General features: G+C 37.9%; 1 protein-coding gene across 3 annotated transcripts; it reads right to left on the bottom strand.

The window, feature by feature from the left end:
• Positions 1-42944: 42944 nt before the first annotated feature.
• LOC149208198 (potassium channel AKT1-like) lies at positions 42945-51946 on the bottom strand. 3 transcript variants are annotated; one of them, XM_089395951.1, is made up of 12 exons: positions 51192-51946; positions 47891-48106; positions 47538-47751; positions 47108-47425; positions 46456-46695; positions 46219-46317; positions 46016-46054; positions 44836-45030; positions 44496-44690; positions 44298-44373; positions 43347-44129; positions 42945-43213 (listed from the first exon to the last, which is right to left on the bottom strand). In XM_089395951.1, exons 1-12 carry the CDS (start codon positions 51383-51385, stop codon positions 43074-43076), a joined length of 2709 nt encoding a protein of 902 aa, XP_089252077.1. In that variant the 5' UTR covers positions 51386-51946; the 3' UTR covers positions 42945-43073. The 3 variants fall into 3 exon arrangements, with proteins under 3 accessions (XP_089252077.1, XP_089252079.1, XP_089252078.1); XM_089395953.1 differs by lacking the exon at positions 51192-51946 and adding an exon at positions 48932-49040; XM_089395952.1 differs by lacking the exon at positions 51192-51946 and adding an exon at positions 48571-48873.
• Positions 51947-72089: the final 20143 nt, after the last annotated feature.

The following is a 72089-nucleotide window of genomic DNA, read 5'->3' as shown; positions in this document are numbered from 1 at the left end:
TGTCGAAGAGTTTGCCAGCTCATCATGGCTTGATGCATGTAGGCCAATGGAGAGAACTGCGTTTTGATTGCAGAAAGAAAATTCACTCTAGACAAAAGTAGTCTTACCATGTCTCTTCATTTCAACTTTGGTCCTGCCTTCCCACCAAACCAAGGCAGTGCCTCCAAGGTGTAGGCTTTCCAACTGAATCTTGCTCTTGTCTGAATTGATACTCTGCACTCTCCAATAAACATCAATTTGTTTGATCCAATTATCCAGCTTTTCTGCATTCAACTCTCCATCATATATAGGTAAATCAAATTTAACATCCAGCTTAATCAAAGATGCCTTCTTTTTATGTTCAAAGCTATTAGGAGGTGTGAGAAAGCTTTCTTCTTTCCCTTTGCCTTTTGAGTGGTCATGGAGGAAAGACTCATCTTCTCCTTTGTCTTGTTTGGAGCCTAATGTGTCTTCATCCTTGTGTTTTTTAAAATCATTATACATTTCCTCTATCATGGATCTTATGGCTAGGAAGTTATCTATGAATTGAGGGTCTGGCCCCACAGAACCTTCTTCTGACATGGTCTTCTGAGGATAGACTCTCCCAATTTCAGGATTAGTTTCGGCCAACTCTCCTTCTCCTAATTTGAGCTTTGATCTAGTTAGCATTCAACAGCTAAATCCAGCACAAGCTTGTCTAACCTTAAAATCCTAGAGCTCTGATACCACTTGTTCTAAAAATCACTTGTGAGTGATCTCAGTTAATTAATTAATTAATGAAGGTATTATAGACTCATGTGCTGGTGTGTGTCTATGTTATCTTAGGCAACGGATCGATAAGATTGCAAAATACACAAACACTGGAAAACAGTAAGAGAAACACAGCAAGCAAAATAGAACACAACAAAATTTAATAAGGAGTTCACTCAATCCTCCTGGGCTACATCTCTGGTCTAGCTTTCAGTGCTGGCCTTTTTCTTGTTGTGTCTTTAAATAGAGTTTTTACAATGAGGAGCTCAAATTGAGTCTCCTAGAATAGATGATGCTTAGTAGGGTGGTTCTCGGATTCCCCAAGCCGCTAGAGTGAACAGAATCCCCTTTACTAAGTCTCAACCCCAACTGGTCTTAATGGGATGAGTCGAATTTGGTACTCAGTTCTCGATAGATATCCTCACAGGGATTGCTTGAACCTCTCAAGCTTGCTTATGTCTGCTCGATGCTGCCTTAACTCTGCAGGTCAGCTCGACTCTCTGTTCTCTGCTTCTATCTCTCTATCTCACTGTCTCTTCTCCTCTCTTCTGCATTATCTTCTTGCTTGTTTTTGTTCTCTGTCTTCTCATGTCTTAAAGCCAATCCATCCCTTGATTGTTCACTTCCTCTTCCACCTCTTCGGATCGCCTGCTGCTGTCCACTTGGAATTCCCTACGTCTGCATCGTCACCACTATGTAATGTCTCACAGGGAGGTGGCCACTTGTCCCTTCACGAACTGAGCACCAGCTCTTCCTTGAAGGTTTGTTATTTCGGTTACGTTGTGAAATGATTCATCCGCCAACTCAGGATCAAATCAAACTTCAAACCTTATGCACTGTAGCTTATTTTCTCCCTCTGAATCTGGTTTCCCATCGGGCACAATCTCCGTCGTTATATCTAGGGCCTCTAGATCCTACAGTTATCGCTCTTATCGCATGGTTGACTTGCATGAATGTTAGCCAGTGATGAGAGCGATTTTTCTCTCTCATCTGCTGAACACACGTCGATCAACATATGGAATTGCTCATTCCCCTGTCAAATCCGCTTACCGCCCAAAACGCCTATGAGATTCCGTTAGTTTTGGAGTGCAGGACCCGCCTTTCAGTTGAGCGCTTTTCCCACAGTTTTCGGGTTTCCCTTGTGACTGTGCATTTGGGGCTAATCCATTTCGAGGGGTTTTTCTTTGTGCTAATCGTGCATCAGAAATGGCCTCTATTTTCTTATTTGAATTTCCCAATTGCTAGTTTGCGCCACCGCATGGTCTCCATGGGCCTCGGTCAGTGCGCTTTGACCGAGGTCCTCGTTGTTCCATGCTAGCTACAAACTGCCATTGTCTAGAGGTCCTTCCTAATAGCTCTTGTTCACAAGTTTTTGAAGTCTGTCATGATTTGATATAGTCATCGAACTCTGATAATTTTTCATGGATCCAATTCGGATCATCCGATGCCTTATTTATGGAAAATTACAACTCGACACTTGAGCATGATCGAAGAATGAAGTCAAAGGAAATTGATCATTACTATTTGAGGATCTAATGGTTCCTGAGAATCTATCGATTCTCATGATAGATCCATATTCATTTTTTAATGTCACATATAAGACAACAAGTGAAAAGATAGAGGAGCTTTTTGATTATTACTTTTCCATTATATATTACATACAACAATTTGAATTTGAAATTTCTCAAGATCATTGTGTAAAACTCTTTGAAGTAATGAATTTGCGCAAGATCTTACCTTAATCCTTGGTATCGAATTTATCTAAGGCAAGACTTCTGGAGACCGTGGGCCTAGTGAACGGAGGTTCTACTATTTATTATGTACCATTATTAGTTAGTTACTTTTCCACATTCGCATTAGTTGTGTTTCTATTCACTTGCCTTTTCTTTCATGATAGATAATCGATTGAATTCTATATCTTGTAATTATGTTATGCATCTATTGAAATCGTGGATTGGATTGTGTTACATGAATGTAAGGTTTGAGTTTGTGAATTTCGTAAGTTATCTTTGAGAAGTAAGACTTTTAAGCATTCATGTGATTTACTAGTCTTCCTTATGCATAGGATTTGTTGAAGGATAGATAAAATGGTTGATGAATTAAAATAGTCTTCTTTCATAGAATTGTAATTGTAGGAGTAATTATTTGTTGTTATCATTTGTCTCTGCAATGATTGAATTAGGATAATGTTTATTTAACTTTTTTTGTAGCAAACATTGTAGACTCTTTCATAATCTAAGAATCTATTATTGCATAGATTGTGCCGATAGCCTTGAAATAAGAGATGAATCCCAAGTTGATAAGATTAATGAAGGTAGGATTAAGTTGATTTTAAAGAGTCATCTTAGTGCCCAACATTTTGGCGTCGTTGTCGGGGAGGTTGTCAAATCATAGGTTGTATCTCTAGGAGGTTAGGTATTGAAGACAGAAGGTAAGAACCTACACATGCGACAAGTAAAAATCTTGTGCCTAGTGCCCACTTTTGGTTGATACAATTAGACTATGTAAGTGTGTATGGCTAAGAAAAATAATAGGAATTAGGTAGCAATGGAATAAAAGCCAGTATCAAAAACCACAAAAACCTAGGGATTGGTGAGCCTTGGCAGAATGACATTCATCGATGAAATTATTCAAAAAGCTTAATCTCAAGCATTAGTAGGACCCCAAATAGTATTTGGGAAGGGATCTACTGTAATATTTCAAGCAGCAGGATCACCAACTACAGCTCATGCTGAGATTCACAGCAAAACTGAAGGATCTGAGAAAAGCTTCCAAAGCAAATTTATTCAACGCTCGAGTCCTTCACAAGCGGGAAATTCTTGCAATTTGAAACAAGGAGAAGGAGAAACCAGTGGAGCAAATCCACAATCCTCAGGGTCAGGATCTCCTGTGATCTTGATAGAAGAGAAACTGCCAGAGATCCCATATTTAGGTAGCGTAGTAAAACCCCCTCGAGAGCCAAGTAATATCCATATCTTCCCTACTCAAATAATACCTCCTGATCAAGAAATACTTGAAAATTACTCGCATATTTTCGATCATATGGCAACCCAAGGGCAAAAAAACCAAACTTTCACATTGGAATACCCTATTTTTGATCCAGTGGCTAATGCCCCAATGAAGGCTATCCCTTTACAAAATATTCCAACCTTTCATGGGATGACCTCAGAGGATCCAGATGCCTTTTTATTTCAGTTTAATGTATTGTGAAGAGGTTATTATTATACCATTGATCCACATAAATTGAAATTATTCCCTTCTATTTTAAAAGGAGAAACGTTATGATGGTTTATGGGCTTAGGAGGAGGCACTATAAATTCCTGGCATGATATTAAAAATACCTTTCTCACCAAGTACCAGTATTACTATCGAACCAGGGACTTAAAGGATGAAATTTATAAAATGAATGCAGAAGACAATAAAACCTTAGAAGAATATATTGGGATATTTCAGTACAACTTACAAAGATCACCTTATACTACTTTACCAAATGAAGTATTTAAGGTTGCTTTAATAAAAGGCATGAAGGATGAATGGATAGAAACATTGAATTTAATGGGCCAAGGTGATATCTCCAAAGATGAATATGATAATATTGTTAAGCCATGTATCCGGTGTTCATGTGGCAGTACACGAACCAGATTTGGAATATGGGATCCCCTCACCCGAATTAGTAATACCATAGGTGGTGGTGTAACGCGAACATAAATTGGTAATTTGTTAGAAGATTTTAAAACTGACATCTTGGGCACACTGACTACATAGTTAGATGTTTTACAAGCTAAATAGAAGCAAGCTAAGGCAGATTGATTATTGGCCATATTTTTTCCACGTTTCCAAAAGAAACACATTGAAAAGGAATGCCCGCTGGACATGGTTCAAACTAGTGCTATTTGCACCAAAGAACATTCGACAGAACAATGTCCACTATTTCCAAGATTAAAATTTTTGTTTAAAGAAGCTGAGGAGGAAAGAGAACTTACATACTTGATGACTAAACGTCGACCATGGAAATCAGGACCTTCAAGTATGATGTAGGATCCCTCCTTGTTTTATTCTAGACAGTGTATTCAACAACAGAATCTTGGAAATGCATGGCCGAAAAATCACCCTTCAATCCCACCTAGAAATCCCAATCATATCCTACATCACCATGGCCAAATCAATATTTTTTGGATTAGGATGGCCAAATTTGCAATATCCTACCCAATTATGGTAGAATCCAGTTACCAATTCCTATACCTCACAATGGTCGAATACGCCTGCACAGAATCCAATGTGGCCTAAACTTGGCAGCGCCCTACGGGATTGGTAAATCTACCCATAGGGACAATCCCTCAACCTCAATCGACACTGTAGGATCCATTTCATTTTCCTCCTAATCCTCAAACTCCAATGCATCCTCAACTGCCAGCTCAACCAAATCCTAACCCCAACAATAGACCTGTCCAATACGTGCAAATCATTGAAAATCCGATCTGTGAAATAAATCCCTTAGGATGTAATGAGCTCCGGTTGAGTTTTGGACATATTATTTCTCCTTAATAAAATCAGAATGATCAAGAACAAGAAAAAAATAAAGAAGAGAAAATTATGATAAATCCTTTGAGAGTGATTATTTCAGAAATAGAACCAACAGGAAACACATTCGAGCAACAGGAATCTGAGAAAATCACAATTGCTTCCCCTCCATTCCTTGAAAGACTCGCGATAACTAATCCAATCATCTACCCTGAGTTTCATATTGTATGGGAGTTGAAAAATCTCTGTATAAAAATTCCACTCCTACAAGCTATAAGACATATCCCGATTTATGCTAAATCAATCAAGGAATTATGTGGGAAAAGGCCTGGGATAAAATTGAAAGATCCACCTACAGCTCAAGTTCTAGGAACATTATCTTACCTTATTTTAGGAAAATAAGTTCCCGTTAAATATGAATACCCATGAACCCCAGTCGTGACTGTCCAAATGCGAGGCTGCACTTTTCCAAACACATTGGTAGACCTGAGCAACTATTGACCTTCTGACCTACGAAACCTGTAATGTATTGGGTATTACAACTTTAAAACCAACCTCAACCCTGCTAGAATTAGCTGATAGGTCGATGGTAAAAAAGGAAGGAAATTTGGAAGAAATTAATGTCTTTGTAGACTCATGGGAATATCTTATAGACTTCCTGGTCATCAACCCGAGAAGTAAATTAGATGGACATATGTTAATACTAGGAAGACCATGGTTAGCAACAACGGATGCATATCTAGGATGTCAAACTAGAAACATGACGATTGTGAAAGGAAACATTGTAAAAAGTCTTATTATGTATCCTCCTGCTCAACCTAACCCGCCTACTATAAATCTTCAGTTACACCCACCAGTATATCAAGAAGAAAATTTGTGCTTTCCCCTTTCCTTAGATGAGGCTCTAGGACTTAAAAATCAATTAGAAGATGATGTAGTCAGCAACTTCATCAATAAACCAGCTGTTATTGGAAACCCAACATGCAAAATGCTAAATGCACAAGGAGACCCCTAGAGATTTTAAATGACAATTATATCCCCACAACTGCAGTCCATAACAACATTCCAATTGAAATAGAACCAGGAAAAACCCTTAATATTAATGTTGATCTAGACAAACATCAGCAGCAAAAATTAATTCAGGTTCTTTGTAAGTACAAGAGGCTTTGCCTAGGACTATTCATACATGAAATCTCTTGACCCGCAGTTGTGCACCCATCATATCTATATCAAAAAATATGTTGTCCTATCCGGCAGCCCTAGAGGAGGTTGAATCTACACCTCAGGGATATTTTGAAACAAGAATTACAAAAATTGCTGGATGTAAAGTTCATATACCCAATTTCAAATAGACAATGGGTTTCCCCATTAGTAGTCATCCCTAAGAAAAATGCAAAACAGATATTTGTGTCGATTATAGGGAACTCAATAAAGCCACCCAAAAAGACCATTTTCCCCTTCCTTTCATAGAACAAGTCCTTGATACTTTATCTAGGAAGAAATTCTTTTCTTTTCTAGATGGTTTCAATGATTACAATCAAATTGAGATTGCTTTGGAAGATCAAGATAAAACCACGATTCCCTACCCATGGGGTACATTCACATATAAGGTTCTACCCTTTGGACTGTGCAATGCTCTAGCAATGTTCCAAAGAGAAATCTTGAGTATTTTCTTTGACCTAACCAACAAGGGACTCGATTTGTATATGGATGATTTCACCCTATTTAGGGATGACTTTGATCAAGCTATGAAAAATTTAGAAAAAGTCCTTGAACGATGTATCCTTACTAGATTGTATTTAAGCAATGAAAAATGCCATTGGATGATGATTGAAGGTGTTTTTTTAGGACACTATATTTCTACTGCAGGGATTTAGGTGGATCCAGCTAAAATTGAGGTAATCCTTAAGTTACCTACACCCCGCACACAAACTGAGGTACATAGTTTTCTCGGTTATGCAGGGTACTATTGTAGATTTATAGAACACTTTTCAAAGATAGTTGCACCTTTATATGCTTTAACAGGCAATGTCGAATTTGAATGGTCTGACAATTGTGATGTTGCGTTCACAGATCTCAAGAAACTTGTTTCGACAACACCAGTGTTAAGAGGACCAAACTGGGAGCTACCTTTTCACATCTCCTCAGATGCATCGGACATAGCCATAGGCGTTGTTCTTGGACAAGAGGAAGACAAGAAACCTTATGCTATCTATTATATCAGCAAAAACCTCACTCCTGTTGAGTTAAACTATACAGTAATAGAAAAAGAATTTTTATCTGTTATACATGCTATCAATAAATTCTGACATTATATAACAGGCTATCCAGTTTTTCTGTACATTGATCACTCTATTATTAGATACTTAGCTAATAAACCCATTACTAATGGTCAGGTGACTCGATGGTTATTTTTGTTGCAGGAATTCGATATCACCATTAAGGATCGACCAGGAAAATAAAATTTTGTGGCAGATTTCCTATCTCGAGTACCTAAGGTGGATGACTATCACCTAGTAGACGACAAATTTCTAGATGAACATCTATTTGCAGTAATAATAAAAACATTGTGGCACGTTGATGTGACAAATTACTTTGTGGTAGAAAAATGTCAACACATCTGACAGCACGAGAAAAAAATTGATCATACAGCGCAGCGCATGTTTTTCCTGGATCAATGTTTATCTTTTCCACACTAGTTCTGATTTTCAAATAGAAGGTGCATTAGAGAAGATGAAGTTTATGACATTCTGAGGGCTTGCCATGATGAAACCTGCAAAGGATACTTTGCAGACCATCAGACTGGACATAAAGTTCTTCAAATGGGCTATTATTAGCCCACAATATTTAAGGATGCAAAAAGGTATGTTCAAGCATGTGATAGTTTTTTACGGATGGGCCATATTGGCCAAGATGATGAAATTCCTTTACAACCACAAGTGGTGGTGGAACCTGTCATGCGGAAAGAGTCAATTTTGCGGACAAAACTGACCTCCCTAGAAACTAAGGCGTTTCTAGTGACAAACAAAACAATCAAGCACTATCTTTCCCTAAATATGCATTTAAAATAAAAGCAACTAGGTGTTTAAGGCTTACCTTTAGTCCAACGTTGTTTGTAGCAGCCAAGTCTCTTCGATCCAGATGAGCTCCTCTCCTTGAAGCCTGCATAGACAAACAAGCAAATGATTACATAGCACCTGAATAACTCATATAATAAAACATATCCATCATAAAGACCAAGGAGTTTATGAAACAAATTATATATAACAACTTGTTGAGAAAAATGAACTTAATTGTATTAATTGGAAACAAAAGAAACCTTACAACCAATGCCTTGGTGTTGTGCAGGTCCCTCCCAGGGTCTAGCAAGAGTTCTCCTCTACTTTGATCAGCTCACCCACTTCCAAATGAAGCTAAGAAAGGAATGTGATCTCTCCTCTCAAGCTCTATAAGGGAGTCATAATTTCAGCAGCATCTACCCTTAGGAATGTTCAGCTTTCAACCTCCCTTGCCTCTGGCCCAATGCCTGTATTTATAATGCTTTGGAGGAAGTTAAACAGGTCCACCATCAATGGGATAAGCCCCTCTTTCAAAGGGATATCTCCCCTCTTCATGGGATAAGTTCCTCTTTCATTGGGATGCATGAACCATCTGGAGGTGCTCAATCCACATCAAACCATCTTCTAGAATGCTCTAGAATCGATTGCAAGTAAGTTTTTTGAAGTAAAACTTGCACCTTTTGACTTTTACAGGGGTACGCACCCACCCCTCTACAGACAGTGTGTACAAGTACGCAGGTATTATGTACTTGAGGTGCGTGCCCGCAGGTAAGAGCAAGAGAAAGTGCGGAACCAGAGTTATATTGATGTTTTAAAGGCTTTCTCTCTTTTTGGAGTTTGACATGAGGAGCAGAGGTATAAGACTTGCCAAGGAGGACAGTATGGTTATTGATGGAGCCATACTGACTGCAAATAGTCATGGTGACAAATTTTAGTGTAACAGATTTCCCCCTAAAGTGCGAGGTCTATAGTAGATTAGGGTTTTATATCATCTAGGAAGGGTGAAGCACTTTATCATTTCGAGGATTATCTTGTGGAGAGCCCAGTCGGAACCTGCAAATATTCAACACAAAATACATATATGAGATCATATCATCGCTGAGGTAGTCATTCCCATACTCAGATCAAAAACTTAACTAACAAACTAACTACTGCTCTGATATAGGAATGATTTCGCAATACATCATAATCATAGACACATGTAGACACAATATGGACGCAGCCATCTGTTTATAATTAGTCTACTGTATAATGAATACAAAACTCCTCGCAGCCTGGATGGCGGAAACTAGATCCAGGGTCTTCATTTCCACTTCCCGAAATAGTACGATTCTATCCATGCGAATAAAATGAGTTGATGTCGAACATGGTAGAAACCACTTGATTACCAGTCAATGATGTAAATTGTTAACAAGTGTGAGAGAGACCACCAGTGATGTCAATGGCTCTCAAAGTACCCAGTACAATCCATGAGATGTGAATGAATGTGTTGATGTCGAACATGTCACGGAATCCTTCGATCGAAAGTCAATGATGTACGCTGTCGTCAAAGGCGAGAAACCTGCCATTGAGGCATGCAGATTTCAAGGTACTGATGATTCCTAGATCATCTTTCTAGATAATGTACTGATGTCGATAGAAAGCGATCCGTCGTAGGCAAGCCCACAACACGAAATCATAGATCAAGTTGAAGAAATTTAGTTGCAAGGACTGACTCAGGGATGGTCAAGATGGATGACAGATATTTTGCAGATGAATGGTTTATTTGCAAGACTCCTCTTGAACACATAACGACACTACAGATGGTTTGGTAACAATTGTCCCAAAGTTAATACCCGAAAACCGGCTGAAGACTTTCAATGTGGTTTGATCAACTATTAGGCAAAGGATTTCCCAACCGAGGTGAATGAAAAGTGTCGTGTTCAAGAGTGGTGATAAGGTTTTTCTGAGACAAAGTATAACAAATAGGCTCATTTTCCTCTCTTTTCCCCCACCATTTCTGGCAAGTACCTCTTTATTTTTTTACAAGCTTGAGGAGGATAACATTTGCTTGATTATAAGCTCATCCTTCGGATGAGTCCAACTTAGTTTAGATTCGAACCCTAAGAAGGAGTGGTCCGTTCCTGTTTGTAATCGAACAGGTCCTTTACTGTGAAATTTTAACGAGTCCAGTATAGGAGAAACTCGGCGTTTTTCAATTTTAGAGAGTCTGAAAAAACTTAAGAAGACTCCAGGGTTGACCTTTTTCATAAATTTGTGTCTCCCAAGCCCGAAAAAGTATAAAATAATACTTGAGAGAACCACTTGATCTTTACGACCAAGGAGTACTTTCATGATTAGTGTCTCTAATCTGAAAAGTAGAAAGCGATCAAGGACACGTCGTTTTATTTCCAATATCGAATTTGAAACGACAAAAATCCGGCAATCTTTTCATGTTTTTACGGTCAGAAAAGGGCTGTAAGAGGACCGTCTTTTTAATTCCGTTTTAACGAGCTAAAAAGAAAACTCGGCAATCTTTTCACATTTTAGGAGTCAGAAAAGAGCTTAAAGATGACTCTGATGTTTTTGTTTGTAAAAAATGACAATTTTCCCTGAAAATCCTTTATCCTGCACAAAAACCAACACATTACTCATACCTGTTGAAGATAGATAAAAATACTTTGAAAAATACCTTTTCATGGTGAAAAATAAACAAATTTACCATTTATTTACCCAAAAAACCAATAAAAAGGGCTTTTACCAATTCATTTTTACCATTTTACTATTTGAGGAGAGAAAAAGGGCTTTTGGCAAGAAACTTCCCGTGGACATTGCGGAGAATCCGACCGTCGAAATCGAACGCCGTCTCTTCCAGGTAATCTACAACATCCTCCTCTTCAATTTCATCCATTTAGAATTCTTTTTTAGGCCCCAGATTTCATTTTTGGGAGGTTTTATGGTTTCAAAAACCGCCTCTCGGGGTACGCAGGCGCCACACTAGGGACCCGCGTACCCCGACATTTTCTCAGTTGGAAAAATGTCAGGGGTACGCACCCTGCCTTCAGGGACCCTGCGTACCTACGCTCTGTTCCTAAAGGCGGGGCGCATACCCCGCGCAACGAGTTTTTAAAACCTAAATTCTCTGAAATGGACCAAAATTTTTTGATTTTATGGAATCTAATGGATGTTTTATGGTATGTAGATTGTTCACCATGCTTGATTGGCGTGAGAGAGAGCACGAAGATGTTGATTTGGCCGCCATTAATCATCAACCGTCAATTGATGCTTTGAAGGCATGCGGCCTTTATAAATTCTGGGCCATACCTGGCATGAGGGCCCAAGTGAGCTTTCTAGAGTGGCTGGTAGAAAGATGGAACGTTTAGGACCAGTGTTTTTATATTGGAGGGCACCAGCTTGAGATGGAGCCGAAGATATCTACTTTACCACTGGTTTGCCCAAGAGAGGCGAACACTTGACTCTGTTCGGGACTAGGGCAGGTGGCCAGTCTATCGCTAGTCTCCGACTAGAGTGGTGTAACACTCAATCTCAGGAGAAGGGGATAGAGATCAAAACTATATCCCGTCCTGAACTTATGGTGATTGCCTTTACAGTTACCAAACTTTGCGGGGCTGCCGCTTTACACATTGCCACTAGATCCCAGATGCGGATGGCAGTTGATTGCTATCGAGGTACCATTTTCAACTGGTGTGATGCTGTGTTCGCCAATGTAAAAGGCCAACTGACTAGAGCCAAAAACGAACAGCTAAAGACCTTTGGTTATGGGGCTTTAGTTGTGAGTTTTGGCTTAGAGAGGGTTCCGATGTTGATCCCACAGCAGCTCACTGTTGAGGTTGGGCTTCCGCGAGAGCCCAAATTGATGCAATGGGTTGCGGTTATGGCCCGTTATCCTGATGAGGGGACAGAGGTTGTCCGATTTACTCCGGAGTACTTTCCCTGGTTAGAAAACCAGGTCTTTTCTATACAGGATTTTCCTTATGCCGGAGTTGATTTTCGTGGAGATCCAGACATGGTTCTTCCACCGGGAGAACAATGGGATGATACAGGTAACTTCATTTTTCACAAGTTTTTTTAAACTATCTATTATTTTTGTTTGTTTTATATCGTCTCAAAACTGATAGTAATAATTTTCAAAATGCAGATGTAGGCCCACGACGTCCAGCCAAACTCCGGCCTTACGAGAGGAGACTACCAGCTGCAGCGACACCGGCCCCACAGGACGAGGCCACAAAGACTTTGGCTGAGTTGGAAAGTGACCTGGAGCTTCTTACAGCAGATATACCGGAGACTACCATAGATGATATTCCAATCAGGCTTCAGCGCTATGTAGTCGGGGTCCCAGGACCTTTTAGGAGGTTCTTGTGTAGGGTGGCCCATGCAGTGGTGTCATATAGAGATCATCACCAGTGATTGGATGGTCGTTTTGTAGACACATGTGACATTTTGTTTTTTTGTACTTATCATTTTTGCCGATCATAAGGTGTTTTTCAACCTATGATCGAAGACGATGTATTTTTTGACACACTCCTATATATATATATATATATATCATTATTACCGGCTTATCTTGTAAATCATGTTATGGAATGGTTTTAAATTTACATGTATGATTATTGCAAATGTCTATTTAACATTCAAGAAGCAATTGCATTTGCTAATGTATTTAAAGACCTTGGAATATGCTGATATTCAATGTAATCAAACTCACGTTCCAAGAGACGCACTCTCAAAAATAATCTTAATAACACTGGATTTCTAATGGCATACACTCTATTAAGCTGTAATACAACGAGTTTAGAATCTAACCTCACTATCAAACTCCGAATCCCAAATGAAATAGATTCAGATAATAACTCAATCACTGCACTATACTCGGCAATGTTGTTTGTTGTTTGACCGAGGCTTACCCCATGCATAGAAACTAACTCGTCAGAGGGCGAATAGATAACCCAAGCTGTGGAAGAAATGTTCTGTGTACTACGACAAGCACCATCAGCAAATCCAATGTAGGTTTGGAGAGGCATCGATATCTGCAATATCAAGAGTAAAACCAAGATAAGCCAGAATAATGACGAAAAACACTCTCTAAGCTAAGCACACTTTTTAAACCAAAACACACTTGCTAGAAAGAAAAACTAACCTAACTAAAAATCTCCATACCCATTCTTTTAAGCATAATACCTCTTCAAGTAAAGACCATTTCTGGGTTTACCTAAAGAGTCCCCGTCAAAGTCTACCAACTCATAGGCCCCTTTCGCTAGCTTTCGCTTGACAATATAGGGCCCATGCCACATAGGAACGAATTTTCCAGCACCTAATTTATCATTAGCTTGATCATACAATAACACTAGGTCTCCTTCCGAGAAATTTCGAGGGGTCACATTTCGATCATACTGAGCTTTCATACGTTTTGCGTGAGTCTCGATCGCCAATGCAGCGTCACGTCGATTCTCATCTAATTGAGCTAAGTATAATAAACGCTTTTCCTCTTCGGAAGTAGCTGGAAGTAACTTGATGGCCATTTGCAGTGACGGGATTTCGCATTCAATGGGTAGCACAGCTTCAAAACCATAAACTAGTTGGAAAGGAGTGAACCCTGTTGATGTTTTCACCGAGGTTCGGTACGCCCAAAGCGCTGAAAATAACATGTTGTGCCAATTCGACCGATGAATACCAATGATTCGTCGGATCATGATAACTAAAACTTTGTTGATGGACTCAACCAGACCATTCGCTTGTGGATAATAAGGAGTTGAACTATCGTGACGCAAACCAAGCTGGCCTGTAAGTTCTGTCATCATAACGTTTCGAAAATGGCGCCCATGGTCAGTGATTATCACTTGTGGGACACCAAACCTAGCAATTATATGATTGAACACGAAAATTGCAGCTGTCTTGCCATCTGCCTCGAATGTAGGCATCGCCTCGGCCCACTTAGTAAAATAATCTACCGCAAGGATGATATACGGATGCCCCCCGGCCGAGTGAGGGTTACATGTAATAAAATCGATACCCCATTTGGCAAAAGGACCAATGGCAATTATAGGGTGGAGAGGAGCAGGTGGAGCGCGCATCTTTCGATCAAACACTTGACAGTTGTGGCATTTTCGGACCGCAGTAATACAATCTTTAAATAAGGACGTCCAGAAGTAGCCAGCGTGCAATATCTTTTGGTCTGTGGCATACCCAGACATATGACCGCCACACGCTCCAGAGTGACAGTCATTTAGAACCCTTTCAGCCTCTTCGTCGAAAAATAGAGTCTGCCCCACGATGATAAAAAGTATCTCCAATAATTTTGTATTGTTGGGACTGGAATCGAATTTTTCGACGTTCTGACTTTGAAACTTCGGGCCGAAAGGATTGGGTCTGGAGATAGACGATGATATCCCCATACCACGGATCTAAAGTGCTGATTAGAAACAAAGATTCGTCCGCAATGAGCTCCTCTGCCATAGTTTCCGTGTCAGCACGCGAGAAGTCACACATTAACTCTGCAAAAACTAAAGATTTCTTAGACTTGGATTTCTCAAACTCCAAGTCGAACTCCTGCAGGATAACGATCCATTTAGAGTACTTGCCCCCTAGCAATTGTTTGGTTAAAATTTAGATCATAGGGTTGCAATCCGAAATGACTGTAGTTTTACGTAGTAAAATGTAGTGACGAAAACGTTGGACAGCTTGAACGGCTGCCAATGCCAATTTCTCCACATGTGAGTATTTTAGCTCAGTTGGATTTAATGTCTGACTAAGGTAATATATCACATGTTCCGTTCCGAATTCATCTTCCTGAACTAAGACCATTCCAATGGTGGAATGGGAGGCGGCGAGATACAAAAAGTAATCCTGGTTGTAGTTGGGAGGATGCAACAACGGTGCATGGGTCAACGCGTGTTTGAGTGCATCAAAAGATTTCTGAGCTATCTCATCCCAAGAGAATTGAGCGTTCTGTTTCAACAACCGTGTAAAACCCTTTGTAACCTCGGCGTAGTTAGGAATGAATCGTCGTAAAAAGTTTGCTTTCCCCTGCAAACTTTGGAGTTGGCGAAGACTCGAAGGAGGAGGCAATTTGATGATAGCTTCTACCTTCGAAGGATCGACGCGAATGCCGGCTTTCGAAACTACAAATCCCAGTAATCGACCCGTTTCTATACAGAAGACACATTTGTGTGGGTTCAACCGAATACGATAATGCCTACACCTCATGAAGATTGCACGTAAGTGGACGAGGTGATCAGCTCGATGTAATGAATGAGCGGGAAAATCATCGAGATACGGTTGCACAATGTGTTTGATGTCATGAAACGCATAAGACATCGCCCTTTGAAAAGTTGCTCCGGCATTCTTGAGCCCAAAAGGTAATTTACAATAAGCAAATGTCCCCCATGGACAAATGAAAGCCGTTTTCGGTTGATCAGCAGGTAGAATATTGATTTGATTGTATCCGAAAAAACTGTCCATAAAGGAAAATATTTCGCTGCCGGCACAATCATCAATGATTTGATCGATATAGGGAGTTGGGTAGTTGTCCTTTGGACAAGCTCGATTAATGTCCCGATAATTGATGCGTATTCTTATTGTTCCCTGTTTTTTGTTAACCGGAACAATATTCGATACCCAATCCGTTAACGGGATCGGATAAATGAAACCTTCTTTCAACAGTTTTTCAACTTCTGCTTTAATTGCAGCATCTTTTCTTGGGTGATTCTGACGCAAATGTTGCCGGATGGGTTTAGCATCCGGGTAAGTCTTGATCTCATGAACAACAATCGCGGGATCAATTCCTGGCATTTCCTCATAGGACCAGGCAAACACGTCGTGGAATTCTTGAAATAGGGCCTTGTATGTCTGAATTTCGTCATCTGTACACGAGGCACCTATATGAATGTTTTCAATAATTCCAGGCTTAACCGAAATGTCAATGGGAATAGTTCGAGAGATGTTTCCCAAATTTAACTCTGAATCAGGATGTTTCATTGGATTCTGAGGTTCCTTGACACATTCAGTCATAACAATTGATGAGAAATCATTTTCAAAACGATCATCCTTAGGTAAAAACGAAGATCTGTGATGGAGATCTTCCCATGGTAAATCATCTACACATAGGATTTCACGAATTTGCTCATCAGAGTGAACAAGTTCAGAAAACGTAGTTAAATCCAAGGTTGATGTGAAAAGTGATTCCTCACAGACCACATTCATTAAGTCTTTTTTGGTTGAACACGGGTCGGTAAAAGACTGCACAGCTTCATAGGCAAGTTCATATGGACTCAAAGGCATAAAATTACCAAATGAGTCTATTTCAGATTCAGAAGGAACGATCCAAGGATCGTCATAAAAAATAGTGTTTGATGTAATCATATGAATGGTTGCAAATGAAGATGATGCGTTGCTTGGAGGAAAAGGAAAAGTTCCCAATAAACCGGCATCTTTAACTAATCCTACTCCAACATCCTTATATGGGATAGTCATTTTACCGACATGCTGAATACTCTCTGAAGAGGCTGGGTTGGATGAAAAGTAAGCCAGCTGGTCTATTGTTACGATCTTTCCATTATGTGGGAACTTTATTACTCGGAAGACCGATGAAACGACCGCTGTCATAGCGTAAGACCAACTTCGACCCAAGAGAAGGTTGTAGTCTAGAGGGGCATCAACCACCTCCACATCTAGACTAACGGTTTTTCCTTCAACCCCTATAGGCAAATCCTGTAGAATGCCAAAAGGATGAAACCCATGGCCATCAAAGGCCTTAAGAATTGTCGGGGATTGATTTAGTGAAGGAGAACCAAGCGATCTCCAACACTGTATCGACATAATACACGTTGAAGCTCCCTCATCAATTACAGTCCGATGAATAGGCCTGTTTTTTACTATCACTGGGATCTGGAAAGCCATTTGATGAGGCAAACGTGGTGTACTATTTTCTAGATCAAAGATTATTAGGTTCAGGTCCTGAACATCAACAGCTCCTATAGCCGACAAGAGTAATTTGCGTTGTGCTGGGCATGATTGCAGCACTTCCAAAGCCGACATTGCTGAGGGTGAAACAGCTAAGTCCTCAACAATGTTATAATTCTGAGCCGCTCTCGCATGTGGATTGAAAGCAGACTTTTGAAGTATACCCTTGGCGGGTGGTTTGATTACTAAGTCTGGATTAGGCTTCTCGATCTGTAGTGGATCGGAACCGGGAGCTGAGGTTGATGGATTAGAATGAGAAGATTCTGCTTCTTTGCCATCAACAGGACTTTTACTACCATAATCTTGCGATCAAGTCGCAATCCTTACATGGGACATCATCAATATGGGTTCTTCATTGGCACTCGAGGAAGAACCTATCATCTTGCTATCTTGATTTGGAAATGGATCCTTCAAAACAGCAGGAGTTTGGGAACCTTTGATGATTTTCGTGACCTCTGCTCGATGAGGGCAGTCTCTTGTAAAGTGTTCCTCTTCACAAATAAGACAAGGATATCGAGGTTTGCGCTTTTCATCATTGGATTCCGCCTTTTCGGATTTCTCTTTTGAACTCTTGTCCGTTTTATTCTTCTTCTTTCCTTTCTTCTTTCCACCAGATTTTGATTTAGTCGTAGATGATTCTACAGCGTGAATATCGGCAGAAACTTCTGCAGAAGAATCTCCTGTCGGGGAATCAGGCAAGGTTATGATAGGAGAAGAATTCTTGGAAGACTTCTTCTTACTTTTAGTGTTAACCGTACCAATCATACCATCAGCGGCATGAGATCCCGAAGGAGCTGCAGCGATTTGATTTGACTTGAGAAGATTGGGGATCTTTTCGTGTAACGTACCTGACTGAGTATAAACTAAGTCAAGGTAATGTGCTTGAGCAATCACTTGCTCCTCAGTAACTACTCCGGCCTTAGCTATGTCTTCAGTGATCTTCGGTAACAATGATTTAACAAACCATTCAGCTAAGATCTGGTCCGGGATAAAAACTTTCACTAACCGCCTTCGACGTCTCCATTCATGAATATGATCAGAAATATAAGTGGACGTCGATTGCTTTAATGAAGTTAGTAACTCCGTTCCATTATCATATCTGACCGGCAACTGAAAATGAGTTAAAAACGAGGTAGCTAACTGGCTAAAATTATAAAAAGAGGCCCGTGGTAACTCTATATACCACTTGGCCGCAAGACCAATGAGAGTGCGCTGGAAAAGACGTAAGCGGATCGAATCATCCGAGATGGAATTAGAGGCACACCAGAGGTGGTAAGTCAACACATGGTTCGACAGGTCCTCTCCAGATTTACCTTCGAACTTGGGAATGTCACTGGGCAACTTATTCGGCATTGGCGGCTAAAACGGAAGATAATTAATTGGATCATTCGTTAGGCGCGACAAGTCTGGTAAGTCCAAAGTTGCGATAAACGGTAGCTACCGATTAGGATCCCTAAAACTCTGGGTCATGAGACCAGCCCCAGGAGGAGGATATCCAGGATAACTAGGAATAGGAATTGCGTTCGGGATATTGTATCCTCCTGGAAAACCAGGATTAACCGGACCATACTGGGGTTGTTGTGGTTGTTGATAAGTGTACCCAGGATACGGTTGATACTGATAAACTGGCTGCTGGACAGCAGGACCGAATTGGTACTGTCCCTGGTATGGTTGATAAGTGAATTGTGGTTGACTTGTGACAACCGTACTTAAACCAGGTTGTCCTACAGGCATCTGAACCGTAGTTTGAATCGTGGATCCAGACGGTGGTAAAGATGTCTGAGGAGTAGATACAGGAACAGTAGAAACCGGAGCTGTCGATACTCCAGAAGTAGGTGGGGTAGATTGAACAGATGTTGCGGCAGTTGCAGCAGTCGTTTGGGATGGAGTACGAGGCGCAGTAGGCCCACACTGAGAAACTACCGAAGGTACAGAAGTTTGAATATTAGACTGGACTGGTTGCTGGGGTGAACCAGAAACTAAGGGTTGTCCAGTTTGAGATGAGAACTGTACATTTGGCTGCAACACCTGTTGAGTTTGCGTTGGATCCCACACTATGTTTATTCTAGGGTACTGACCCATAACAGGTTGAGAATATTGAGATCCAAAACTGGGTTGAGGGTAGGATTGATAAGTGAAAGGTACATTTCCCGTTCCTTGAACATAAGATTGACCTTGGGGTGGTTGGAAACCTTGGTTCGAGTACTGACCTTGGGGTAGATACCCTTGAGGCATGTACTAATACTGGGGTTGACCTTGAGGTATAAATTGATACTGGGGTTGACCTTGGGGTACATATTGAGTCTGGGGTTGACCTTGAGGAACGTAATGCACCGTAGGCACGTACTGTCCTTGAGGTTGCCCCCCAGATGCAAATTGTGTACCTTGAGGTTGCCCCCCAGGCGTTAATTGAGGCTGCCCCCCAGGCGGTAACTGGCCACCTTGAGGTTGAGAATTGGGAATAGAACCTAACATCATAAGAATGTCTTCTATGCTCAACGGCTTTGCACCATTGCTTCCAGTGAATAACCTTTGTTCAATGGGTTGAGGAGATGCTCCCGAAAAAGTACCAGAAAGCGACTGATACCCAGAGGGAACAGAAGGACCGCCATACAGAAAAGATTTAGGCGATTGAGTAAACATGGATGACTGACCTGACATATTTACGGGAGTATAAAAACCCCTAGGTGGATAAGGAGCACGAGGTGGTGAAAAACTTAACACTAAGTTTTCCAAATAATTAGTTAAAGAAAGATACCAAGTAGTACTTCTAGGTGGACTGTAAAAAATTGATTCACGCTCCCTTAGATCAATAACAGGTTGATTTCCAGGGATAGGGATGCCTATTTCTTCTTCCGGAGCAAGTTCTTCAATAGCTATCAAACCAGAAGGAAGATTTTCAGTGATTACTCTTTCTACCCTAGGTGAATTAGGAGCACTAGAAGTTGGAGAGACAAACCCCGATGTTGGAGTAACAGGTTCAGATATCTCAGGTTCTTCGCCTATATCACTAGTAGATGAAAAGCTACCAGCAAGTTCGGAAACCGAAATAGCTTCAGGATTATAACCTGTCTCTAGAGTTTGGTAATCAGGATGAACAACCAACGAAGACTCTCCTTCTTCAGGTGACCCAACTTTACTGCCACTAGGAGTTACGAGGACTTTCAAACCTTCGTAATGGCCCGGGACTTCTTCAGGAGGTTGGCCCCTAAGTCTACGGGACTTCCTCAACAAATCAGCCACGGTTACAACCTCAGGAGATTGGCCCCGAAGTCTACGGGACTGTCTTGGTAATTCAGCCACAGCTAAAAACTTTTAACTACTGCACACACAAACAAAGTAAAATCTCAAAGCAAACCGCCTAAAGTCTCTAAAGAACCAAACAAATTCGAATCACACACCTAAAGAATCTAGGGCGTCAAACCACACACAAACAGTAACTTTCCGGACTGAAAACACTAGTTGGTGATGAAATCCAACATCGCAGAATTCAGTACAGAAATGGCGGGTGGAACAGTTACCCCGGCAACCTGCTTAATGAATAGACTGGACCAAGTTCCTCCACTTTAACCATCTCGAGTGAAGTGAACCCCCGAGAAAATCCAAGTGAATCTAGCCGATGTCTGCTCCAGGTACAGTGGGATATTCCCTCCACCGTCACCTTAGGAAGAATCCTAAAGATAATAGTCACTAAGGTCACCAACAGCAACAAATATACCTGGGGGAACAGTCTACGATCCGATACGCACGCAAGGGCAGAGTAACAAGCTCAATCCCCTTGCCGGCTCCTTGACAATAATCCAAGGTTTAACGACAAGTGACCCCAGGCTCCTCGACAATGGTTAATCCGAGGTTTACTATTTGTAGTACGTGCATATCTGGCGTCGTTCCCAATGAAGGAGGATTGATCCCCTCACTGGTTCGGACACGATCTCGTGCTTCTCCTTTAAGAGGAGCTTTCCCAGAGCATAAATGTAACAATTGGATTTATCCTACCGCAAGATAAGCTACTTGTTTGTTTTTACTGTCTTGGAGAGTTAACTACTCTCCTACTCCAAGACACTAGCCTGATCTATGTTGGTGTATCAGAGCCCTAGTAAATAAAAAGTTACTAAGTTAATTTTACTTTAAGCGTTATTTTTTATGGCTTTTCTTTAGGACAAAAGGTAGCGGAGATGAAACTTATGATGTGTAGACTCGACTCAAATCCACTAAAAAGATGCACCTAGGATGAAAAAACAATCTTTCCTTTTCAATGAATTCCCTAGCTAAGAGAGTTGGAGAATGCAAAATTTATAAAGAAAACTTTCCTAGCAATGAAAATCAAAGAAAAAATCTCTTTATCTTTTCCAAAGCACACAACACAAGACCACTAATTATTTCACGAAAACTTCCTTTCTCTTTTCAAAGACGTCAAACGCTACTAAAACAAACTTTCTTCAAAAGAGATTTTGTATTTTTCCTATTTTAACAAAACATGTAAAACTACTTAACAAAAATCAATTTTAAGATCTATGAAAATCTAAGAGAAATTTACTTAAAAGCAAATCCAATGAGGTAAAAGCCTACAAAATATAATTCCAGGTTGTTTTACTCAGTTATAATTCAACCAAGGACCAATTCATGCAGAATCATAAATCAGTCAAAAACAAAAATAAAAGGTTGTTGTTCTTTTTCTTAAGAATGAAATTCACAGCTTAACAAACAAGCCTTCTCAAAATTCCGCAAAGAGACAACACAACGGTAGGTTTCTCAAACAAAGGTGGATTTTACGAATGGTCTAACTCCTAAGAAGACTAAAAAGACCAGGGATATCCAAGGTTTCTACAACTTCTAAATCCATAGTCACTACAAGACCAATACAAAAATCAAACCTAGGGCTAGAATTTCTATGAACTTCACTAAAACCCTTGATGCTAATGAAACAAGCCTAGATGAAAACTTCTGATAGGTAACCAGTGGATCTGGGCAGCAATAAATAAGCTATAAACAAGATCTAATAGGTAGAAAAGGAAAAAATTGAAATTTTCTAAACTTTTGACAGGGTACGCAGGTAGCCCATTTGCACAGGTGCGTCCCCGCTCTGTGTGCAAAGCAGAAGTGCGTACAGGTACGCACTGTGCTTAACTCAGAGGGTGCGTACTTCTCTCAAAAACAAGAAAAATAAAAAACTAACTCAATCCTAAGCTATTCTACCCAAATTCACAGTCAATCAGTCAAAAACTAGAAAGAAATCAACGTTTCTCAAATCAAAGTATCAATCAAAAGAGAAATCAATCAAATCCATGTATTCCCCAGTGGAGTCGCCATTTTGTCATGCGGAAAGAGTCAATTTTGCAGACAAAACTGACCTCCCTAGAAACTAAGGCATTTCTAGTGACAAACAAAACAATCAAGCACTATCTTTCCCTAAATATGCATTTAAAATAAAAGCAACCGGGTGTTTAAGGCTTACCTTTAGTCCAACGCTGTTTGTAGCAGCCAAGTCTCTTCGATCCAGATGAGCTCCTCTCCTTAAAGCCTGCATACACAAACAAGCAAATGATTACATAGCACCTGAATAACTCATATAATAAAACATATCCATCATAAATACCAAGGAGTTTATGAAACAAATTATATATAACAACTTGTTGAGAAAAATGAACTTAATTGTATTAATTGGAAACAAAAGAAACCTTATAACCAATGCCTTGGTGTTGTGCAGGTCCCTCCCAGGGTCCAGCAAGAGTTCTCCTCTACTTTGATCAGCTCACTCACTTCCAAATGAAGCTAAGAAAGGAATGTGATCTCTCCTCTCAAGCTCTATAAGGGAGTCCTAATTTCAGCAGCATCTACCCTTAGGAATGTTCAGCTTTCAACCTCCCTTGCCTCTGGCCCAATGCCTGTATTTATAATGCTTTGGAGGAAGTTAAACAGGTCCACCATCAATGGGATAAGCCCCTCTTTCAAAGGGATAGCTCCCCTCTTCATGGGATAAGTTCCTCTTTCATTGGGATGCATGAACCATCTGGAGGCGCTCAATCCATGTCAAACCATCTTCTAGAATGCTCTAGAATTGATCGCAAGTAAGTTTTTTGAAGTAAAACTTGCGCCTTTTGACTTTTATAGGTGTACGCACCACCCCTCTACAGCCAGAGCGTACAAGTACGTAGGTATTATGTACTTGAGGTGCGTGCCCGCAGGTAAGAGCAAGAGAAAGTGCGGAACCAGAGTTATATTGATGTTTTAAAGGCTTCCTCTCTTTTTGGAGTTTGACATGAGGAGCAGAGGTATAAGACTTGCCAAGGAGGACAGTATGGTTATTGATGGAGCCATACTGACTGCAAATAGTCATGGTGACAAATTTTAGTGTAACAGAACCATTTGAAAGATGGGTGTTGGATTTTGTTGGCCCCTTCAACCCACCATCAAATCTAAAAGTGTACATCTTGGTTTGCACAGATTATGTAACTAAATGGGTTGAAGTAGTAGCTTGGCCAAGAGCCATGGAGGAGTTAGTGATTAATTTCCTGTTTGAACTATTTTTGTGATATGGATTACCAAGGGAAGTAATAATAGACGGAGGGCCACAATTTATAGGACATAAAATTTTGGCCACCCTTCAGAACTATCATATTAAGCATAGAGTTACTTCTCCATATCACCCCCAGGAAAACAGACAAGTGGAAATCACTAACAAAGACCTGGAGGCAATTCTAACCAAAACCGTATTCGTAAATCGTCGAAAATAGGCAACCAAGCTTCTAGAGGACCTATGGGCTTATTGGACAACATGGCAAAACACTACTGGTCACTTGCCATATCACCTTGTGTTCGGAAAAGAACCAATTTTTCTAATAGAATTCGAAATAAAAACTCTCAAGACTACAAGGGAAATTGGATTAGATTTGACAAAAGCACAAACCCAGTGCCTACAACAACTTAATGAGTTAGATGAAGCACATCTATTTGTTGTCGAACGCACTACTATTATACACTAGCAAAGAGCTGAATGGCATGATCGGCCGATTAAAAAGAAATCATTCCAAAAAAGCGACTAGGCATTGCTATATGATTATAGATTTCAGGATTTTCCGGGAAATTATAGACAAGGTGGCTTGAGCCATATGAAATGAAATAAGTCCACAATAATGGTACCATAACTCTAAACACTATCGATGGATCTAGTACCTCTTTTCTAGTAAACAAACATCAATTATGCCTCTACCACCAACCACTCAGGAAGGAGTCTTTCTATCATGAGATAAGTAATGATCATAATTTTAGATTATAACTTACTGGGGTGGCAACCCAGCAGCTCCATCTCTTTAAAAATATTATTTTCTTTATCATCTTATATACATTGTATATATTTTCTTTAGAGTCGATTAAGTTCTTCTTTTCTTTTTTTCTCTTTTTGTTTTCCTTGTCCTTTTCTTTATAAGAAAAAGGGGATAAAAGACATTAAGGCAATTGTTGTTCCCTTTATCGCAGCCGATGTTCCCTTTATCATGACAATTATTCCCTTTATCATGATTTTTGTTCCCTTTATTGTGACTGTTGTTCCCTTTATCGTGACTGTTATTCCCTTTATCGCGACTATTATTCCCTTTATCATAGTTGTTGTTCCCTTCGGCACAGTTTGTTTTCCCTTCAGCACAGTTTTTTTTCCCTTCAGCACAGTTTTTGTTCCCTTTGGCATAATTTATTGTTCCTTTAATTGATGTTGATGTTCTCTTTGATTGCTAATTCCTTTCGGAACAGTTGTCATTCCCTTTGCACCAAACTACTCTATTTTCCACACAATTGACGACAATCTTTAAAAGTGAACTTAAAAAGCATTGATCTTTAATCTATCATGGTGTCAAGAATAACGTCTTATCTAACATCCTATGAAGAACAATTTTTTTTCCTCTGGGACATCCTATCAATTTAAATATTTGTTTTATATTTGGAGTTTTTTGAAAGAATAATAAATTGTTCATCATCTATCACCACCATAGTAGTTTCATCTTTTGTGTACATATTTAAATGGTGATTCTCTTTTAACACAACAAAGGATTGATACATACTTTATTTGGCATCTTCTTTCTTCCTTCCGCCATCCTTAAACTCTTAAGGAGATGATGAGCCACCCTTGATGATAAACAGATCAGTTCTCAAAAAATGACACTTAAAGTTAGATGTTCTCAAAGGATAGGGGGTCTCATCACGAGCCAGCCTACCACGATCATAGGAAAATAACATAAGTGACATTCCCACTATGGCCACCAAACCAGGGTAATGGCCTTTGACACTAGTGTCAAAAGGACAAGAGGTCTCATCACGAGCTGGCTTGTTCACTTTGTTATGATCCAGTGAGTGGCATTGTTGTTATCTAGTCACCACACCAGAACAATGACCTTTTGAGAAAAATCATTTAAAATAATAATATGATCTATCATTCATAGGACACTGGCTCATCTACAGGTTAAAAAGGAAACCTTGTTGAGGCTATGGACGCCTGCTGGCAGCAGTGGCTCTGCCTATGGCATTGGAATATATCTTGAATTTCCTTATCATGATTATGTCATTAGTCCTCCTTTTTCTTAATAAAGAGATCACCATCATCAATATCTACACTTATCTTTGTAAAAACAACTAGAGGTGGTATATTAACTATGACATGAACAAATTCTAAACTTTCAGACCCTCGTAATATGCATTTTACTTATAAAGGAATGTCGCCTGATATATGCTTTTATGATCTTCAAAGGTTATTTATTGGAAATATTTTTATACATGGTATATTGTTATAATTATTCTTTTTAAAAGTTATTAATTAATATTGTATGTTAGCAATCAACGCAATTATGACAGTTAATTAATTCTTCCATCTGGTTGTGCCCGATTTGACCATTCCCCTTCGTCATAATGACTTCTTCTGTGTGAAAATTTAATTTCCATAACTTTCCCGGTCGTGGTCGACCTTTCCTATTGGGAGGGGGTAAGGCATAACACATGCATGATGTGACTAAGCATAATTAAAAAATATGACAAGTTCAGTCACATAAAAGCACACTCAACGATGTTACTCTACCACACTACTCATTCTATAAGAAGAATTCTGGATTGAAACAACTTTGTATATAGTTTTTTGTAGCAATCTCTTCCAAACCAGCAATAATGGGGGGTAAATCCATCTGAAATGAGCCTGTTACACTACAGGTGACTAAGCAAGCCTGAAGAATATTAGAGAGGGTGGGTCGGTTTGAATATTTCACCTTATTGCAAGGATTTGATAATGTTGTGGCTTTAGATTTTTTACATAATTTGTGTAATGATGTCACAACGGTTAAAGGTAAGTAGATACCAGTAAATGAAATGATCTTGGCAGAAGTTATAGGTCTCTCCATGGAAGGAGAAGAATGGATAGACAAGCATACTGAACTCCAAAGTGCGATGGAATTGTTTACAGACTCTGGTGAAGAATTGGTCCGCAAAGGAAAAGGATTCTACCCTACTTCATTTGGAGAACCATGGCAGGAGCTTGCAGACATAATCCATAGGTACATTACATGTGACAGTTGCCATGATGTGGTAAGACCATGTCATCTCAAACTATTGAGAGCTTTAAAACAGAAAATAGTCTTAAACATGTCGTTATTTCTGCATTTCATTTTACATGAAGCTACTGGTAGATTGGGTAGAGCTAAGGATCCAAGTGATATAGTCAAACACCACTATTTAATTAAATTGATAGTTAGTAGGGAATTGGCATTATCACAATTAAGCTAGGACAATTTTTTGGGGCCTAATGACCTACCATCTATGGAAGGAATGTGTGAGGAATAAAATACTCAACCTGATAGAGAAAACATTCAACCAGACACATAAAATGTCCCCCCTAAAAGAGTAAACAGTCAACCAAGAGAGGAAAGTGATAGTCAAACCCCGGTGTTACACAACTTGACTAGATATGAGAATAGGGTAGCCTATGTCCTATTTTCTTTTCAAGCTAAATGTATAAGGTCTGAAATATTGGCCAAGGAAAAGCACCCTATAGGGTCTGTTGAGAATGCATCAGAGAATGAGTTGTCTCAAGAAACCCCTATGGACCATCATGTTAGCTCACCTCTAATTTGTGAAGAGGAAATAGCCTGGGTCTTGGAAATATGGGAAACCTCTTTTCTTCTGAAGGGAATGAAAAATGTTTTGAGAACCCATCTGAACCAGTTGCTGATTTTTTAGCCTCTTCCCCTAATTCAGACAATACTAAGATCTTGGCATATTCACCAAGCATGCATAGCCAAGAACATTTAGAAAAATTAGCTAAAACTATGAAAGAACCAGACTTTTCTAGAGAAGGGGCCAATCCATTGACCCCTGAGAATCAGAATTATGAAGATAACTCAATTTATACAGTTTTGATTGATGAAAATTTTGAAAAAATTGAAGTACTTTCTGTTAACGAAAATGTCAGTATTGCTCCATCTTTATCTATAGCACTGATTTTACAACCTACTAAAGGGTTGAAAGAAAGGATTAGGCATAGAATCAAGCTATTGAAGCAAGAAAATTACAAAAAAAAAAAAAAAAACTGAGAAAAATGATGGAACAACTCATAAAATGGCATAGAAACTCTAGAGGATGTTGTAGAAAGAAAATACAAATTGTGACAATTAGAGTCCAAAGTGAAATTTTTTTGAATCAGGTAGAAAATCAGATTGAGGGAACTCCCACTAATCATGCAGAAACTTAGACTGAAGGAATTCCTATCAACCATGCATAAAATCCAGCTTTGGATATTCCCACTAATTCTGTGGGAATTCAAACAGATATCAACCCTTATGTGGTTACATTGGAAGCAGCAATCCAGACATACCTATTGATGACTATTAATAGGGCTACATAAACTGAAGTAGTTCTTCCCTATTCTCACTTGATCAAGGATACCACTATCCAAGTATTAAACAGGGAATTAGAAAGGCATAAATAGTTTTTGACACAATACCGAGAGCAAGTGATACCTCGAGAAGAACACCAAGAGTTGCTACAAAAGTACAAATCACTGGGTGTTGCTAAAGACGAAACCCATGCCAAACTTAGAATGGAGAAAAATAAAATAGAGAAATTACGAGGGCAACTCCAAAAATATTTGGAACAAACCAAGGAAATATGCTATGTGTACTTTGATGCATTGTCTTGTAGATCTCTAGCTAAAAACTATGCTCTATTTCTACTTGAACAATATTTATTACTGCAAGTACAAGCCATACAGTCTATCCAACCTTAAGTGTTTTTGAGAGTAGGAGGATAATGTCGGTATTTCTTATGTGAACTTTACATGCATAACTTTTTTCTGGAAGAACAGAGGAATGAGAACCCTAGCCCTTTCATTGGGGATGTACAATTCCAAGCTTTCATATCCTTTGCTAGGAATCAAATCAAATGGTGTAAGGCCTATAGAATATTCCAAATAAGAGAGAATGGTTTAGACCTTTGGGTCAGAGGAGAACCTAACAGTCCACTTTGAACTTTTGTAAAGCATAAAAGGTCCATGGAACGACCTAGGGTTGTTTCTACTTTAACACCCACACATAAAGATGTTCTTATAGAAGGTCTGGAGTATTTATAAGACATTAAATAGGAGGCCCTTCAGGTAGCACAACACGGATGGAAGGCATCTCCTAATGAGGTCAAAAATAGAGAGCCTTTTAAGTACAACAATTTTCAAGCAACAGCTAATTAGATGCAACGTTATAGTCCTATGGTTATGTCTGAAAGACCCACTTGGATTGGGTGTTGGTACAGATTCCCTGTTATCTGGTATCCTCCAGATGGCTAAAATGTTGAATATGAACTTTCTAAAAGAGAAGAAAATGAAGCTTTCAAGGTTCTTCAAAACAATAATGGATTTCTGAAGTATGGTGAACGTCCTTACCTAGCTTATTCTTTGACCTTGCAACATGTTAATCATATTTTTGCATGAGGACATGGAGTAAGGTAAGTGGTGGGGTAATGTTGGGCCATGAAAATGGTATAATTCTTCTCCCTATTTCTTTAAATAAACGTTATGTTTTTAAGAAGTTTGCCCTTAATTTGTAATGATTTAAGAGAAAAAGGATAATGAAAGCAGTTGAATATAGTATAGTTAGTTTGAGTCTTTTAGATATCAAAAAGGTTATAATTTGAGTAAATTGTTATGCAGATCAGTCCAATTGAATGATTGTTGTTCCCTCGAGATATTGGAGCAAGATTTTGGATCAGTCGATGCCTTATTTGTGGCAAATTATAGCTCGACACCTGAGCATGATCAAAGAATGAAGTCAAAGGAAACTGATCATTACTATTCGAGGATCTTATGGTTAAAAGAGAAATCCTGAGAAGATTTTGGATCAGTTGATGCCTTATTTGTGGAAAATTATAGCTCGACGCCTGAGCATGATCGAAGAATGAAGTCAAAGGAAACTGATCATTACTATTCGAGGATCTTATGGTTAAAAGAGAAATCTTGAGAATCTGTCGATTCTCAGGATAGCTCCATATTCAGTTTTTAATGTAATATATAAGACAACAAGTGAAAAGATAGAGGAGATTTTTTATTATTACTTTTTCACTATATATTGCATACAACAATCTGAATTTGAACTTTCTCAAGGTCATTGTGTAAAACTCTTTGAAGTTAATGAATTTGCACAAGATCTTACCTTAATCCTCAATATCAAATTTATCTAAGACAGTACTTCTGGAGACCATGGGCCCAGTCACCAGAGGTTCTATTATCTATTATGTATCATTATTAGTTAGTTACTTTTCCACATTTGCATTAGTTGTGTTTATATTCACTTGCCTTTCTTTCATGATAGATAATTGATTGAATGTTGTATCTTGTAATTATGTTATGTATCTCCTGAAATTGCTGATTGGATTGTGTTACATGAATGTAAGGTTTGAATCTGTGAATTCCGTAAGTTATCTTTGATAAATAAAACTTTTAAGCATTTGTGTGATTAACTAGTCTTCCTTATGCGCAGGATTTGTTGAAGGATAGATAAAATGGTTGATGAATTAAAATAGTCTTCTTTAATAGAACTATAATTGTAGGAGTAACTATTTCATGTTATCATTTTTCTCTGCAACAATTGAATTAGGATAATGTTTATGTAAATTTTTCTGTAGAAATCATTGTACACTCTTTCATAATCTACAAATCTATTATTTCATAGATTGTGCTGATAGCCTTGAAATAAGAGATGAATCTCAGGTTGATAAGATTTATGAAGGTAGGATTAAGTTGATTTTTAAAGAGTCATCTTAGTACCCAACAGGACATCTGCCCCATTTTGAGCTCATAGAACTCCTTTTCCTTGCACTCAAAATATATTTCGGATAGGTATTTTTCCGTGAAGTGTTCCTCAAATTATTTTCATGATAGCTCCTCTTCTCTTATGTCTTATACATTCTTTATATCCTCCCACCAGATATCTCCCTTTCCTTTCAATCTAAAGGTTCCCATCCTTGCTTTCATATTCTCAGAGTAGTTATGAATTCTGGAGAAACTTTTCATCCCCAACACCCATGATTCGGCATCTTCTACTTCCTTTACCTCACCATCAAATGTAGGAGCCTTAGCTTTCTTAAATTCCTTGGGTACATATTATTTTTCCCTCCTTATATGATGAGGATGATGATGATGATGCCTCCTTTAGTGAGTGCCTTCAAGATGCTACTCATGGGTGTTGGTCTTTGTCTCTATATTGTCTAGTAGAGTAACTCCTTTCATTATATCTTCACTTGGCATTCTCTATCTCTTTCTAGACCTACTCCCATTTGCTCCATTTTTTCTTTCTTCTTTTTCTAAAGTACTCTTCCTGTCCCTATGACTAGATCCCAACTCATGTTGCCTTTACCTTTGTAATCTGAAATATTTAGCAATAGGACTACATTCACTTATGCTTGCATCTCTTGTGCTTTGAAAATCCTTTCATTCTCATCCTTGAAGCTCCTTATTTCATCCCTTAGACTCCTCAATGTGTCCATTAAGTTAGGAGAACCTATATCTCTTCTTTGCCCCACTGATATTTCCTCTTCATATCCATGTTTGACATGTCACTGTTGTATTGCACCATTGTTGTCCTCATTTCTTTGTATCCTTTAGTTTTCTCTTATGTGTTTTCATGCACACACATAAATGTCAGATTAAATGTACATGAGTGCACAATATAAATCATCACCTTGGTTTGTTTTTGGGAATTTGTTGTAGTAAGGCTAGTTGGAACATCACATCCAAGGTTATCATATCCAAGAATTAGTACCATGATATACATAATCAATTCATTAGCAATGCACATAATCAATTTCATGAGACAATCAAGTTCCTAACACTTATCACAAGGCTTTAAGGCCTTACTTAACCTCTCGAGGTCCTATATTCAACCCTTGACCTCATTCCTCCAACAATAGATCCCATTGAGTCCAAGTGTTAAACCTGGATTCTCTGATGCCACTTTGTAACATACCCCTTGCTATCCCCAGTGTCAACTATGGTTAGGAGGAGGTAGTTACTATGTTGACCCAATCTCCATGGTTCACTTATGGAAATGGGGTCTAAATTCTCAATCTCTTTTAACTCCGTCATAACTTAAAATGGATAACATCATTATGTTCATCTCATTGATATCTTTCCAACAACAAAATTTTTTTCTCAATACAACTTAGGGATCAAAATATATGACCATCCAAAGTTAGGTCCATTATAAACCTACCACTTCGTCAATGGTTCCAACTTTGCAACCGGATAACAATTAGTGTGATGCCTTCCGTGGCTACTCTACCACCTAGAAAAACACCATGTGGATATACATGCTCCTTCAGGTAGTCAAAGGTCGGCCTAATCCGTGAATCCATAAAACCTACCTTTAACTAGGGCTCTGGCCCTGACCTAGCTGACCGACCTGACCCTTGACTTGGAGGTCCCAGCTGACCCTACCTCTAGGGCTGACTAGGTACCATACCCTGATTAGTATGACTCTCGACTAGTGGGCCCACCCAACTACTCGACCTACACACCTTTGGTTGGGATCAATCTCAGCTTGATTTCGGCCTTTTCGACTGACTTGTCCAACCTCCAAATCGATGGCTCCCACAGGTGAATTTAACATGTGTTTTCAAGTCTTTTACACTGAGAAACTTTTGTGATTTCCTTGCAAAATCACTGAGACCCAAAGCCTTCTTAACTCATGTACCTAGTTAAACTTGAACTTCATGAGGTCGATGATGAAGATCAAAGATATTTCACCTCTCTTCTGGAACACCATGAAAATCCAGACCATGAATCAACATGTTTAGAAACATTAGTTTCACTTCGCTAAAATACATAGAATTTGTACTCTCACAATTCTTTGGAATGAGTATAAACTCAGCCATTAACTTTCCTGGTAATGATACTTAAATAACATGCATCTAAGTGCACTTCTTAGAATCAAAAGGAAATCAATCTAGTTTCCCAATCACAACATAATTAAGAACTTCTTCCATGCAACATAACTCACATACATAGATCAATTAATGAAATTAATAGAACTACATGTTATCAAACACGTTCATCAAATTAGGAAATAAACACAGAGTTTTATCATCTCCTCATGACTGAAAGTCATTGAGAGTCAAGCTCTCTAACATATACAAGAATTCAACAATTTCTCATAACTATATACAAGGAATCAATATGCTACTTCCACATAGGAATCCACATTCCCCATTAACAACATAAGCATGCAACCAGTACAATAACCTGTACATATTATTCAAATATAAGAAGCATAAGTAAATACTTATCTTATACATCCAAATGAATAGGAAACTAAGATTTGGACTTCGACTCTCCACCCAACCATAGATGAGTTGCAACCAAGTCTTTATTACAGTTGTACCCCCGAGCAAGATTCTAAATCTTGAGGTAGATTTCTTTCAAAAGAGTTTTAAGCCAGTATTATCAGCTGAAATAGGGTGTCTTGAGGTTGCCTCAACTCCACCCACTGGCTATCAAAATTAAATAACCATAGTTAACTACTTCACTCACATACAACAATAATACACTTGGAGGATTAAACCAATATCATCAGTTGAAATAGGGTGTCTCAAGGCTACCCTGCTTTCACCCTCCAGCTATTCAACATTTTCACATAAAGAAGGGAACATTTCCTTTTGTACATATGGACTTATAAAACAACATCCCAACATCTCTAGGGATTTAAACACAAAGAGTCTCAATTTAGATGTGCAGAGAGAGATAAAATTAATGATAAGGAGGTTTAATTCATTGAGTTACCTCTAAAGGAATAAGAGTGCACTCTCGAGTAGATTAGTGGAACTTCCACCTATGTTCTGATCCCAGTACCATGGAACTACCATCATGTGTCATTAGCCGACTAACCCTATGTGCCTCCACCTCTCAAAAGTTATCAACCAACACAGTATCTTATGGTTTTATCAGCCCTATAAGGCACAACCACTACTCAGTGAATATCATCCAACAAGCCCTTTGGGTTCCTCAGCTAGACTATCATTTGAGTCTCCCATTTCCCTAAATTTTCTCAGTCCTAATATATTCTCTTCCACTCTCAACAAATCATCTTGCTCGTCAGGAGCCTCTTGGCCTCTCTTTTTTTCTCATTCCCTTCTCTTTGTTCATGTGTATGAGTCATGGTTGTTTTAACACAAACCTTTCAGTCTCTTCCCAATGGGATCATCCCAACCTCCTATTATCATAGTTTTGGTAACTCCCTAAGGAAGAGTCTCCTCCTCCTCATATTTTCCATAGATAAAATTGTATTCCTTTCGTGGTCTACACAAACTAACTTCCTTGTGTAACGTGACCCATCTTCCTCATTAATTTTTTGTCACTTTCTTTCTTGCAGTTATGCCCAAAAGATACATGGGCATGTCATTAATTTTTTCTAGTTGAATTTAATAATAGAGTGAGCTCCATTAAAACCACTCAGTCATCCCACAATTGATATTTAAAACAACCAACTCCTTAAGAAATCTCCCTCCTCAAGCAATGGATTTTGTGCCCCTATCCCATTCATTTTAAATTTTATAGTTACATAATTACAAGGAACTATTTTAAATGTTTACAAGGGAAATTAACTTGCAGGGTATGTCACAAAAGGAAAAAGAATTGAGTCAAGTTCAGGAGAAAAGGGAAAAAATGGAACAACAAGAGGTAACATAAGAGAGCTTGACAACGGAAGCACAACTTACAACTAATCTCTCTAAAGTTTATTGAGAGGATGAAGAGAATTGGAGAGTGAATTTCAAAGATCTATGGATCAAAGAAGGGGACCAAAAAAGAAAGTTAATTTCATAAACAAGTCAAAGCAAGGGAGATGGTAAGCATAGTTACAAAAATTAAAGGAAGTGACAGGAGACAATGAGAAGGTCGGGATGAGGTGTAGCTTGAGGTTGAACACCATTTTAATAACCTTTACAAAGAAGTTGGGGAGGAGGTTGAAGAGAAAACATAATAATGTTGGAGGAAGTCCCTTGGATAATCATAGAACAAGAGAATGAGGAATTAATAAAAGATAATGGGGACAATAAAATTTGGGAAGTAATATAAGACTTGGAGCAAGACAAGACACCTGGATTGGATGAGTAATCTATAATTTTTTACAGTGCATGTTGGGATGTAATTAAGAAAAATATATGGAGCATGCTAGATGATACTCTAAGAAAAGGAAGAATGGGGGTGCAACAAACTCATCCTTTCTGGCTTTCATCCGCAAAGAAATGAATCCCACCTCATTTGGAAGATTTAGGTCTATCTCCTTTGGTAATACTTCTTACAAAATTTTTACAAAGATCATTGCAAAATGACTAAATATCATCGTGGATAGAATCATATTAGATAACTAATGCAGATTCACTCACAGATGAAAAATCTTGGCCAACATAATCCTAGTCCAGGAAGCTTTAAGCTCAAGCCAACGATAGAAGGATAAATGAATGGTGATAAAAATTGATATGGCCAATGCCTTCAACAAATTAAGTATTATTTTCTTCTCAAAACTATCGAAAGGTTTTGTTTTTCTCTGGGGTTAGTGAAATGGATTAGTGCCTATCTAAGGAAGCCATGGGTGGAGCCCCTGATTAATGACATACCAGGAGCCTTTTTCCAACTCACTAGGGGGTTACAACAAGGATTCCATCTCTCTCCTCTACTCTACATAATGGTGGAAAATACATTAAGCCATCAGCTAGAAAAATATTGTGAAGGAAACATACCAAGGATCACAATGGTGTGACATCAATCACACATAGTTTACGGATGACACCTCACTATTGGGTGAGGCATCAATAATCATAGTGGAAAGGTTCAAAATAGTACTTTATGTGTTCTACCAGGCTTCTGGACATTTCACAAACAATTAAAATAGAAATGTTTATGGTTTTGTTGACGCTACTACAACACCCTCCAAAAATTTCACTACATTCAAATTTTGGAGCCTACTTCAACATTGTATATAGTGTTGCTTTGGTCATCAAGTGTTGTTTAAGGTCATTTTATATGCTTCAAGTGTTCTTGATCACCCTTATGTGTCATCGCATTGATTAGAACATCCTTAGTGCATATCATGGTCATAACACCTTTGTGTTTGTAAACTGACACTTTTTGGTCGCAGTCACAGACTTTGTTTGTTGTACTTGGGGAATGTATATAAAGTGTCGTTTGGATGTCTATTTATTGTTGTTCAAGCTTGTATAAGTTTACTTGATGAGTTGGTATGTTTCACACATGATTATATGCATCGAGTGGGAATCCTTGGTTGTTCAGAGGTGCACCTTGTGCCCTCCAAGAGTGCATAGTGCACTTCTAAAGCATCTCTCCCCTTCCTTGTTCCAAACTGCACCCTTAAAGAACCAAGTCTTCCTTTGAATGCACTCCTTCGACTTGAAAAAGTGTGCCCTCCTTGAGCACATGAGTACACCTTAAAGACTTGAAGCTCAACTCCTTCAACCTTCATTAATGTGCATTGTACCCTCCTCCGCCCTTTGAGTGCATAAGCATACTCTGAATCCTCATCCTTCACCCTTCAACAATGCACTATGCGCCCTCCTTTGACTTCCCGATCACATGAGCGTATCCCAAAGCCTTGAAGCATTCCCCTTCAGCCTTTAGCTTTATGTCATGCACCTTCCTTGTCTCCCTTGAGCGCATAGTGCACTTGGGAAGCCTGAAGTCCAATCTTGCATCCTTCAGACATACGCCCTGCGCCCTCCTTTGAGTTTCTCTCTCTCTTGAGCACATAAGCACATCTCGAAGCTCTGAAGCTTCCTCCCTTCATCCCTTTCAACATTTCGATGTGCGCCCTTATGCCCAGAATCTCTCCTTGTTGCTTCCAAGTGCATTGTTAAGGCATGAAAAGAAAATCTGCATGAAACATGTTATAATAGAATATTTTCAGGCTTATGGTTGCTTGTCATGAGGATTGCAGCCAAAAATATTTTAGGAACATCGTGGCAAGCATGCATGAAGAATATTAGGCAAAGAAGGAAAGCAAAGGAAGCATTAAAAGAACAAGAACACATTAAAGTAGGATGATTGAAGTACCCTAAAGACTCCATAATATCAAAGACCCTTTGGAGAGTGAATACATCAATGATCGAAAGTTGGATTTAGAATGAAGTCATGAGTGGCAACCATGTCACCTATTGAAGAAATTCCATGTCATCAGTCACTATTAAATCGTTTTCCTCAAGGATAATGACTTGTCATGTCTCGTCACATGTTGATGTGGAAGTTATGATGTAATTTTGTAATCATTGTAAAGACAAATAAGTGCAAGTCCAAGAGTCATGTATGGACCAGTGGTTTTACACCCGGCCAGCTCAGAACCGACTCGGCCAAGTTGGTCTGAGTCGGTCAAAAAAATTTCAATCTGGCCATTGAACCAGTTCGGTTGGCTCGGTATTAACTCGTCCGAGTCCATATCAACCCGGCTGGGTTATGTACAGCAGCTAGTGAACCCAAAATAACGGCTTTTTTTAATACTTTTTTATTTTTGGGGACTCCCTAAGCTTCCCTGTCTGACTCTGGTCCCTATTATTGATATGCTATTCATGGTAATGTTAAATTCTTAAAGTAAAAGTGACATTCTCCTTAATATTCATTTTCATCCTTTTACTTAAATTTTTAACATTACCATGAAATGACTCAGGATGTTTGAGAGTGGTTTCAGCCTCATTCGATTTCATATGGAGAAAGTAGAATTTTAGATTTCATTCAAAATCCAGCAGACTTATCAGTTTTTCAAGATTTCGGGATTGGGGGATTGCAATGTTTCCATTGAAATTTTTCATGTATTAGGGTATGGAACTCGTATTTAATCAAGAGCACCAATCCCTCTATGTACCTTGATGTTAGTGACATTGGTTGTCAAACTCCTCCGGGATTCACTCCCAAACCGGGAGCTTTTGAAAATGTCGCTTCCGCTCCCCGCTTTCACTCCCACTCCCAAGTAACATTGAGCCAGATGATGTTGGCAACTCTAACAGTAGTCAGTAGTACTGGTCACAGACTTTTGTTGTAGAGGCCATTTCTAGCCTCTTTGGTTATGTGTTTTTGTTTTGATCTCTATATCATCGTCGTGTATGTATTGGACAGTGCACTGGGTGCCATTTTGATATAATGGATATATTCATGAGCCTACTTTGATCATATGTTGTCTTCTATCTATATTCTAATGCTGTGTGTTTAGAAACATGAATGAAAATATTTAAAATTATGTGTTTTTATAAAAAATAAATATTTAATGTATTTTTTACAACGACCAAGTCATTGAAATCGAGCTGACCGAGACAATACCAAGTTGGAGTCGAAGTCGGAGTTGACCCTCAGCCGAGTAGAAGTTGGAGTCGGAGTTTTAAAACATTGGTATGGACAAAAGAGCAATGGGAGACCAAAATACATGTAATACCAAAAGTCATATGTAATTCCAAGAGTCACTTAGAAGTCCTATGGTTGTAGAAGTCCAAAGGTCATTAGGAGTTGGAAATTCAAGAGTCATGAGGATGTGAAAGGTCATGCCTCAAGTTATAAAAGGATCCTCATCACTCATGCAAAGGAATTTTAACCTTGGCTTCTCCCACAATGCATTAGAGAGATAGCTTTAGTACTTTTGGGGAGAAAGTAGTGGCTCTAACACTCCACTATTAGAGCTAGTGATGTTCATTGTATTTATGTATCTTGGAACTTTTGTTTAATAATTGAAGCATTTTAGCCAACGCATTTTCATACATGGATTGTGGAGGTTTTGAGACTACTCTTTGATCAATTTCACATACACTGAAGTAATTGAACTATTTCAGTGACTTTGGTGCTTAACTTATTGGAAATTTGTTGCAATGATTGTAACGATCATCACATTTATGTCAACTATTTCACTTGATGTTAGACGAGCCTTTCTCATTCATGTGTGTCTCCATTAGGGTAGTACTATTACTTCTCTCTTAAAGGCTCTCTTCCCCCCTGTAGTGAAATAACCTTCATACATTTGTAGTCAAACTTTCACAAGACACACTCTCTTGCTCATTCAAAAGCACATGTGCACTTTTCTCTCTTGCTAACTACTAAAACCAGGCATATCTTTAAGTAAACAAAGGCTGGGTAATATTCTGGATGGGACTTCTACACCAAATTGTGTGAGGTCTAATTGACACCTCATATCAGGGACATCCCCTGTATCTTAGCGGTATCCAATGTCGTCAACTAGGTGGAACGTAAGTATGGGTGATATCAATCAAATAGAAAGAAGACTGGGATTCACCTTGGTCCTCGCATGGAACTCCTTCACTTATTTAGGAATTCCTATAGCTCTAAGATTTGCAATAGCTGAGAACAAGTAAAACTCTTGCAGAAAATAAAATGAAAAATTAAGAATTGTAGAGTATGTTGCCTCAGTTCGGCAAGAAAGAGAGTCCTTATTCAAGTAGTGGTTTCATCCCTTCCAACCTTCCAAAGATTGACAATCATAACACCAACAAGAGTTCTAAAAGCTACACACAAAATGTTAAGATAGATCTTATGGAAAGAAGGGAAAGATAATGAAGGGAAATTTCATTTGGTGCAATGGAAGAAAATAAAAGCTTCGATCTCATAAGGAGGGCTAAAAAGATTTGAAACAAATGAACCTTGCCCTTGGGGTAAACATTTTATGGCGAATGGTATCAGGTCCCAAAAATTGGTGGAAAATGGTTCTGCAAAAAAAATATTTCAAGGTGTTGAAGATAAGGTTTCTAGACAATCCCTAGAATATTAAACATCTCACAGGTTTTCCAATTCGGAAAAATTGTGTAAGAGCAGTAAGGCTTCTTGGGGATGCACTATATTGGATTCCAGGGAATGGTCACTCGATTTATCTTTGGGAGGGTTGAATTATTGATTCACCTATGCTAAAAGAACTACAATAATTTGAACATTGATAGGGTATCTCTCATCCAAAGGAATCCACAAGCTAAGCACCATTTGTGAATGGGAAGAGGACCTATCAATGAAGGGTTGGAAAGAGACCGAAATTTCTCCTCAACTCAAGGATAGTTGCATAATATTATTAGAAAACCTGGGCATTAATTGGGCTATGACTGCAAAAAAAAAAAGAGGCTGGGGGCCAAAGGGGAATCATATGATCGAACAAGGATATCCTCATCTTGGTGGAACTAGGACTTCAACATCCAACAATTTAGTTTGGGAAATAAACTAGAACAAGGACCTACCTAAGGTGAATTTGTTTTTTTGGCTAGTCTAGCACCAAAAAATACTAACAGGAGAACATCTAAAACATAGAGAATTCCAAGGGCCAACAATTTGTTACCTTTTTAAGAATCAAGAAGAATCCATCCAGCGTATCTTTCTGAAGTGTGACTATGCTTGGTAGGCCTGGAAAATGACACATCAAATGCTATTTAATTTGATCTTGATGCCAAATAAAGTGCAAGAATTTTTTGAGAAAAGGTTAAGATGTTATTCAAGATGCTTAAGGAAAAACCCAAATCTAAGGATATTTTGACTTTCTTTACGTAAATACTTGCTCTGGAAGATATGGCTAGACGGAAATGTAAGAATATCCAAACAAAATGACATCCCTCCAGAAAAGGTGGCAGCGCAAGCTTTTGGACTACTTTGTGAATCCCTGCAAGCAGAAACATGGAGGCAAAATCTAGATGAGGGATTGAGGGATAAAGAATCCAAATGGGTAAGCACTTTCTTCCAAGCAAACACAATGTACCCTAGTATGCGTAGGGCATAGGACAAGGGATGGATACTATGAATAAGCACAGAAAACCTAAAATGCCAACTAAAGGAACAATATGTGCATTACCTTTTTTTTATAGGGCTTCATTGGGAAACTTGAGGGATGTAAGTGCAAGAGTAATCTAGGACCCAAGAGGAAGAAAAATACAAAGCTTTGAGTTGGGTCTAGTGGAAAAAAATTACAATGGAGTAGAGGCCGTTGCTTTAGGTGTTGGGTTGAAGGTGATGACCATTATAACCCGTGCCCCAATGGTGGTGCTCAGGGACTCAAAAATCATAATAGGCAAACTAAATACATGTAGAGCTTTTACAAATGAAAAAATGGAATTCCAAATTAAAAAGGTGACAAATGCAAGCAAAGGTTTTAGCAGCGTCACCTTTCTGCATGTTATTCACACCCTTAATGATCAAGCAGACACTTGTGCTATGTATGTTGCATGTCTTCTAGTATGAAAATTGCTTGTCTCCATGATCGGATGTATTCCTCCCTTGACGACGAATGCAAATGGTGATGAAAATGGAAGTCAGGGCAAGGCTAGGGCTTGTGTAAGCCTAAGACCCAAAGTAAAGGCATGAGGCTAAGATAGGATCTTGAGAGCATAGTCATATCAACAGTGGAAAGGGAGTCTGAGTTTAGGTGACATGTAGAGCATACGTGGGATAGACACACGACAAGTCTAAAAGGATAGGGTGGCGATAGGAAAGATTGATAGTAGATGATGAGCCCGTAGCTATCAAGATGAGAGTCCCAAGTGGAGCCCATTTGGAATGAAGGCAAATACCAACATGGAATCAATCAAATAAAGAGCAAATGGAGCTCAATGATTTTGGAAAAGACCATAGAAAGGGTCATAATGGGAAAAGGTGGTTTTCCATGACTAATATTGACTATGTGGGATACATGCAGGTGGGGCATGTGAGGAGTTAAATCCTCCAAAGGATTTCATACTCCCACAAGCCCTCCCACACTTGGAATTTGGATAACTTGAGAAGGCAACATTGCGAATTCAGTATTGAGAAAGGTGGTGAAGGTGGCAAAGTTATACATAGCAGGAAAATTGAGAATGTCCTCAAATAAGAATGACACTTTTTGTTTCTAAAAAATTCAAAAGATGAGGAAGAATATTAGAAAAGTAGAATGTGACGAGCAAGATAACTAGAGGTCTCCCTGTTTAGTAGCAAGATCATGGGAACAAGAATTGGGAAGCAAGGGAGCAAGGTTCGGGTTCTCAAGGCTCATATATAAACTGGTTGGTGGATTCAGTCAAAGAATATGGGGATGTGGTCAATCCTTCCCCCAAACATCCAGGAACTTAAAGTATGACACGACTTGTTTAATTTTTGTAGAAGGGGTAGCATCATTGAATCCTGGCAGACCTTGATTTTGGCCTTTGATTAGCATTGTAGGTGTGTTGGAAAACCAAGGGCAACTCCTGATGGAAAGCCTTGGTAGTAGTAGTTGGTTTCAATCAAAAAGCTAAATGTAGTTAAAGCCAAGAATTTTGTTTTGGACCATCGATTTTCTTTTTGTGAAAGTCTCATTATGACAAGGAAAGACCTCTTAGCTCTTAGAAAAGGCATGTTGTAAACTCTTTGGGATTAGCTACATTAGCAGTTACTCCCCTTTTTTAAAATAAAAATTTCACCATAAAATAATATTAATAGTAAAATATGTTTATTATTAATATATTTATATAAATATTTTAGAAATATCAATATACAATTATTACAATACATGAAATATTCATTTTATTATTATTTTATTATGCTAAGCGTGTTTATTTTGGAATAAAGAATAAAGTTTCTAGAAATTTCATTTAATTAACAATAATTATTAGGTGGATGGTAGGGATTTAACTTCCATAAAATATTCTAAGATATTCATAATAATATATAGAAATCAATGGTTGAAATTTATCTCCAAAGTAGTTATGCTCTTTGTACCATTTTAATTAAACTAATTAATTAAAAATATTTAATATTAACAAATGTTTTTGGGTATGTGGTATTGATAAGCCATGGTATTATTATAAAACCTATTTAAAAATAAAAAATCTCCCTAATCCGAGTTGTCTTTAGTGAGAATTATTGGAAGTGTTGAATCCATATATACAATCAACAAACTAGTTTAAATTACACAAATCAAGATTTCAACTCAAATTTTTACGCCTGAAAAATCCAAAAAATCTTACTGAAAACAACATAATTAAAAATATTGTTTAACTTTTTTTAAATATATAACTATTATTTGATGTTTTTCAAATATAACATTTTTTAAATGTATAGATATTATTTTATGTTTTTCAAATATATATATATTTAAAGTATATATTAATTAATAAAATTATAATTTATTAAATTTTTATAATGTTTTAATTTTAACAAAGTGAAGGAGTAAGTGATTTGATGCCGCGGTCGTATGTGGCAACCGTTAATATTGTTTTTAAAATGAATTGTAATCACATTTCTGGTATGTTGGAAGACAAATTAAAATCGATAGCTCACTGAAATCTTTATTATAACTTTGATTATTCTTCCGTATATATATCCTCAAACTCTTCGTTGGCAACAAGGAATAGATGATCACCATCTCGAATGACTCTGATATCATCTATTTCGGCACTTTCTTCATTCAAAACATTCGTAGGTAAAAAGCCAAATTTTTCACCTGCAAGAACACCAACTTCGTGAGTGCCTAGTTTTAAGATTTGAAAAATATTATAATTTCCGATGATTATAATTAGAAATCTCAAATCCTGAAATGATTAAATCACGAGATCATTTATAAAATGGAAACTTACCACCGATTTTCAAGAGCGCCTGAATTGAATCTGGTAATAGTATCAGTTTCCCTGGTTGCTTGTCTGATTTCTTGTATATTGGATGATGCCTGTGGACTGTCACTCTACCAGGAACTGAAGGCCTTGTCCGCGAGCATTTAATTGTGTCAGAACTCGTGACACCAACACCGAGGTTACTGCTAGAATGCATTCTGACTATACCAAAAATAGTATTTTCAAAATTATTCGGCCTTTTTCTCCTTCGCGTTGCAGTAGATGGGGTGAAAATTGTATTTCCAGAATGATGAATGCCGTTTTCTTCTGCAGATCCTGAAGGGTTGGTAAACTCCCTATGATTTTTCTCCTTTACGCTCAATGGGACAGATAAATCTTCAATAGGTAAACAGAAGTGTGATTCCGTTGACTGAGATTTTTCTCGGAATAACTCTAGTATCTCGTCATGCCCTTGCTGCTCTGCCAAAGCTCCTGGTGTCCAACCACTGCTATCTGTTTTATTCATGTCTGCTCCATGTTCCAAAAGGTATTTCACTACCTCTGTTGATCCATTACTATTGCTAATGGCAACATGGAGGGCTGTGTTCCCATCTCCATTTGTTGCATTTATATCTGCTCCATAATGTAGTAAATCATTCAACGTATCGAAATCCCTATTTTGTACAGCAACACATAGGAAACTGCCATCACTACCAGACCGTAGATTCGCCCCCTTGTTCCATAGCAATTTGGCAATTGATTCATGTCGGCCCTGAATTGCTTCCCAAAGAGGAACACTTCCATCCTCATCTGTAAAATTATGAAAAGATATAGATTATTAAGGTCAAGTTCATTTTGTTAAATAACAGGGCTGTTTGAAATTTAAAAAGCTTTACAAACGTTTTTCAGAAAGTGTTTATATTTAGAATACACTCTTTGATTGGAAAATGAACAAGTACATTGGATGACAGAATATACCCTTGCTATTGACATCTGCTCCATATTGCAGCAGGACTTTAACGCAATCTTCAAAACCATATGCTGTTGCAATGTGCTGGTAACAAAACAAAATATAATGGTAAATTTTGCTCATACCCCACTCAAAGAAGTGTAGGTCTCCAAAAGAAAGACCACGAAACTGTTATGATGAATATGAAATTTAATTTTGGAATTTACCAAGGGCGTGCGGCTGTTGCTGTCTGATTCATTAGGATCCATCCCATTTTTCAATAGTTCTTCCATTAGAAGAGTATCTCCTATTGAAGCTACAAAACATAGGCTAACGGGTACATCCATAGTTCCTTTTGCTAGCGACTGCTCCATCTCTTTTGACATTTCTCCAAAAATTGGGTCTTTCAGTTCCTTCAAATGCTAGAATCATATCAACATGGGATTTAGTGTTGCCGCAATACTAACCAGGGCATTAAAATAATACATTTCATTGAGCCTATTCCCAAAAACCTTCCCGCTATCGTATGTTGACTCAGCATATTTAGAGCAGTTCTTGCTTACAAACCTTAAGAAGGTTGTTCATGATCGTCTTTCCATCTGCAATATTGGATTGCACAATATTCATGAATAAATTGCGGTTTAGTCGCAAAAGTTGAGAAAGCTTCTTTGTACGGACTGTGTATGGTTGTGGCCTGTAACAGAGCACTCCAATTTCTCCGAAAACATCTCCTGGGTGGGACTGGCCAATAGTCTGAAGTGCCTGAGAAAGAACAAACTGGATCATAATGGAAAGAGACGTAATTTTCTATACTTCAAATTTTGCAGTGTGACTTGAAAAACATAAAGTGAAATAATGGGTCGTTCCAAATTTATATGGAAATGAAATGCAAGTATTATACCTTCATTCTTATCATGCAAACTCCCTAAAATGGCATATATTTTGTGGCCATGTGTTTTTGTGATTCGAAAAGTTTGTACTCGGATGCATGTAGTCTGAGAAGAATACCCACTCCCAATTTTAATCCAGAGTTTGCTCTGAGTTCTGTAAGAGCATTAATCGAGTGGGCAACGGACCTATAAACCTTTCACTGCTGTGGATGTATTTTCAGAGGAACGATTGAGTGCAGGAGGCAGATATGCTCAGAGGAGCATTTCTACGAGAATAAGCTCGGCGGAGCTTTCTATGCCATGAAGATTTCACCAAGAGAGCTTAGGGAGAGGAGGCAGCGGGGAATTCTGTTAAAGGATATGTCACAGAGTTTTGGCAGTGCTGTGAATGCTTATAAGAGGCAACAGAAAAGCACTGAGAGTTGCAGACAGGAAAATACTCAGACGAGCCATGTTATGTCTGAAGCTATCCCATTGAATGCCAGAAAGTGTTCCAAATCTGCTAAACACCAATTTGGGTGACCTGTCTCTATAAGAAAAGCTATGGAGTTGGGTTTGAATCTGCCTTGTCTGATGATTGTTCTAAGTGTCATTTCATTAACATGTAATTAGAGCCTTTACATGCTTTGACATAATGGTTCTGTATAATGTAATGGCAATTTTGATTACTATTTAAAACAATCTTTATCTCTGTAATTCTCTGTTTGAAAATTGATGAACAAATGGTATGAGGCTATCGTTTAGCGTTTTAGGCCTGCCTCCTTCCATCTGTGCATCATTTTGGGGCAACTCTTTCCTAACAACGAGAGATTAAAAAAAAAAAAATGGTCACTTTTCTCTCAAAGATTTTCGCTTGCCTGCTCTGTTTTATCCTTGTCCTTGTCTGCTAGTATTTCCTGAAAAATAAAACAAATTGCAACGTTAAATCTTAACTCCAAATGAACGTTAGCAAGCACTTGTCTTGTTCCCTGTTTGAAGACGGACAATTAAGAAAAGGAATATGGAGAACCACTGACATAATTCTGAGCTTTTAAAGTTTAGCATTCAGAAAGATACCTACCACAGCACCTGACACTAACACATAAAAATCCGTCGGTGCTTCGTTTCTTAAAATGACATCCTCTCTAGGGGGAAAGTACTCTGCCTTCATCTCTGAAACCTTTCCAAGCATAAGAAAATATCGGGTCATTTCTTTCTATATGATTTTATACTAAAAACCAGAAGCAAAAACCCCAAAATATACCAGAAGCAAAAACCTCAAAATATGGTATTCTTTTCATGATTAGACAATACTTACCAGCTGGAAAAGGAAATCATTGGACACTCCGTGGAAAAGATACACCTTTTCAATAATAGAGAAAAACAAAAAGTCTGCAATGCTTGTACGGATGGCCTTTGGAAGATCATTCAAAGTTTCTTCTTGCTGCAAGCCCTCTGTCCTGAATTTCAGGCATAAATGTGCTAACATTTGCTCTTGCAATAGCGGTGGCAACTGATTCCGAAAAGCAAATCTTGAAGCTCCCTGAATTGTATCCCTCTGCAGTTAAAATTAAAATTAAAGTCAAACCTTAATACTCACGATAAAATTTACACTGAGAAGAGAAAATATAGCTGTATTTTAAGCATTTTGGGCATTTTGGAAATTCCCGTTATATTTTGATAAAATCTGGTAGGAATTTTTATAATTCCAAGTTATGGCTTTCAAACTTTAATATTTTGGGTGCCATAGAGCTTTTTAAGGGTGCTGAATTTATTTCTATTATTAAAAACATGATTCAAACACAACTAAAAACATGATTTATTTAAACACTGCTAACAAGATTTTTTGAAATTTTTGGCCAGTGGTCCCAGCAATTCGTCCACCTGAGTAAAGGACTCCGAAAATATATAGATATATCATATAACTTTCCTAACTTTCCTAAACACTCTATTAGAAAAATATTACTTACAAATCTCCTGGTACGGCTTGTGCCATGCACAACTAAATTTGTCATGTTTCCTATCAAGTATGCCGTCAGACCCAGATTGAACAGCATGAAGAAGATATCAAAGATCATTTCTCTAGTATTTTGAGCGTGCAGATCTCCATACCCAACAGTGGTTAGAGTGGTAATGGACCAATAGATTGCGGTAACATAGCGAATCAATAGCCTTGTTTTTATGAAATCTGGATTTACGGCACCAATCCATGTCTTTCTCTTATCACTATATCTAGCGGCCAGCAGATAATTAAAGCAGCCAGCACAATGAACCGCAAACAGTGTTACCTGCACAGTAGAGCCAATACGGCTTTAAATACATTGTGGGTCACTACTATTTCCAATTATAAATAGTGTTCCTACGAATTCAGGCAAAATAGGATTCTTGTTGTCAACTTACACAAATTAGCTTTGCACAGCGTGTACAGAAATAGTTGAATCGGATATCCTTCTCTAGTCTTGCGAACAGAGCACTGACTCGCCTTAAACGCCAGAGGCGCAGCATGCTAAGAGCATTATAAGAGAAGCCTGTCACCCTTCCTGTGAACATTCGTCTAACTGCCTCAAAGGGCACTGTTGAGCAGACATCAAATAGGAACCATGTACAAATATACCTGTGTTATCCAAGGAAGATGATGAGTTAGTGTTTTCTAATGAGTGGAATTCTATTAATTGCAGGTTCCAAACTTTATATATGAACAAAAGGCACTCGTAATTTTCTTCATGGCGTTCAAAACTGCAAAATCAACTAGCCTTTTAGCAATGCTCTTTCGTTTGTCCACTAGCAAGTATGTCCTTCTGTCAAGGTAAGGTACGCAAAAGGTCATAATAATGTCAATTGCAAAGAAAAAGTCTACAATCAGGTCTGCAACAAATAAACCTCCTTTCTGCTCCTCGATAAACCCAAACTCAAATGGCGAAACCCACGCTGAGTAAATCACTAGCACGATCAAGAACGTTTCCCAGGTCCTGCAAGTATAGAAAGTTCAAAGTAAATCACTCTGTGCAACAGTTCAGCTTCTCAGAAATTGTAAGGCTCTGTTGTAATAAAATTCCCAGATTTTGATCTATAAAATCAAAGACTGTTACTAAACCACTGAACACAAAGATTGGTTCACTATTTTGATAAATCCTCTAATCAATATTGGAGTAAATCGTCACTAATACTTGTCTGTGATGCTATTTTTTCGTTTTTCTCCCTCTTCAAATCTGCGAATATGGCATGCTGATCACGCATATTACAGTTAATGTATTACAATTTTGAATTTAAAGGTAAAGGCCTTATTTTTTCGAATAGATTCTAGGCTCTTTTGAGGGACTTCGTCACTGATGACCTCTCAAGCTTCTTGTTTATTTTTTAAAGGCAGCAATTATATCTATTTTTTACAACAAAATTTGAAGAACCTGGAACATGAGTCATATATTTTGCCCACCGTTGTTCCTGTCAAGGTTCGCTTGTATTGTTCATGACCAATCGCATTTACTATCAGAAGAATGTTGTTTACCCTACCCTTGATTGTAATCATGTTATATATCCTCTGTTATAATCTGATTGTAGATTCAGGGAACGGAATCCTGTTGTATATCCTCTATTCTAATCGGATTGTAGTTTCAGGTCATCTGAATGGCCAGTTGTAAATCACAAAGTTAACATTGCACTCACCACTCCAGTAACCTATATTTACAATAAGATTCATAACTAAGGATGAAAGAAGACAGATCAAATATCCTATGAAAATATGTGGGATGACTAAATTAAAACCAAACCCCAGATAAGCCAACTCTTCTACGTACCATGGGCTTCTTCTCTATAATACTTTTGAACACTTCCCAAAATACTTCTGAGCAAGAACGTTATTATCTTGAAATTAAAAAAAAAAATGAAAATAAAAATACCGCCGAGATGGGGAGAATGGTTAACCGAAGGCAAAGAAAAGGGAAGCCCGCATGATATGACACAGTGAAATAGTGCAGGAATGACGCTATCAGATCCATGTCCCTTGAGTTTGTGAGTGGGCCATATCTAACTTACAACACACGACACTTTCTTTGACACTAACGCCTACCTATCATATCCTATCGATGCTCCAAAATAAGACTGCCCTAGGTGTCGTAGAGGACTAAGTTGCGATCTTACGAGACATCTCAACAAGAGTTTATAAAATATCATGTGGATGGCGTTAGACCACAGAAATAAATTATACGGTACCTGTCTTGAATAATACGAAAGGCGCATTGAAATCTTCCAGAAAAGTCTCCCAAGATCACGTTTTATGAAAATAATAACATCTGTCGGTTGTTTGCCGATTTCGTATTCTTAATGGACACCGTAATGCCTTAATAGAATGATAGTGATATAAGCTCACATCTTTGATCACTCGGGATAAGCTTCGGATCAGAAACTTGTAAGGCTAACAATACGCTGTGCAATGTACATCTTCTTGGTTCTGGGTTCGACTCTTTGAAAGAAGAGCTAAAACACCCAGTTTATGGCTGGAGGGGGGTTGAAAGTCTTGGGACACTGGAGCGCTCACTCTTGGATAATACAAAAAGCTCGTCGAAATCTTCTTGAAAAATATCACAAGATAACGTTTTATTTAATTATAACGTCTGCAAGTTAATGTTCACCGATTTCGTAACCTTAATGGATACCGTAATGCTTTAATATAAATATCCCAGGTATAACTCAGATCTTTGACCTTTGAAGTACAAACTTTGAATCCAAAACTTGCAAGATAACAATACGCTGCAGGAGCGTACATCTTCTTGGTTCTTGGTTCGAATCTCTGAAAGAAAAACTTCTTTTTTTTCAATCAAAGAAAAGCTCTCGCCTTAAAGGAATAGAATGTCTAGGAACACTACGTGGTGAGCACTCTTGGATAATACAAAAAGCTCGTCGAAATCTTCTTGAAAAAATCTGCTCGAATATAAATATTTCTTTCGAGACAAGTTTTGAATCTGATACTTCCCAGAAGGACAAACCGCTGGGGAGCGTACATCTTCTTTGACCTCGGCCCGAAGTTCTGAAAGATTATTTAATTTTTTCTTTTCGATAAGAGAAACACAACGAATTTTCGACCGGAGCAGGATCCAAAGTCTTGGAACACAACACGAAGACTGTCTTGGGTAATACAAAAAGCTCGTCAAAATTTACTTGAAAATTCCCTCACAATAACGTTCTATTTAAGATGATAAACTCTGCAAGTTAATGTTCCACTGGTTTCGTAAGCTTAGAGGAGACTGTCCTGCTTGAATATAAATATAAAGGTAGGTATAGTTCAGATCTATGATCTTCGGGTACAAGCTTGGGATACGAAACTTGCGAGGCTTACAATACGCGGGAGAGCGTACATATTGGTTCAAATCTTTGAAAGATTTCTTCTGTTTCAATGACAGATAAGCATCCAACTTTTGTTCGGAACGGGATCAAGAGTCTTTCCACAAATCTTTTCACCCAAAATAATGTTTCATCAAGATATTGATCCACGCCTGCAAGTTGTTCCTGATTTCCCAATCTTACTGAATACTGTTATCTTTGAATTCAAAGGTAATGGTGTAGCTCAAATCTTTGATCTTGATCCTGATCTTGAAGTCTCACCAACTTAGACCGATTCGGTACAACCTTCAAATGCAAAGCATGCGAAACTAACAGGAAACTTCGAAGCGAATATATTCTTGGTTCTTGGTTCGACTCCAGATACTATTGTTAAGCTATCATACCTTAGAACTAGGCTATCATATCCTAGAACTAGGCTATATTCAAAATTGTTCGTATTTTGTGGATTCTATTTTCTCGGTGTTACCAGAATATACGGTGGGAACTCCCTCAACGAAAGAATTCGAGCTGTATTCCCACGACAAAATTTCGCTTTAATACAGAAAATAAACTAACTTCCCGATTGCTAAAGCCATAAAACCATAAAAAACAAATTACTTCAGATTTTTAATTCCTTTATGCATTACAGCTGGAACCAGCTGCCGTTGCCATGCATATACTTCCATAAATTCTTTGGAACTTCTTCTATTTTCTCCATCTCAAATGTTACATACATACCTGTATCGAGGATCATAAGGGGAAATAAGAAATCTCCCAAGCTTGACGCGGCGATTGCTTCTGGCGCCCAGGGAAGGCAACATGCCGCTGGCATAGGTGTAATGGCTGTCCTGAGCCGACATCTGTTCATCGCCCACACTGACACTCTCCCCACATATGAAGCCATCCAACCAGTAATTCTTTACAGCGCCCATTTCCAGGGTTCGATCCTCAAGATCACCCCTTCCGAAAACTCTAATACTTTTGGCTAATTTAAACCCACCACTGCCTTTCCCGGCAAGAAAGTTCACAAAACAAACACAGCATCAACATTTATAGCGCTTCCTACACAGTCCAGAAACCACAGCTCGCGAATTTCCATGGTGTAAAACGAACAGCGGATTGGCCGCCTCACATGTTCCACCAACACGACCTCGATTGAAACCGCCACGCGACCAGGCAGCTGGGTCCATACCGTGCGATCTTTAGAAGCATATGCCTCCAGATTCGGCCATAGATGTTGTAGCATACTAGACTCTAAACCGTGAATCTCGCCGTGATGTGTAACTAGAAATTTCAAAGTTCACTAACTGTCCTAAATTGCTCTGCAAACAAGAGTAGGGACCAGTTTTAAACTTGATCAAACTTAAATGGAGTCAAAAGTTATACAGTTCATCAACCACCATTTGAACCCAATTAAATCGCGGTGTAGATAAAGATGAAAAGCACCAAAATTGTGTAAAGTCCGTGGAACTGCAAATCTAGAGAGAGGACATCTGACAAAGCCATCCCCGCGAATCTCTGACTATATATATACACCTTCCAGAAAGAGTAGTTATCTCTGCCGCGTGACTTCTTTCTGTTCAAAACCTAACCCTTTAATTTAAACATCCAATCATTAAGGCGTGTCGGTGATACTTTCAGTCTAATAATTCAATGATTATGTCTGTGTATAAAATACAAATAAATTTTCAGTGAGTTTCCATGAAGTTTCCTCATAATTACTGACACTATCAACTACTAAAGCCTGCCATTCTTTTCACGGTGCAAGTTATTCGTAAAGACAAACGTTTGGCTCGAGGAAGGAATGAACGGCGAGCAGTTACTCTGACATTGGACGGTGGGGATGAATGATTGTGAGGCTCCTTCCAAAGCTTTAGGGTAGGCCTAACATGGGACATGTGAAGTCCCCACCAAATTGAAGTGAAGGTTGGACTAGAAAGGATGTTTTGTTGCACCTATAATGGAATACTTTGCTTTAATTAATGTACTTTTGTCTCCCATGTGCCATGAAAGCACTTTGGAAAAGTATTATAACATCATAATTACATAACTTAAGACATACCTATTAGCAAGTATTTGTCTATTGTACTCATATACCATCTCCCTAATGTAGCTCTCCACCTAGGGTTTTTCCATCATAGGCCTAAAATTCCACCTAGGATTTTCCATTAAAGGCTCAAAATTAATTACACATCTCTTCAACATAGGTTCTGAAAATGGATATTATTCACTAGAATTAGTGGGGCTTTAGTTTCCTAGCTATATCGTGTTGACAATAGGGATACTAAGGGTTTGAAAATGGACCTAATGCATTAAAGTTCATATACATAGTAGTGGGACCTTGGTCTATTAGTTACGTTGATAGTGTTATTGATATTAACAAAGGTGTGGTGATTATATAGTTATGTATAACACTACACTCACTAATGCATTATAGTTGATATAGATAGTGGCAGGCCTACGGGTGATTTTTTATATTGATAAAGTGTTAACCACATAACAAAGGTGTGGTGATTATATATTTATCTTTAATATCATAATTATATAAGAGAGTATTGATATTATAATATTTAGTTTTATTTATTAAATTATGTTACACAGAGTATTTATTTTTTATATACTATTAAAATCATTAATTTTAGATTAAAAGATTTATAGGTATATTTTCTAATTTAATAATATGTAAATTAAAAGATATTTAGATATCATTATATCAAAATTATTTCAAAAAAATTAAAAAAACTTCTAGTCAACATTTGCTTTTTGTTTTTCTAAGAGAATGGCATTGTAATTCACTAGTAAAAACTTTATTTAATTGTCTTGATATTAGAATTGTTTTCATAACATACTATAACTTAGAATTAGACAAAAATATAGCTATTGTGTACTTCATTTTGTTTTCCATGGAGAGAATTCTTTTACTTATTCCACCATCGTTTTGGATTCTAGTTGAACTAATTCTTCTTGCTTGACTTCTTCGAGAATTAAGCTAACCAATACTTTGTGTTGAGATATCCTAAATTGTGTGTCCTTAGCCAAGCTCATCATCTTCTTCATTGACTTCTTTGAGAATTAAACTAACCAATGCTTTGTATTGAGATATCCTATATTGTGTGCCCTTAGCCAAGCTCATCACCATTAAATGCAACACACACACAAAATTCCTCTTCTCATTTTTCAATTTCACTTTGGTTGTACTGTGATTTTGAGGATTTCAAGGCACTCTAATTATGAGGCTCTTCTTGAGTATATAATTGATTTGGAAAACCAAAATGTATAGACCAAGTACTTGAAATCATGCTTGCATGGCACCTTAAGTCTTAGAATGCACCAAATATCCACCAACTTGTATTGAGTACATCCATCATAGTGTTTGTGGTCCTCCATTTCTAAAGAAAACCAAGGTTCACCCAAGAAAACAAAGCAAACAATACAAATTTCCATTGTGCTACAAACAAAGCCAACAAATAAAAATTGCATGTTACTATAGGCTACAGATTTTCCCTTTAGAGTTTTAATTGCAGGGCTTCATGATTAAACCCTGAATTTTAATCCTCAAAGTTCATTAAATGGATTTAAAAGGAACCCTTAATTTTAATCCTCAAAGTTCATTAAATGAATTTAAAAGGAAGGATTTTCACATTCCATTGCCAAGCTCGTGTTATTCGCTAGATTATGCACTATAATTGTTCCACCATCAAACACCATGAGAATGATTGATAAATATTAACTCATTTTTCCTTCAAAGAGGAAGTGTGTAATCATATTATGTATGTCATGGGATCCTTAGACCTTGCTAAAATGCTAAATCCTCAACTTAATGAAAAAATTGATCTCAATTCTTAATTTTTTATATACATATATATTCTCTTTATGGTATTCATATGAATAAAAAAAAAATGTCAATAACCGTTTCTCCCAGGAATGCACCTCAGGGCATGTGGGGATCACCACAGACAACCATTAAACCACAACCTCATAGCTAACCTCAAATTATAAGTTTACAAAAGTATACAACTCCTTTCCCTCTACATTTGAACTTGTCATTTTGAAAGAATAAATACATATTTCTAACCATTATACTTACTCAAATTATAGATGAACTTATAAATAGTTTCCATTCTTTACTCACTTTTAAATTTTAAACAAAGTATTTTTATATATTTTTCAAATTATTTTTTTTATTAATAAATCACCTAATTATTTATGTTATTGATTATGTTTTATTATATATATATATATATATATATATATATAAACTAAACAAGGCACCCATCACAAAAGTAAATTCAATGATAGATAAAGTGATGTAAAGGGATGTCTTCTTTGGTTGGCCACTCAAAGAAAATACACAAAACTGAAACACATTATTTAAATAGCGAAATTTAAAAGAGAATATATATATATATATATATGTATATGGCAAAAAAGAGATAAATAATATATAATATTTTTACATACGGTGAAAAAGAGATAAATAATATAATATTTATTTTTTAAAAGGAAATTGTAAGTTTTATTATGAAAAAATTAAAATTACATTTTTAAATATGCATAGAGGTGTAACGGGTGTTTCGATAAACAACCAATCATCATAAAGAAAAAAGTATTAGGTTTCTGAATCTCTTCCCATGTTTTATCAAATGAGTTCATATCTTAGCGAACAGAGTCACAAGGAAAAATGATGCCTTCAAGCATTAATATCATCTATCTACAAGTCATCTATCGAAGGTCTGCGAAATTAATATGCAATGTTAATGTTAAATTAAATAATTAGTGAAAGGATAAAAGTAAATAAAATCAACTAATAAGATGATAAAAATAGATAAATAAATGATACTAATATTTTGATAAGAAAGATAATAGATATAATAAAAAGTAAATTATTTTATTGAAGTATTTAATCATGTATATTTTTTTAAAAATAATAAAGATAAAATTAAAATAAACAATAATAATATTTTGAAAATCTAAAATATAAACAAAATTAATAAAATATAAAATTGAATATATAAAAGCAAGTAGATAATGGAAATATTTAATTTTTGTTATAAAAATTAAGTATAAGATAAAATTAAAATTAAAATTAAAATAAATACATTCTTTAAAGTTTTAAAAACTATTCATATGTATTATATATGATGTATGTAATTATTATTTTTTTATTAAATAATTATTATTCATTACTTGTTCTTACAATTATATCCACACAACACATATCATAAAAGAGGTGTTGTAGATAAAGCAATAAAAACAAAAGAAGTAGGAAAAAAATAGAAGAGAGATATTATATAAATTAGCAAATTGGAAAGCATGTAAAAGGAGAATATATAGAGGTGAAAAATTGAGTGGATTTAATGACACTTGAAGAATGTTAGATTAGCAAAAATGTCTTTGCAATTCATGAACAACATCCTATTTATGAATTTTCCAAATTCCTCCCTAATTTTTCATCTTCCTCTTGAAATTTTTAACTCTTTTAATAGAGTTATCTGTTAAGTTCCTATAATACTAGTGATTCCCCATTACTATTGTCATTGTAGCCATTATTTTTATTATTGTGCCTCTTATTGTCCCCATATAGTTATTAGTGTGCCTCATAGAAGCTCACTATTGTTATTATTGTGCCCTTATATTATTATTGTTATGTCAGCTTTGTTTATCTTGTGACCCCTTAGACTCCTATATATAGAAATGAAGTTTATTCATTTGTATCATCCAAGAATTGTTAATTTGTGTAATGTAAAGGAGGTTGCCCCTTTGAAGAGATTGATTTTGAAGGTGTTGATCTCTCTTTTCTTCTATTTTGTGAGCTGGTTGCGTAACATTTGATATGAAAACTTTGGATTTGATGGTTTCGCTGCTCCAAATAGGTCATTATGGCATTTTCGCTATAATGTTTTATTTGCGATGTTTCAGAAGCTAAACAAAAAAACCCATTTGAGACGAAGCCTCGATTTTCCTCGGGTCCAAATTTCAGATCTTGTCTCACTATAGTTTCAGAGATATGATCTAAGGAAGTTAGGGTTTTTGCAGGCTCCAGAATTACATCCCAAACAAGTGACCTTGGGAAAATAGTCATAACTTTCTCTCTAAGTATCAGATTGAAATTTCGCAAGAAGTTACAAAAAGAGGACGGACTGTCATTTTCTGTGAATCATTTTCAGATCTGAAGATTGAAATAGTGACACGTGGCACTTCGTACACGTTCACTCTACTGAAAAAGTGTATAATCATGTCATCGTGGGAGATTGGGCATAGCTCTTTCTTGGAGAATCCAATTTCTATCAGATTGGTGGCATTGGAAATAGGGCTTAGAGGGCTACCACAATTCATAAGTTCAGACCTTGGAACTCCAAAGTTTCAGAGATACATCAGATTCAATATTGAGCTCCTACAAAGTGAAAAAAGTTGTGTAGTTTTTTTTTTTTTTTTTTTTTTTTTTTTTTCTTTTTGCATAAGTTTGGTTTGGAAAATTAGTTTGAAGGAATTCAGAGGGCATAGTGAAGCATAATTATCATTAATTGATGCCTCGAAGAAAGAAAATGGAAACACCTAGTAAGAAACTCGAAAGCTCTAGCATGACTCATGAAAAAGAGGAATAAATGCAACATGATATATCAAAATTATGAGACCAAGTGAAACAAAATTCACTCTCACAAGAAGTAACAGAAGCTAAGATGGATGGTTTAAAGAAAGGCATACAAGCTAAGATGGATGGCATGGAAGATAAGATGGATGGTTTAAAGAAAGGCATGGACGCTAAGATGAATGACATGGAAACTAAGAAGGATGGTTTAAAGAAAGACATGGAAGCTAAGATGAATGATGTGGAAGGAAAAATGGAAGATTTGAAGACATATTTGAAAAAGTTGCTACATGAAATGTTTACTAATGGTGAAATGGTAGTAAAGGAAACTCATGATGAGAACAAAATAAATGTTAATCATGATTTCATAGACTCTAACATTGGATTGAAGACCCACCATGTTCCAAAGATCGATATGAGGAAGTTTGATGGCAAGGATCCTGTAACATGGATACTATTAATGGAGAAATATTTCAATCTCCATTATGTGTAAAACACATAAAAGGTACAAATTGCAACTTTATATTTGGAACCAGATCAGTTTGTATGGTATCGATGGTTTTGCTCTCGTAAACAAATTGTCACTTGCGAAATTTTTATGGAAGAAATGATAGCACATTATGAGGATACAAAAAGCAACACCTTTTTTAGCCAATTGATAAATCTCAAACAAAAGGGTTCAATGATGGATCACATTGAAGACTTCCAAAAATTAAATATAAGGGTAAAATATATTCCAGAGGAGCATAGGATTGATGTGTTCATAGGGACTTTCTGTTGAAATTTGGTACCAGAGGACAGGTGGTTCCCTAAGGCTTTGATCTTTGGCCTAGGGAAAAGTGTCCAAAAGAATTTAATTTTTCTCCTAAAGTGACTTTATAATTTTTATAAAATCAAATCTAATTTAAAAGTGACTTTAAGTGATAAAGTTACTAAAGTCTAGTTTTAAAGTGACTTTAATAAAGTCAATGTAAAATTAGAAAGGAAAAGTGACTTTGGAAATAAATGACTAAGTGGGTCTTTATTAAAGTAGGGTGAATTAAAAAAATAGAAAGTGAGATCTAAATGAGCATTTAATCTCAGCCCTAGATCTCAATCTATTTAAGCCATTGGATTTAGGGATTCCCCAAAAGTCACTTAGGGTTAGATTAAAGGAGGGAAAGGAGGAAAAGGTCATTCATTCTTTCATCAGCAGATTGAGAGAAGGAGAGCAAGAGAGCAAGGGAGATTTCTGGATAGTGAGGAGAAGGAGGCGGCAGCTTGACACACATTCCAAGGAAGTGTCTCAGCAAGTCCATATAGCTGAGTTAGCACACAGTGAAAAGCAGGTTTTGGGCACGATTTTCTAGAAAGTATGTACAATAGTTTTGGTTCAGATTCCAAGGAGGTCGTACAACAAGTTAGCACAGAAATCGAGGAGCAGAAAAACTGAAGTTTGTTGGCACATTTTTCGAGGGAGGCCGTACAGCAAGTGGTTGTACCTTGGCACACTTTTCTAGGTAGAAATTCGTACAACCGTACTGCTATTTTCTGCACAAAGATCGAGGAAAACTATACAACAACATTTATGGCAGCATGCACGCTTTTCTAGGCAGTCTGTACAACAGCATTCAAGGCTGAAATTTGGGCACAAAAATCGAGGAGGCCGTACAACATTTATTGCTATTTTGTTTTGTTGTTTGAAAGTTTTTCTAGTTGGTTGTGAGGCACAAAAAACGAGATAAGTTGTAAAAGTTTGCTTGCTGATTTTTTGCTGAATCTTTCTCTTACTGTAAAAGCATTTTCGAGAAATAAGAAGGAGCTTTCGAACTGGTTTTCCCCAAGAGTTGTAGGGGGTTTTTCCAGGGTCACGTTGACAAAAAGTCACTGTGTTTAAATGTGTTAAATGGCTGTTTGTATGTGCTGATATATATTTCTGCATTTTCCAGCATTTTGTTAGATTTCTAGAATTTGTGTTTTCAGCGAAATTTATTTTCCTATTGTTGAATGTATGGATATGGGAAAGGGCATTTAACTATTTTGGAGAAATAAGGTGAAACTGAAAACCGGGGTGGGAAATGAGAAACTTCTACATGGTATCAGAGCTTGAGTGCTGTAGTGCAGCTTGGGACAGCAAGGGGGAAAATTACAGCCTGCTGATTTTTCAGTCACAAAATTCCAGCAAGCTGATTTTTCACAAACATCAGTTTTATCTTTACTACAACAATGCTATTTTTCAGTTTTAGGACAACAGAATGTCATTGGGATTGAGGGTGGAGGATAGGTTGGATGGGCATACCAATTACAGCGTTTGGAAGGAGAGAATGCAGAGTATCTTTGACGAGGCAGAAGTCTGGGACATTTTGGTGCATACCACACAGAATCCTGTTGTTGTGCCTACTGATGCTACTTAGTTGGCTACTTATAATAGAAAGAACATCAAGGGTAAGAGACTGATTCTAGACGGAGTCAAAGACCATTGCATTCCTCATGTGAGAGGAAAGAGAAATGCCCATGAGATGTGGACAGCATTGTCCAATCTCTACTAGAGTACCAATGAGAATCAAAAAATGGTCCTGAAGGAGAAGTTGAAGACCATTAATATGGGTAATGATAGTGCAGCTGGATATCTCACAAAGATTACTAATGTGAGAGATGAGTTGGTAGTAGTTGGAGAGGTCATTCCACCCATTGAGTTGGTGTTGATTGCAGTGAATGGCCTCCCCCATTCATGGATGAACTTTGCTGATGGGGTTTATGTACATGAGACCCTTCTCACATGGGAGAGGTTTTGGGATGATTGCATTCAGACAGAGATCAGGAAATGTCAGCTTGGGGAAGCCAATCCAGTTGAGCAGGATGAGGATGTAGCACTATTGGCAGGAGGCAAGAAAGGAAAGGGAAGAAGTAGGCTTCCACAAGCAATGGTGGGGGCAAAGGCAAAGGTAAAGGTAAACAGGGTAACACAAAGAAGGACTATTCCAAGGTGAAGTGTTGGAATTTTCAAAAGATGGAACACTATGTAGTTGTGTGTCCGGAGAAGAAGAAGAAGAAGGGGAAGAACCAGAGGTTGGCAGCTTCAGCAGAGGTTGAGGGCTTTGCAGATCGTCTTGACCGGGAGTTTGGGTTCACTGCGTGTGAGTCCTCTAGTGCAGGATCACTTGCCACACAGGTTCAGAGGGAGCATGCTTTTCCCTCGATTAACGGAGCATCTTTGGCTATCTGGTATGTGGACAGTGGGGCTTCACGTCACATGATAGGAGTCCGTGAGTACTTCTCAGAGCTTTCAGAGAGTGGCACTGATATAGAGGTACTACTCGGTGATGACAGAGTTGTTAGAGTAGTCGGTGTGGGGACACTGACATTTCAGAGGGAGTCCAAACCTCCCTTGAAGGTGTAAGATGTTCTTTATGTGCCAGGGATGAGGAAGAACCTCATATCCATCTCAGCTTTGGAGGACAGAGGATATGAGGTACTGTTTAGGGGAGGACAGGTGTTGATGTATCCCAGGGGCACTCCAGCTGATTCAACTAGAGTGATAGGTGTACGCCATGAAAAGGTGTACAAGTTTGCATTCCAGCCCCTTTTGGCATTGAGCAGTAGTACCGACAACAGAGCTAATAGTTCTGAGCTGTGTGAGATTTTGCACTGCAGGATGGGGCATATGTATCATGGAGCCTTGAGGACCTTGCAGGAGATCACTACAGGTGTGCCAGATTTCAATACTAATCACTTTGATACTTGCAGAGGATGTGCGATGGGCAAGTTTGCCAAATCCCCTTTTCCTAGCAGTGACAATAGGGCAACCGGGATACTTGATTTGATTCATTTCGATGTGAGCAGTCGGATGTCTCATGTTTCCTTGAGTGGATATGAGTACTACGTTTTATTCATTGATGATCACTCCAGGAGGACCTAGATTTATTTCTTGAAGACCAAGAGTGAGGTCTTCAAGCGGTTTTAGGAGTTTATAGCTCTTGTGGAGACACAGACAGGTTGGAAGATCAAGTCCCTGAGGTCGGACAATGGAGGAGAGTATACCCTTGGAGAGTTTGTTGACTATTGTGCGGAGACAGGCATTAGGAGGGAGTTCACTGTTCCTTACAACCCCCAACAGAACGAGGTTGCAGAGAGGAAGTAAAATCCATCAGAGGGGCTGCCACAGCCATGTTACATGATTAGGGGTTGCTATTGTTCTTGTGGGCAGAGGCCTACAACACAACTGTTTATTTGCAGAACAAGAGTCCGCATTGTGCCTTGGAGCACATGACTCCGGAGGAGGCTTTTTCTGGGAAGAAGCCTGATATTGGTCATCTTCGTATCTTTGGGTGCATTACATACTCCTACATACCCAAGGAGAAGAGGACCAAACTAGAGCCCACCGCAGAGAAGGGTATCTTTGTGGGCTATAGTGAGACCTCAAAGGCCTTTCGAATTTACATTCCTACACAGAGGAAAGTTGCTGTCAGGCGGGATGTGAAGTTCGAGGAGGATAGGGCCTTCAGGAGGTCATGGGAGTTAGAGTATCTGGATCAACAAGACCCTCAGCAGCAGTTGAGTAAGTCACAGGGATCCAGTGGGTAGGGATCAGGAGGATCCGGAGGTACATCTATGAGGATGTCAGGTCCTTCAGTGAGCAGTGGCTCGCTGAGTCAGAGTGGTGGCGCTCCGGGCAGCATGCAGAGTAGTACAGAAAGCAGCTCACTAGGGAGCCTACTAATGGACAGTTCACATGGTACCTCAACTTCTACAGGTTCAGGTGCAGGCAGGAGGACAACAGACAGACAGCCAGGAGTTCAGGCTCCTGATGATGATGATGAGGAGGAGTTTCATTCTCCAATGGGAGAAGTACGCTTAGGGAAGAGGAAGCTCAAGTGGCTTCAGGACACCTTGAGAGATGCCACATCTATTGCTGAGCCTAAGAGGACGGTCAGAGAGAGTAGACAACCTGAGAGGTTTTGTAGCTATATGGCAATGGCTACTAGCATCCTTGACTCTGAGCCTTCTAGCTATGAGGAGGCAGCTGGCTAGCAGGTCTGGAGAGAGGCCATGTAGGAGGAGTATTCTTCTATCATGAAGAATGATGTTTGGGAGGTGGTGCCGAGGATTGAGGGTAAATTCATGGTTACCTCAAGATGGCTTTACAAGGTAAAGCATGCTGCAGATGACAACATTGAGAAATTCAAAGTGAGGTTTGTGGCTAGAGGGTTCTCCCAGGTAGAGGGAGTTGATTATGAGGAGACCTTCGCTCTCGTGGCTCGATATACTTCGATCCGCTCCATTATATCGATAGCAGAAGAGATGGGTTGGAAGATCCACCAGATGGATGTGAAGACTGCATTTCTCAATGGATTCATATAGGAGGAGGTGTACATTGAGCAGCCACAGGGCTTTGAGGTGCATGGGAAGGAGTCCCATGTGTGCAGACTGAGGAAGGCACTTTATGGCCTGAAGCAAGCTCCCAGAGCTTGGTACTCCAGGATAGATACATACTTGCAGGGGATGGGTTTCACAAAGAGTGAGGCAGATCCGAACCTTTACTATATTGTGATAGGTGAGGAGCCTCTCATTCTGGTGCTATATGTGGATGACTTGGTCATTACAGGTGCAGAGAGAATCATAGAGCACTGCAAGAGAGATCTTGCGACGGAGTTTGAGATGAAGGACATCGGCTTGATGCATTCCTTTTTGGGTTTGGAGGTGTGGCAGGAGGAGGGGCATTTCTTCTTGGGGTAGGGGAAGTATATTGTGGACATCCTTGGCAGATTCCACATGGAGGATAGTAAACCCATGTCGACATCGATGATCACCAACTAGAAGAAGCTTCATGCTTCAGATTCCGAGTTGGTGGATCCCACATTGTACAGGAAGCTGATTGGTTCCTTGATGTATTTGGTCAACACTAGACCAGATATTTGTTTTGCAGTCAACACGATGATTCAGTTTATGTGTGAAACTAGGAAGGTTCTGTCATGAAACCAGCTCAAGAAAAGATAGAAAAGAAAGATCAATGCCTTAGAATTCAGCCTCTTCGAGGGGGCAACCGCCTTTACATTACATAAATGAACAATTCTTGGATGATACAAATGACAAAACCTCCTTTCTATATATAGGAGTCTAAGGAGTCACAATATAATCTAGCCGACCTAACAATAATAATATAAAGCCACAAAAATAATAATAGAGGGATTCTATGGGGCACAGAAATAACAATATGTGGGTAATAGGGGCACAAAAATATAAATAAGGGGTATAACTACAATAGTAATGGGGTAATCACTAGTATTATAGGGACCCAACATGCCCCTCTCCTTCAAAAAAGTGTTGTCCTCAACGCTTGAGAAGTTATGGATACTTCTGCATAAAATTCTCATCCTCCCATGTGGAATCTTCAACGGATAAGTTCTTCCACTTGATAAGATACTCTGAAATTGATCGATTTCGTAGCTGTCGAGTTCTTGTTTTCGTGACTGCTTCCAGTTCCAATATAATTTTTCCTTCCTCGTCAAGTTCTGGCAATATTGTTTGAACTGGGAGCTTGTCGCCTATAACCTTCTTTAAACATGAAACATGGAAAATTGGGTGCAATCGAGAAGCTGCAGGAAGCTCCAATTTGTATGCCATAGTACCAATCTTTTCCAACACCTTGTACGGACCATAATACTTTGGTGATAATTTATTATCCTTCTTAGCTTGCTTTAGGGACATTTGCTTATATGGTTGTAGCCGTAGGAATACCCAATCACCTACATCAAAACTTCTTTCACTGCGATGTTGATCTGCCTGCTGTTTCATTCTATTTTGTGCCAACACGAGGTTATCCTTTAAGAGTTGGAGGACTTGTTGTTGATGTTCGATGTGATGTTCCACTGCCTGAAGCTTAGAATTTTCTCTTAAATATGATGTGATTGATGGTGGTTGGTACCCATAAAGTGCCATAAATGGGGTCATTTTTGTTGCTGTATGGAAGGAAGTGTTATACCACCATTCAGCCAGAGGCAACCATTTGACCCATTGTGTCTGTTTATCAGATATAAAGCAACGAAGATATCCTTCCAAACATTTGTTTACTATCTCAGTTTGCCCATCAGATTGAGGATGATAAGATGAGCTATGAGCTAACTGAGTACCAAGACAAGAAAATAATTTTGTCCAAAAATTTCCAGTGAAAATGGGATCTCTGTCACTTACAATAATCTTTGGGTTTCCATGTAGCTTTTGAACTGTTTCCATAAATGCAGTAGAAACTGTACTGGATTTAAATGGATGTGATAATGCATAAAAGTGTGCATACTTGGTAAATCTGTCAACTACCACCATGATGACACTCTTTCCAATGCCACAAGTCTGACCCAAATTGGATTCTCCAAGGAAGAGTTATGCGAAATCTCCCACAGTGACTTGATTATAGACTAGTTCAATAGAGCGAACTTGTACGACGTGCCATGTGTCACTGTTTCAACCTTTGACTCTGAAAAATATATAAAAGAAAACTACAGTCCGTCCTCTTTCTGTACCTTCTTACGAAATTTCAATCCGATGCTCAGAAAGAAAGTTATGACGATTTTCCCCAGGTCACCTATTTTGAGTGTAATTCAGGAGTCTGCAAAAAGACCAACTTCCTCAGATCATATCTCCGAAAATATAGCGTGAAAAACTCTGAAATTCGGACCCAAGGTTCAGCGCAATTTCTTCTCAAATGAGTTTTTTTTGCGACTTCTGAAATGTCACAAAAAAAAAGTTATAGCGAAAATGCCACGATGACCTGTTTGGAGCAGCGAAACCCTAGAATCCAAAGCTCTGATACCAAATGTTATGAAACCAGCTCAAGAAAAGATAGAAAAGAAAGATCAACGCCTTAGAATTCAGCCTCTTCGAGGGGGCAACCTCCTTTACATTACATAAATGAACAATTCTTGGATGATACAAATGACAAAACCTCCTTTCTATATATAGGAGTCTAAGGAGTCACAATATAATCTAGCCGACCTAACAATAATAATATAAAGCCACAAAAATAATAATAGAGGGATTCTATGGGGCACAGAAATAACAATATGTGGGTAATAGGGGCACAAAAATATAAATAAGGGGTATAACTACAATAGTAATGGGGTAATCACTAGTATTATAGGGACCCAACAGGTTCATTAGGTGGCTGCAAAACAAATTTTGTGGTACTTGCAGGGGACAGTGGATTATGGTCTGGACTACAGGCAGGGGGATGGAGTGAGATTGGCAGGTTATACTTATTTTGATTAGGTAGGTTGTGCTTCTGATAGGAAGAGTACTTTAGGGTGTTGTTTTGGGTTGGTTCGGCAGTAGTGTCGTGGTTCAACCGGAAGCAACAATCAATAGCATTGAGTTCAGCGGAAGCAGAGTATATGGCATCCAGTCTAGCTAGTTGTGAGGCCATCTGGCTGCGCAAGATGTTGTTTGGATTATTTGGTTAGCCGTTGAGACCTTCAGTGATTTACTGTGATAATCAGAGTTGCATTAAACTCACAGAGAATCTAGTATTTCATGACAGGTCAAAGCATATCGGGATCAAATATCATTTCATCAGAGACTATGTTCAGAAGGGAGCTGTGAAGCTTGAGTATATTCCCGCTGATGAGCAGGTTGCAGATATTCTTACCAAAGCCTTACCACAAAGCAAGCATGTCTACTTTAGAGACAAGATGGGTGTGGTGAGGAACACCTTCCTCGGTAAGAGGGAGTGTTGAAATTTGGTATCGGAGGATAGGTGGTTCCCTAAGGCTTTGATCTTTGGCCTAGGGAAAAGTGTCCAAAAGAATTTAATTTTTCTCCTAAAGTGACTTTATAATTTTTATAAAGTCAAATCTAATTTAAAAGTGACTTTAAGTGATAAAGTTACTAAAGTCTAATTTTAAAGTGACTTTAATAAAGTCAATGTAAAATTAGAAAGGAAAAGTGACTTTGGAAATAAATGACTAAGTGGGTCTTTATTAAAGTGGGGTGAATTAAAAAAATAGAAAGTGAGATTTAAATGAGCATTTAATCTTAGCCCTAGATCTCAATCTATTTCAGCCATTGGATTTAGGGATTCCCCAAAAGTCACTTAGGGTTAGATTAAAGGAGGGAAAGGAGGAAAAGGTCATTCATTCTTTCATGAGCAGATTGAGAGAAGGAGAGCAAGGGAGATTTCTGGACAGTGAGGAGAAGGAGGCAGCAGCTTGGCACACATTCCAAGGCAGCATTTCAGCAAGTCCGTACAGCTGAGTTAGCACACAGTGAAAGATAGGTTTTGGTTCAGATTCCAATGAGGTTGTACAACAAGTTAGCACAGAAATCGAGGAGAAGAAAAACTGAAGTTTGCTGGCACATTTTTCTAGGGAGGCTGTACAGCAAGTGGCTATACCTTGGCACACTTTTCTAGGCAGAAATCCGTATAGTCGTACTGTTGTTTTTTGCAGAGAAATCGAGGAAAACTATACAACAGCATTTATGGCAGCATGCACGCTTTTCTAGGCAGTCCGTACAGCAGCATTTAAGGCTGAAATTTGGGCACAAAAATTAAGGAGGCCATACAACATTTATTGTTGTTCTGTTTTGCTGTTTGCAAGTTTTTCCAGTTGGTTTTGAGGCACAGAAAATGAGATACGTTGTAAAAGTTTGCTTGCTGATTTTTTGCTGAATATTTCTCTTATGGTAAAAGCATTTTCCATAAATAAGAAGGAGCTTTCGAACTGGTTTTCCCCAAGAGTTGTAGGTGGTTTTTCTAGGGTCACGTTGACAAAAAATCACTGTGTTTAAATGTCTTAAATGGCTGTTTGTATGTACTGATATTTATTTTTGCATTTTCTAGCATTCTGTTATATTTCCAGAATTTGTGTTTTCAACAAAATTTATTTTTCTGTTGTTGAACGTATGGATATGGGAAAGGGAATTTAACTATTTTGGAGAAATAATGTGAAACTGAAAACCGGGGTGGGAAATGAGAAACTTCTACACTTTCAAGGATAATATCCAACATGAGGTTCGCCTTTTGGAACCTAATTCATTAGAGAATGCATTCAAGTTGGCAAAAAAAAATGGAAAGAAAAATTATGGCAACAAGGAAGCCTATCAATCACAACTATAAAGATGGAAGTGTTGTTGATCCTAACCTTCCACAAACAACAAGGTTGACACCACAACAATTGGAAGAAAAAAGAGCAAAAGGGCTTTGTTACATTTGTGATAAAAAATACACTAAAGGTCATAAGTGTGCTGAGAAGAAATTATTTTACATAGACTGTGAAGAGGAGGAAGAAAAGGAATAAGAAACATCAAAAGAAGAGGATATACACTAGGAACAAACCCTAGGGAAATAAGAAATGAATCTGACATATCTTGTAATGCATTGGCTGGAATTACCACTCCTTAAACTATCAAGATAGAAGGACATATGAAGAAGAAAAAGATAATAGTGTTGATTGATTCAGGTAGTACCGATAGTTCTATTCATTATAAGATTGCTAAGGAATTGAATTACTTCCTATATCCATCACCAGAGTGTCAAGTGATGGTTGCAAGTGGAGGAACCATAAATTGCTTTGGAAAGTGCCATAATATCAAGCTATCCATGAGAGAATATGTATTGAATAGCCCAATGCTTTCCATTCCAATAGGTGGTGCTGATGTTGTACTAGGAGTCCAATGGCTACAATCCTTAGGTACAATAGCTTTTAAATTTCAAGAACTTTTCATGAAATTTTGTTTGAAAGGAAAGGAAGATGAATTAAGGGGTATCACAGGGAAACCGGGAAAGATAATAAGCTCTAACAGAATGAAAAAGCTTCAAAAGAGAGAACAACGAGGCGTAATTACAAAGTTATGTTTGCTAGAGGTTCCAACATTGAAATCACCTATTTCTCTAGATCTCCAAACAACCTTGGACAATTATTCCAAGGTATTTGAGACTTCCAAAGGCCTCCCACCTATTTGTGATCATGATCATGCTATTCATTTGACTCTAGGAAGTGTTCCTATAAACATCAGGCCTTATAGATATGCCTATGCCCAAAAGAGTGATATTGAATGTATGGTTGCAGAAATGCTAGAGGTTGGTATAACTCAACCTCGTCAAAGTTCTTTCTCTCCTCCAATAATATTGGTGCACAAGAAGGATGGATCATGGCACATGTGTCCGGATTATAGGGAGCTCAACAAGCTCACATTTAAAGATAAATTTCCCATTCCTGTCATTAATGAATTATTGGATGAATTGCATATATCAATTTACTTCACCAAGTTGGATCTTCATTCAGGATATCATCAAATCAGAATGAAGACTAAAGACATTCTTAAAACAACATTTAGAATTCATGAGGGTCATTATAAATTTTTGGTCATGCCTTTTGGCCTTACCAATGCACCTTCTACATTTCAAGGTTTGATGAATTCCATTTTCAAACCCTTACTTAGAAAATTTTTGTTAGTACATTTTGATGACATACTAATCTACATCAAGTCTTGGAAGGATCATGTTCAACATGTTGACATGGTGCTCAAACTATTGGAGGAGAAATAGTTATATGAAAAAAGTTCCAAATGTTTCTCTGGAGTACAAGAGGTGGAATATCTAGGTCATATTATATCTCATGAAGGTGTTAAGGTAGACCCTAGCAATTAAAGCCCTTAAGGAATGGAAAATCCCCACATCCATAAAGCATTTGCGCGGATTTACCGGGTTTACAGGGTATTATCGCAAGTTTGTTAATAATTATGGGAGAATAGTAGCACCTCTAACAACATTATTGAAGAAAGATGCATTTTCATGGACTCGAAAAGCAACAAATGCCTTTGAACATCTTAAAGAGGCAATGTGCCAAGCACCAATCTTAGCTATGCCAGGCTTCACAAAAACATTTATTGTGGAATGTGATGCCTTAGGAAATGGGATTGACGTTGTTTTAATGCAAGAAGAAAGAACTATTGCTTTTGAAAGTCATCCAATCAAAGGAAAGTATTTATATAAAGCTATTTATGAGAAGGAAATGTTGGCAATACTACATGCACTTAAGAAATGGCGACCCTGCCTAATGGGAAAACACTTCAAGGTAAAAATGAATCATGATAGTCTTAAATACTTTTTAGAACAAAGATTATCCTCAGAAGAGCAACAAAAATGGGTCACAAAGATGTTGGGTTATGACTTTGAAATCATCTACAAAAAGGGGAAGAAAAATGTTGTGGCAGATGCACTCTCAAGTTAGGATGAGGATATGGAAGCATTTCTTTGTGCCATTTATATTATCCAACCAGATTCGATATATGAAGCAAGGGATGAATGGAAGAATGACAAAGAAGTGTGGGCACTCATTCAAAAGTTACAATAAGATCCTAGTACATCTGATACATTTAGTTGGAAAAATGATTCGTTATCGTACAAAGATTGCTTATACCTATGTAAGAATTCCCAACTCAAACAAAATATTCTTATGAATTGCACACTTCTCCCTTAGGAGGGCACTCGGGATTTTTAAAAACTTACCACAGGGTTAAGAAGGAATTTTTTTTGGGATGACCTTAAATAAGCTATTCAAAATTTTGTGGCAAAATGTTTGGTTTTCCAACAAAATAAAGTTGAAACAATTAAGACCTCAGGCCTATTACAACCTTTGTCCATTCCAAACCAACTTTGGGAGGAGGTTTCAATGGATTTTATCACAGGTTTACCCAAGTCCGAAGGAAAGAGTGTCATCATGGTGGTAGTTAACAAAACTACGAAGTATGCACACTTTTGTGCATTATCTCATCCATTTAGAGCCAGTACAATTTCTACTGCATTTATGGAAATAATTCAAAAACTACATGGAAACCCAAAGATTATTGTAAGCGACACAGATCCCATTTTCATTGGAAATTTTTGGACATAATTATTTTCTTGTCTCGGTACTCAGTTAGCTCAAAACTCATCTTATCATCATCAATCTGATGGGAAAAATGAGATAGTAAACAAATGTTTGGAACGATATCTTCATTGCTTTGTCTTTGATAAACAGACACAATGGGTCAAATGGTTGTCTCTGGTTGAATGGTGGTATAACACTTCCTTCCATACTGCAGCAAAAATGACCCCATTTATGGCACTTTATGGATATCATCCACCATCCATCACATCATATTTCAGAGAAAATTCAAAGGTTCAAGCTGTGGAAGATCACATCGAGAATCAACAACAAGTTCTCCAACTCTTAAAGCATAACCTCACTTTAGCATAGAATAGAATGAAATAATAGGCATATCAACATCGCAACAAAAGAAGTTTTGATGTAAGTGACTAGGTATACCTACGACTACAACCATATAAAAAAATATCCCTCAAGCAAGCTAAGAAGGATAATAAATTATCACCAAAGTATTGTGGTTCATATAAGGTGTTGCAAAAGATTGGTACTATGGCATACAAATTGGAGCTTCTGTAGCTTCTTGAGTGCACCTAGTTTTCCATGTTTCATGTTTAAAGAAGGTTATAGGTGACAAGCTCCCAGTTCAAACAATATTGCAAGAACTTGACGAGGAAGGAAAAATTATACTGGAACCTGAAGCAGTCACAGAAACAAGAACTCAACAGCTACAAAATCGATCAATTTCAAGTGGAAGAACTTACCCCCTGAAGATTCCACATGTGAGGATGATAATTTTATACATAAACATCTATAAACACTCAAGTGTTGAGGACAACACTTTTTTAAAGGAGAGGAACATGTTAGGTCCCTATAATACTAGTGATTCCCCCATTATTATTGTCATTGAAGCCCTTATTGTTATTATTGTGCCCGTATTGTCCCCATATTGTTATTAGTGTGCCCCATAGAAGCCCACTATTGTTATTGTTGTACCCTTATATTATTATTGTTATGTTAGCTTTGATGATATTGTGACCCCTTAGACTCCTATATATAGAAAGGAGGTTTAGTCATTTGTATCATCCAAGAATTGTTCATTTGTGTAATGTAAAGGAGGTTTCCCCCTTGAAGAGGCTGATTTTGAAGGCATTGATCTCTCTTTTCTTCTATTTTGTGAGCCGGTTGCATAACATTATATAGGAGAGTTATTTGGATCTAATTTTGACTTTCTAACATGGAATTCTTCTTTCCTTGCCTCTCATTATGTTGTTTTTTCCATCACATTCATCCAATGCATGCTTCAGTATATTAATTATTGGCATCATCATTCAAGTACTTTGTCACCAATGGTTATGCAATATATTCCTTCACACTGAAACAATGTGCTATATGATGTTATCATCCTTGCATCTATCACTCTTTCATCTATTAGTTTGTGTTATCATGCACTACCTACTCACTCAAGTTTAAACTTCAAATGGATGCTCTTGCACCAATAAAGACATTCGCTAAAGCTTCATTTTCATTACGTTTGAATTAAGTGAACCAAGGAACTCATTCCAAGATGAAATGTTGTGTGTAATGTATGTGTCTAAACTAAAATGAGAAAAAATAAAGGTCCAACTTATAGTGTTTAATAAAAAAGAAGGGTTGGTAGAAGCTAGGGGGAACCTCCATGATCCCAAAAGAGCAACAATGTTTTCATTTAGCAAGGAACTTGGCTAAGCTTCAAATATTAACCTCACAAAGGCATATGTTCTTCTATGTAGTATTCTCCTAACGAAAGAAGCAAATATTAGAGCCTTCTTTATTTTTGGAGATTTGATGATTCTCATTAAGACAATATTGGGAAATTCCCTTCCAAACGGAAGGAAACTAAATAATATCATTGCTCAAATAAAGTAGGAAGCCAAATACTCTAGATATCGTATTATTACATTAAAAAGGTTTAAATGATTTGACCAATACATTAAGCTAGTTATTGATTTAAGCATTAGTGCCTTGATTAAAAATCTAAAATGGAAGGATTTTCAAATTTCATTACCAAGCTTAGGACATATACCAAATTATACACTATAATTTCCCCACCTTCAATTTCCATGTGAGCCATTGGTAACAAATTAACCTACTTCACCTTGAAAGAGGAAGTGTGCAAGAGCATTATAGATGTCAAGGGATTCAAGGCCATTGTATCGAAATATATATGATCCA

The sequence above is a fragment of the Pinus tabuliformis genome, chromosome 1_2, assembly GCF_031772625.1.
Source record: "Pinus tabuliformis cultivar Carrire ecotype Pingquan chromosome 1_2, CPIR1, whole genome shotgun sequence".
Lineage (NCBI taxonomy): Eukaryota > Viridiplantae > Streptophyta > Pinopsida > Pinales > Pinaceae > Pinus > Pinus tabuliformis.
The sequence above is the reverse complement of the archived record's forward strand: the minus strand, read 5'-3'. Positions and strand labels throughout refer to the sequence as shown.

What these genes read in the sequence shown, in the direction of transcription:
- LOC149208198 (XM_089395951.1), bottom strand. Translation starts at nt 51,385, where the DNA reads ATGGGCGCTGTAAAGAATTACTGGTTGGATGGCTTCATATGTGGGGAG. An exon ending in GCTGTGCAAAGCTAATTTGT is followed by an intron (nt 47,426 to 47,537) that starts GTAAGTTGACAA and finishes TCTACTGTGCAG; the next exon opens with GTAACACTGTTTGCGGTTCA. An exon ending in CAAGCCGTACCAGGAGATTT is followed by an intron (nt 46,696 to 47,107) that starts GTAAGTAATATT and finishes TTTTAACTGCAG; the next exon opens with AGGGATACAATTCAGGGAGC.